The following is a 72,089-nucleotide window of genomic DNA, read 5'->3' as shown; positions in this document are numbered from 1 at the left end:
GTGTTGTCGATGGTCTTGGGCCTAGGCACTCTTGTATCCGGCTCGGACGATGTTCCTTGAGTGCTAGTCGGGTGTGTGTGGTCTTCGCCGGTTTTCCTTGATTAACCGTGCCATGTACGGTTTTTAGGTCCGGTTTCCCTTATTAACTGGACCAATTCTCTTCTTCTTAATGCAATGCGGGAGCTCCCCGCCCTTTGACGAGGTTCCGTCAAAAAAAGAAATTTCAGTGGTGTTGCCGATGAATTGACCCAAATAAGTGTGTGTGCGTGCGCGCGTGCGCACAAGGTCCCGCTGTTATTGGGAGTATAATGTTCTAACCTATGTTGATAGCCAGATTCAAAAAAATGTTGATAGCCTTATAATCGTATATTTGCCAACTATTATTCCGTAATAAAGCTTATGATTTTCCTTAAAAGAAATCGTCATTTCTTAATTTCCGGATGACCAAAAGGTCGAGTTCTATTAAAATCTCAGCAAATGAAGTAACATAGGAATAGCAGAGGCTGAAAAATGAAGGCTCTCAGTGAGCCGTTCTGACAACGATATAGTGATCGTTTGGTGGCCCAATGACATTCATATAATTTTTAATATGTTTGAAATAGCTTGTACTTCAAACTTTTATAATAGATGTTGGTATAAGAAAAGCGAAGGCTCAGAAGAAAAGAGAAGATTGACGTGAATCCGTACTTTTAGCCCCCCTCATGCTGAGTTAAAGGCAACTTCAGGTGACAGGCCCGTGGCCTGGCCCGGCCAGAAGTACGTCATGACTGCTTTTTGCCTCGGCAGACCCTGGACCAGCAAGCTGGTGTATATGCTTGCGTCGTCGGCAATAGGTTGGTCACTACCAGGCTATTTAGACCGTGACGTAGGATTCGTGGCGAGCGGTGTGGTACTAATGTTTCTTTCGGCACGGTGTGGTTTGTACACGCCCGACCGAGCGGTGTACTCGTTCACGGCCCAGCGAGCCACCTCGATCGTCTTCCGTCCAGCTAAGCTGTGCCTTTCCCAGGGAAGAAAAAAAAAAGCTAAACTGTGCCTTGTCCTCGGGGGTCATCAGCACCATGCAAATCGTCACCCATGCTTCATCTCGCTGACGACTCAGCACGATGCCGACCTCATGCATCTCTGATTAGTTTCAAAGCTACCTACTATTGTATAATACACATGCAAAATTTTATACTAGCCTGTTGTAACAAGATGCAATCAATCGTCTAAAAAATGTTTCATGATGCAATTAACAATCGCAATCCTGACGCATCTGGTTGGCTACAAAACTGAGCTAGCCAAGTCTGCATTTGCCATTGGATCCATTAAGTAATCTCGTTTCCATGGACTGTTCGATCAACGCTCGCCGGTTCTCCTCACCTGCTCCGGCCCCAACGATCACGACAGCACGTGCTTAGCTAAGCTTCAACTTCAGCAAAATCACCACACACGCATGTCATTATATACGCAACATGTACACGCATGTCCAGTCCAGTCCAGGTCACTACGGCTTTACATCCACACAATATCAAGAGGAGCGCTAGGTCCGGCCATGGCACCGGCGGTGGTGGAGAGGTGGGCGGGGCTCGGATCGGCGGTGGCGACCGTCATCTTCCTCTGGTCCGTGGTGCAGAACTACGTGCCCCCCACCTTCCGCCTCTACCTCACCACGTGGGCCGCCAAGCTCGCTGCCTTCTTCAATCCCTACCTCCAGATCACCATTTCCGAGTACGGCGCCGAGCGCTTCCAGCGCAGCGACTTCTTCCTTGCCGTCGAGGCCTACCTCAGCGATGCCTGCGCCCGCCGCGCGCGCAAGCTCAAGGCTGAGCTCGGCAAGGACAGCAAGAACCTCCGGGTCTCCGTGGACGACCACGAGGAGGTCACTGACGACTTCTCCGGGATCACCATCTGGTGGTACGCCTCCAAGAGGCAGTCCAAGGCCAACGTCATCAGCTTATACCCCGGCGGGGACGAGAGGCGCTTCTACCGAGTCGTCTTCCATCAGCGGCACCGCGACCTTGTCGTTGACTCCTACCTTCCTTTCGTACTCGGCGAGGGCCGCGCTGTCACTGTGAAGAACCGCCAACGCCGCCTCTTCACCAACAATGCTAGTGGTAGTTGGAACCCCTACAAGGGCAAAAGCGTCTGGAGCCATGTCCCCTTCGAGCACCCCGCCACCTTTGACACGCTCGCCATGCACCCCGATGAGAAGGAAGCTGTCATCGACGACCTCATGGCCTTCCAGGAGAGCAAGGAATACTATGCCAAGGTCGGCAAGGCATGGAAGCGTGGGTACCTTCTTTACGGACCGCCTGGCACCGGCAAGTCTACCATGATCGCCGCCATGGCCAACTTCCTCGACTATGACGTCTACGACCTCGAGCTCACGGCGGTCAAGAACAACACCGAGTTACGGAAGCTCTTCATCGAGACAACGGGCAAGTCCATCATCGTCATAGAGGACATCGACTGCTCCGTCGACTTCACAGGAAAACGCCGCAAGGACAAGAAGGCCTCAAGCAACAAGGACTCCGACAACGATGACAAGCCCAAGCTACCGATAGAGCCAGAGAAGGACGATGCCACCAAGGTGACGCTCTCGGGCCTGCTTAACTTCATCGACGGGCTGTGGTCTGCTTGCGGAGGTGAGCGGATCATCATCTTCACCACCAACCACAAGGAGAAGCTGGACCCAGCGCTGATCCGGCGGGGCAGGATGGACAAGCACATCGAGATGTCCTACTGCCGCTTTGAGGGCTTCAAGGTGCTCGCCAAGAACTACCTAGATGTCATTGAGCACGAGCTGTTTGGGGAAGTCCAGCGCCTGCTCGAGGAGACCGACATGTCGCCCGCTGACGTTGCAGAGAACCTGATGCCCATGTCGAAGAAGAAAAAGAGGGACCCGGATGTGTGCTTGATAGGCCTAATCGAGGCGCTCAAGCAGGCCAAGGAGGAAGCGGCGGCGGCCAAGGTGAAGGAGGCAGAGGAGGCTCAAGCGAAGAAAGCCAAGGAGAAAGAGGAGACAGAGGTGAAGAAAGGCAAAGACAAAGACAAAGCACCCGAGGCAGCCAATGGGGATATTAAGCAAGGTGACAAGTGAAGTGACATCACAACAGGAAGCCAAGGAAAAAGAATGAGCTTGTTCACTAGTGCTCCCTTACAAAACAAAAATGCAGTGTTTGGTGAGAGAAAAATAATGCACCTCTCAACTGAAACAATATTTCTTTCTTCTCTCACTTGTAATGCTGCTGCATATAAAGCGTGCAACAATACAAAATGCTACAGTAACAAGAACCACACGCTTTTCATACACCAAAAGGCTAACAAGTTTTTTTCAGGGAATTAAAAAATAAACATGGTATCATGCAGGCTTCATTACCATTTCACCAACACAATGTCGCCACTACGCATGACAGTGACAATACGCAATTAGCAATCGAATTTCTCCTGCTCCTAGAGTTAATTAAGCAACCCAAATCTGAATTGGCCCGTTCATTAATTAATTAACTAATTAAGCAACCCAATTCTGCATTCCTTCAGCCCTGACCAAATGTAACATGATATTGTTGTAAGAACAGAACAAAAACAGAGCGTCGTTTACAAAACAAAAAGACAGCAGTCTAGCGTATATAACTCGCCTATAAAACTTCCTTGCTCTGATAAAGTATACAAATGCTACAGCAGACCCGAAGACACAGACACATGCCAATGATCAGGAAAGAGAATGCGAAGCATTGCTTACCAGCGCACGCAAGCTCACCTTGTGGTCACCATGTTGAAGGTGGTGAAAAATGGTTCAGCCCGAACACCTCTGACGTTATGATGAGCATGTTTTGATGGATACTAGACCATGAAGGCGCGCGTTGCCGCGCCCGTCTATTTTAGAAATAATAAATTTCAATCATGTATATATTTTGAACAGTTCAAATTTACAATGCTTACGCCACATGACTGCTTGAATACTTAACATTGGTTATGTTCTAACACAAATATATTACCAGCAAAAAGACAATACACAGTTCCAAAGTAGACATTCATTAATGCATTTGTCTGCGTTAGCACTTGAACAGGGAGGAGTATGCACAAACACATGCCCTCGCCGAGATAGGACATGTGTATGAGCTTCAGGTCTAGTTAGGCTGACCGTTCACTGAACAAACACTAACCATGTAATACCTATATAATAAAACGAAAGATGAGCTATAGAATATCAGAAGAGCTTCTATAACCTACAGTTTCAGGGCAAAAAATGGCATGTACTAATCTGAAAAGGTACATTATTCATAAGCTACGCTATGACACACTTGTTCGAACTTAGGCTACATTTCATCAGTATGCAAATGCTATGTTTGGAGATGGTATTATTATTAGCAAGCATGTAATATAGTCACAATATATATTATTATTATCAGTTGTACTACGACCTTACATAAATAACAAAAGTCAATATACATTTCATTTTCTTAAGTACGTAGATGATTGTCTACCAAATAGCAAACCTACAATAGGAGAATGCTAAACATAAAGAATGCTGAAAAGGCGACGATCAAATTTTGTAGTTCATTTCAGCAATCCTTCACATAAATATATGGGACTAACCAAAGTGTGACCTTAAAACACATTACGCTAGAAGTAAAGAAAATAAAGGTCCAACGCTAGCACACAAATATCCATACGCAAGAACAAACAATGGAAATCACATGATAGTATCATAACACGAAGCTTGAGCATTACATCAATCACTTTCCCATGTCATACAAATAATGTCACAGAAAAAGCGTACCTAGAACATGCCATAGGGAAGCGTCATGGAAATAACCATATTGCCATGCTATGCGATTTGTCGGTATCCTTCCACTGCAAGTTTATGACCACCACATGGTGGTACATCAAACTCTACCTTATCATGGCCCATGACCTCTGAAACATTATATTGCCCAATGTAACGGCAAACAAAATACTCATACAATCAAAGACAACACTATGAATTGCATAAGCTATCTTCCGTGCACTCACAACACTCGCAACAATGAGAATGAGAACTAAAGAGCATCTTCATTTGGATGGCTATCTGAGTACATTTCTTTGAAACATGGTTTATATCTGATGTGATTTAAATCTTCATGGAGTCCATAGAATATGCAGGGAAGCAAGTTCTAAAAACAACTTGGGTCCATTTATTCTGAAAAAGTTATTTGTTTGATCAAGTGTCTAACACACCACCAACCATATTGCAAGATATTCATATCATTATTAAATAACTTGGTCCGGCAAGAAAACAAATGTAACTATAATAATTGTGTACTCCGCTCCATCTAAAATGACCATTTCTAAGTCGGGATTTGGAATACATATCAGCTAGGAAATGTTTTTTTAGATCCTTTCATAAATGATTGAAGAATGGTGACTGCTACTGAACCTCAGTAAGAAAAACGTCACACTCTCATATGCCAAATCCATTATTGGGATAAAAAAAATTAGGGTCATCCTACTTACATTCTATTTCTTTGATGCCCACAGGAGAATAATGATCAACACTGGGAGCAGGAACCATAGGAAGATGATGGGAGATGATCACACTGTACACATTTCATAGTTTTAAATAGCGCGCTAAGCATCTTAGCGGCGGACCTCTTCCAAATGCTATAGCGGAGCTATAGCGCGCTATTTAAAATATTTGTTCATTTGTTTGGACCAAAGTCTCTTAGCGCAAGACCTTTTGTAAACGCTATAGCGGAGCTATATCGGGCTATTTAAAACAGTGACACATTTGCGCCAATATAATAGCAATAGTTTATTAACATTAGCAGGTGCTTTACTAATGAATGGGAAGATGGGGAGTGTGTGAACATGGCTCTGCAAAGAATCAAAATAGCGACATGAAGTCAGCATTAAGAAAAAGGGTTCAATCTTGACAACAACCCCCCCCCCCCCTTGCGACATAAAAGGTCGAACAAGTTACCTATAAAACAAACTCGAGCTGATCAATGAAACTCAGTAAACAAGTTACCTTCACAAAACCAAAGAGAGACTGTAATCTAGTAACCACCACTTAGGAAAAACACGCACATCCCCATGATTAACCGAGAGGAAGCAGAAGGAAAAGAGACTTCTGCACGTGTCTGTGTCCCGTAGTCAGCACGGTGAGGAGAATGGAAGCTGGGCAGAAAGCTAAACGGCTGCGGCAACGTCGGCACACTGTCTCTCCTTCACGGCCGCTTCCCCTGCAGCTAGCAACCCGGCTGGTGCCCGCAGAAGGGGTGGGTCGATATTATGCGGGCGCAGGATGGAAGATGCATGGGAGGACAAGACGATGGAGCGGACTTGGTCATCGTATCTATGCTTTTGGTAGGGTGTGCGGTGGTGAGAGAAGGCTGCCGCCATCACCGCTAGGGTTCGCCCAAATCGGCGGCGAGCAACAACCCCACCCCACGCGCGCTCCCATAGCCATGTGCTGATCGCAACCGTCTGTTCACGATCAGGCATTACGATGCATCAGTGAATGAGCGGGCGCCCAGATCGCTGTCCGGAGCAGCAGCCCATTAACGTTGGGCCGACCGGGAAGCCCGAGTTGGAGCGGTACAAAAGGCCATGGGGTGAGGTGGGATGACAGGACGATCAGGAGCGTTGAGTGACGCGATCGAACGGTTTTTAGCGTTAAATTGATGTGGAGAGCCGTAGCTCACCCCATTATACTGTTTTCTCAATATAGATGCGCAAGAGATATTAATAATTTGTAAGATGAGCATGTGCAGAAGAGCCATGATTTTGCACCAAATTTAAGCATAACTACATTATGATCAATGATGAGACGGATTGAGGAAACTAAAATAAGGTTAGATGTAAGCCATCAATACTAATGCTTAATTAATCATCACTGGACAATTTCTAAACTCTTTAGTTTTAGATATACACTAATGACCAAATAAGAAGGAATAAAGACAAACAAGTCAAACTGTGCAAATTTTGACCGAATTTCTAGAAAAAATTATCCAGAAATTGAACGCCAAATTAGTATCAGTAAATACATAATACTATATTTTTAATATCACTATTTCAGGGTAAATATTTTTCAAATTTTTAAATAGCCCGCTATAGCACGCTATAGCGTTTAGATGAGGTCCCGCGCTAAGAGTCTTCCGTTCAAACACTTGAGCAAACATTTTAAATAGCTCGCTATATCACCGCTATAGCACGCTATAGCATTTAGAAGAGGTCCGCCGCTAAGAGACTTAGCGCGCTATTTAAAACTTTGATATTTTTTAAGTACTATAGTTATTGATAGTTTTTCCTACAAAGGTGGTCCACTTTATGGGCCTTCTTCTTTTGGAGTCGGAGGGAGTACAATAATTTCGCCACCAGGTATGTTAGCTATATTTAATTATTTTATTTTGATGGTATAGAACATGGGCTATAAAAAATTAATCAGATAAAACTTAGTGCGCAGGAGAATAATTGGCTTAGGTCAAGGAACACTAAAAAATCATTCTAGGTCGCTAAATAGTTTCTTTTGCTATAAACTTTTCTGTAACCTATGTGAATATAATGGTATCTGAACATATTAACTTTTTTAACAGTAAAACTAATCTAGCCGCACAAATGCGCGAGTTACCCTTAGGGATGTAAATGGTGCAGATAATTCCTGTTCCGGATCAGTATTCGCATCCGTTACTAAGGATATGGTCTGGACTTGCACGAATCCGTCAGATGTCGGATATGGATACATATACGGATTTTGGTCAACTGGGTATCCAGCGGCTATGGTATCGACAATATCGGCCAGATGTGGATTATCTGGTACATTTCATGGATTATCTGAAGTTGTGAAATATGATTAACTGATAAGTTCAGCCCTATCGGCAAGCCTGATATACAATTAACCCACCAATTAGAATCACTGGATATAAAATTGTTGATGTATTAACATGAGTTTTTTTTCGAAAATATCATATCTATTATAAAGATTTATCAAAAATACAAAACACCCCAAACATAATAAAAATTACATCAAAAGTACAAGTCCTAACCTACTCTGGCCCCAACGATGACCAGAACAAGTGCTTAGATAAGCTTCAACCTCAGCAAAATCACCACAGGAACCATTGGCATTATATACGCAACACATACACGCATGTCATTAAGGCTGGCATATGGAAGCATCGTCAATTTGCTCAAGCTAACGTGATTAGGAACTTGAAGTTCAACCATTTGAAAAGGAAGGAAAGGCTTACATAAGAGAGGGGTAGTTGGCGTTTCAGTGGGTCGTTCTCGCGATGTTTGGTGATGTTTGGTGATTCGGTGGTCCAAATACCTTGATGTAATACTTATTACATTTGAGATACATTGTACTTTCGATGAATTTTTATAGGAAAACATTTGTATACGGCCCATCGGCCCAACTTTGCGCCGGCCGCTCGATCCAAACTAATCATGCGTCTGACAACTACTATCTTATCTCCATAACTGATTAACTTTATCTCTCTCACCCACATCTCTATCTTTCCCGCGCCGACGACCGCCTCCTACTCCCCTGCGTCGAGCGTCGGCGACCGCCCACCTCCTGCTCCCCTGCGTCGAATCCACGGAGCCACCACCGCGCATTGGATTTGCTGCGACCAACCCCGCGCTCGCCGCATGCTCCCCCGGACTTGCCGCAAGCACAACAAGCACCAACGAGCTCGAGGACACAGGTTACGAGCTACACCCCCCGACGCGGTGCTGCGTGCTACAACCCCGGCAGCCGCCGTTATTGGAGATGGTGGTCTCATGAGCTGCAACCGGCAGCAGCCGACGCTAGAGCGAGGCGTGCTTCTGGTGGCGTGGAGTCGACATGCTACAACTAACATGATTTTGAGCCACAACCGGATTTTCCTTTTGTTGGAACCGACGAGTTTCTTTTGTTGTGGCCGGCGACGGCGAGGCAATTTTGCTGGAATTGGCATCATTTTTTTGCCAAACCGACGGAACCTTTTGCTTCAACCCGGCAACGCCGGCGGAATTTTTTGCTTCAACCCGGCGATGGCAAGACAATTTTTGTTGGAATTGGCTTTTTTTGTTGCAGCCGGCTACTATTTTTGTTACTACCTCGACCAGCAGGCACAACCGAGTGGAACAAGTGACCGTGGCGAGCTGCGTCAGGCCACCGCGGAGAGCTGGAACCGTGGCAATGAGGTGCTGCAATCGTGAATCGACTTTGATGGAACCGTTGCGGCGACGACAATGTCACCATAGCGAGCTGGCGAGCTTCGAGGCCTGCAGTGAGATGTTGCAACCATGCACGCCATTGCTGGAACCCGTGCAAATGTAGCCTGCGAGTCTCGGTGCGGCAGGATCCATGAATGCTGCAATTGAGTGTGGTGGCGCCCGCGAGGCCCAGTGCTTTGGACCGGTGTGGCGCGGTTCCGCGACCGACGGTGGTGGGAGCCATGGTACTGGGCGAGATGCGGGATGGGAAAGGGTGCTAGGGACCTGAGAGAAACCATTTAGGCAAATCAAACAACCGAAATTTGGGTTGGCCGACCGACGCTTAGCATCGGCCATTTTTATAATAGATCTTGGTATTTTGAAAAATGAAAAGTGAACACTTAGGAAAAAAAAGACTAACGCCAATTCATACTTCTGCCCCCCCTCATGCATGACTTAACAACAACTTAAGGTGAAAGGCCCCCGACCTTGCCGCAAGCACAACAAGCACCAACGAGCTCGAGGACACAGGTTACGAGCTACACCCCCTGACGCGGTGCTGCATGCTACAACCCCGGCAGCTGCCGTTATTGGAGATGCTGGTATCATGAGCTGCAACCGGCAGCAGCCGACGCTAGAGCGAGGTGTGCTTCTGGTGGCGTGGAGTCGACATGCTACAACTAACATGATTTTGAGCCACAACCGGATTTTCCTTTTGTTGGAACCGACGAGTTTTTTTGTTGTGGCCGGTGACGGCGAGGCAATTTTGCTGGAATTGGCATCTTTTTTTTGCTCAAACCGACCAAACCTTTTGCTTCAACCCGGCAACGCCCGCGGAATTTTTTGCTTCAACCCGGTGACGGCAAGACAATTTTTGTTGGAATTGGCTTTTTTTGTTGCAACCGGCTACTATTTTTTTTTTACTACCTCGACCAGCAGGCACAACCGAGTAGAACAAGTGACCGTGGCGAGCTGCGTCAGGCCACCGCGGAGAGCTGGAACCGTACCAATGAGGTGCTGCAACCGTGAATCAACTTTGATGGAACCGTTGCGGCGATGACAATGTCACCATAGCGAGCTGGCGAGCTTCGAGGCCTACAGTGAGATGTTGCAACCATGCACGCCATTGCTGGAACCCGTGCAAATGTAGCCTACGAGTCTCGGTGCGGCAGGATCCATGAATGCTGCAACTGAGCATGGTGGCGCCCGCGAGGCCCAGTGCTTTGGACCGGCATGGCGCAGTTCCGCGACCGAGGGTGTTGGGAGAGATGGTACTGGGCGAGATGCGGGATGGGAAATGGTGTTGTGGAGCTGAGCGAAACCATTTAGGCAAATCAAACAACCGAAATTTGGGTTGGCCGACCGACGCTTAGCATCGGCCATTTTTATAATAGATCTTGGTATTTTGAAAAATGAAAAGTGAACACTTAGGAAAAGAAAAGACTAGCGGCAATTCATACTTCTGGCCCCCCTCATGCATGACTTAACAGCAACTTAAGGTGACAGGCCCCCGGCCTTGCCGCAAGCACAACAAGCACCAACGAGCTCGAGGACACAGGTTACGAGCTACACCCCCCGGACGCGGTGCTGCATGCTACAACCCCGGTAGCCGCCGTTATTGGAGATGGTGGTCTCATGAGCTGCAACCGGCAGCAGCCGACGCTAGAGCGAGGTGTGCTTCTGGTGGCGTGGAGTCGACATGCTACAACTAACATGATTTTGAGCCACAACCGGATTTTCCTTTTGTTGGAACCGACGAGTTTTTTTGTTGTGGCCGGCGACGGCGAGGCAATTTTGCTGGAATTTGCATCTTTTTTTTGCTCAAACCGACCAAACCTTTTGCTTCAACCCGGCAACGCCCGCGGAATTTTTTGCTTCAACCCAGCGACGGCAAGACAATTTTTGTTGGAATTGGCTTTTTTTGTTGCAACCGGCTACTATTTTTGTTACTACCTCGACCAGCAGGCACAACCGAGTGGAACAAGTGACCGTGGCGAGCTGCGTCAGGCCACCGCGGAGAGCTGGAACCGTACCAATGAGGTGCTGCAACCGTGAATCGACTTTGATGGAACCGTTGCGGTGACGACAATGTCACCATAGCGAGCTGGCGAGCTTCGAGGCCTGCAGTGAGATGTTGCAACCATGCACGCCATTGCTGGAACCCGTGCAAATGTTGCATGCAAGTCTCGGTGCGGCAGGATCCATGAATGCTGCAATTGAGTGTGGTGGCGCCCGCGAGGCCCAGTGCTTTGGACCGGCATGGCGCGGTTCCGCGACCGAGGGTGGTGGGAGCCATGGTACTGGGCGAGATGCGGGATGGGAAAGGGTGCTGGGGAGCTGAGCGAAACCATTTAGGCAAATCAAACAACCGAAATTTGGGTTGGCCGACCGACGCTTAGCATCGGCCATTTTTATAATAGATCTTGGTATTTTGAAAAATAAAAAGTGAACACTTAGGAAAAAAAGACTAGCGCCAATTCATACTTCTGGCCCCCCTCATACATGACTTAACAGCAACTTAAGGTGACAGGCCCCCGGCCTTGCCGCAAGCACAACAAGCACCAACGAGCTCGAGGAGACAGGTTACGAGCTACACCCCCCCCCCCCCCGACGCGGTGCTGCGTGCTACAACCCCGGCAGCCGCCGTTATTGGAGATGGTGGTCTCATGAGCTGCAACCGGCAGCAACCGACGCTAGAGCGAGGCGTGCTTCTGGTGGCGTGGAGTCGACATGCTACAACTAACATGATTTTGAGCCACAACCGGATTTTCCTTTTGTTGGAACCGACGAGTTTCTTTTGTTGTGGCCGGCGACGGCGAGGCAATTTTGCTGGAATTGGCATCATTTTTTTGCCCAAACCGACGGAACCTTTTGCTTCAACCCGGCAACGCCGGCGGAATTTTTTGCTTCAACCCGGCGACGGCAAGACAATTTTTGTTGGAATTGGCTTTTTTTGTTGCAACCGGCTACTATTTTTGTTACTACCTCGACCAGCAGGCACAACCGAGTGGAACAAGTGACCGTGGCGAGCTGCGTCAGGCCACCGCGGAGAGCTGGAACCGTGGCAATGAGGTGCTGCAACCGTGAATCGACTTTGATGGAACCGTTGCGGCGACGACAATGTCACCATAGCGAGCTGGCGAGCTTCGAGGCCTGCAGTGAGATGTTGCAACCATGCACGCCATTGCTGGAACCCGTGCAAATGTAGCCTGCGAGTCTCGGTGCGGCAGGATCCATGAATGCTGCAATTTAGTGTGGTGGCGCCCACGAGGCGCAGTGCTTTGGACCGGCATGGCGCGGTTCCGCGACCGAGGGTGGTGGGAGCCATGGTACTGGGCGAGATGCGGGATGGGAAAGGGTGCTAGGGAGATGAGCGAAACCATTTAGGCAAATCAAACAACCGAAATTTGGGTTGGCCGACCGACGCTTAGCATCGGCCATTTTTATAATAGATCTTGGTATTTTGAAAAATAAAAAGTGAACACTTAGGAAAAAAAGACTAGCGCCAATTCATACTTCTGGCCCCCCTCATGCATGACTTAACAGCAACTTAAGGTGACAGGCCCCCGGCCTTGCCGCAAGCACAACAAGCACCAACGAGCTCGAGGAGACAGGTTACGAGCTACACCCCCCCCCCCCGACGCGGTGCTGCGTGCTACAACCCCGGCAGCCGCCGTTATTGGAGATGGTGGTCTCATGAGCTGCAACCGGCAGCAACCGACGCTAGAGCGAGGCGTGCTTCTGGTGGCGTGGAGTCGACATGCTACAACTAACATGATTTTGAGCCACAACCGGATTTTCCTTTTGTTGGAACCGACGAGTTTCTTTTGTTGTGGCCGGCGACGGCGAGGCAATTTTGCTGGAATTGGCATCATTTTTTTGCCCAAACCGACGGAACCTTTTGCTTCAACCCGGCAACGCCGGCGGAATTTTTTGCTTCAACCCGGCGACGGCAAGACAATTTTTGTTGGAATTGGCTTTTTTTGTTGCAACCGGCTACTATTTTTGTTACTACCTCGACCAGCAGGCACAACCGAGTGGAACAAGTGACCGTGGCGAGCTGCGTCAGGCCACCGCGGAGAGCTGGAACCGTGGCAATGAGGTGCTGCAACCGTGAATCGACTTTGATGGAACCGTTGCGGCGACGACAATGTCACCATAGCGAGCTGGCGAGCTTCGAGGCCTGCAGTGAGATGTTGCAACCATGCACGCCATTGCTGGAACCCGTGCAAATGTAGCCTGCGAGTCTCGGTGCGGCAGGATCCATGAATGCTGCAATTTAGTGTGGTGGCGCCCACGAGGCGCAGTGCTTTGGACCGGCATGGCGCGGTTCCGCGACCGAGGGTGGTGGGAGCCATGGTACTGGGCGAGATGCGGGATGGGAAAGGGTGCTAGGGAGATGAGCGAAACCATTTAGGCAAATCAAACAACCGAAATTTGGGTTGGCCGACCGACGCTTAGCATCGGCCATTTTTATAATAGATCTTGGTATTTTGAAAAATAAAAAGTGAACACTTAGGAAAAAAAGACTAGCGCCAATTCATACTTCTGGCCCCCCTCATGCATGACTTAACAGCAACTTAAGGTGACAGGCCCCCGGCCTTGCCGCAAGCACAACAAGCACCAACGAGCTCGAGGAGACAGGTTACGAGCTACACCCCCCCCCCCCGACGCGGTGCTGCGTGCTACAACCCCGGCAGCCGCCGTTATTGGAGATGGTGGTCTCATGAGCTGCAACCGGCAGCAACCGACGCTAGAGCGAGGCGTGCTTCTGGTGGCGTGGAGTCGACATGCTACAACTAACATGATTTTGAGCCACAACCGGATTTTCCTTTTGTTGGAACCGACGAGTTTCTTTTGTTGTGGCCGGCGACGGCGAGGCAATTTTGCTGGAATTGGCATCATTTTTTTGCCCAAACCGACGGAACCTTTTGCTTCAACCCGGCAACGCCGGCGGAATTTTTTGCTTCAACCCGGCGACGGCAAGACAATTTTTGTTGGAATTGGCTTTTTTTGTTGCAACCGGCTACTATTTTTGTTACTACCTCGACCAGCAGGCACAACCGAGTGGAACAAGTGACCGTGGCGAGCTGCGTCAGGCCACCGCGGAGAGCTGGAACCGTGGCAATGAGGTGCTGCAACCGTGAATCGACTTTGATGGAACCGTTGCGGCGACGACAATGTCACCATAGCGAGCTGGCGAGCTTCGAGGCCTGCAGTGAGATGTTGCAACCATGCACGCCATTGCTGGAACCCGTGCAAATGTAGCCTGCGAGTCTCGGTGCGGCAGGATCCATGAATGCTGCAATTTAGTGTGGTGGCGCCCACGAGGCGCAGTGCTTTGGACCGGCATGGCGCGGTTCCGCGACCGAGGGTGGTGGGAGCCATGGTACTGGGCGAGATGCGGGATGGGAAAGGGTGCTAGGGAGATGAGCGAAACCATTTAGGCAAATCAAACAACCGAAATTTGGGTTGGCCGACCGACGCTTAGCATCGGCCATTTTTATAATAGATCTTGGTATTTTGAAAAATAAAAAGTGAACACTTAGGAAAAAAAGACTAGCGCCAATTCATACTTCTGGCCCCCCTCATGCATGACTTAACAGCAACTTAAGGTGACAGGCCCCCGGCCTTGCCGCAAGCACAACAAGCACCAACGAGCTCGAGGAGACAGGTTACGAGCTACACCCCCCCCCCCCCCGACGCGGTGCTGCGTGCTACAACCCCGGCAGCCGCCGTTATTGGAGATGGTGGTCTCATGAGCTGCAACCGGCAGCAACCGACGCTAGAGCGAGGCGTGCTTCTGGTGGCGTGGAGTCGACATGCTACAACTAACATGATTTTGAGCCACAACCGGATTTTCCTTTTGTTGGAACCGACGAGTTTCTTTTGTTGTGGCCGGCGACGGCGAGGCAATTTTGCTGGAATTGGCATCATTTTTTTGCCCAAACCGACGGAACCTTTTGCTTCAACCCGGCAACGCCGGCGGAATTTTTTGCTTCAACCCGGCGACGGCAAGACAATTTTTGTTGGAATTGGCTTTTTTTGTTGCAACCGGCTACTATATTTGTTACTACCTCGACCAGCAGGCACAACCGAGTGGAACAAGTGACCGTGGCGAGCTGCGTCAGGCCACCGCGGAGAGCTGGAACCGTGGCAATGAGGTGCTGCAACCGTGAATCGACTTTGATGGAACCGTTGCGGCGACGACAATGTCACCATAGCGAGCTGGCGAGCTTCGAGGCCTGCAGTGAGATGTTGCAACCATGCACGCCATTGCTGGAACCCGTGCAAATATAGCCTGCGAGTCTCGGTGCGGCAGGATCCATGAATGCTGCAATTTAGTGTGGTGGCGCCCACGAGGCGCAGTGCTTTGGACCGGCATGGCGCGGTTCCGCGACCGAGGGTGGTGGGAGCCATGGTACTGGGCGAGATGCGGGATGGGAAAGGGTGCTAGGGAGATGAGCGAAACCATTTAGGCAAATCAAACAACCGAAATTTGGGTTAGCCGACCGACGCTTAGAATTGGCCATTTTTATAATAGATCTTGGTATTTTGAAAAATGAAAAGTGAACACTTAGAAAAAAAAGACTAGCGCCAATTCATACTTCTGGCCCCTCTCATGCAGGACTTAACAGCAAGTTAAGGTGCTTTTTGCCTCGACAGAACCTGGACCAGCAAGCTGGTGTATATGCTTTGCGTCATCGGCGATACGTGTGTCAGTACCAGGTTATTTAGACCGCGAAGTACGCCCCAATGCGAGCGGTGTGGTACTAATTTTTGTTTAGGCACGGTACGGTACTAAAAAGCACACGGCGAACCGAGCGGTTTGCTCGTCCCCGGCCCAGCGGCAGCTAAACGCTCGCTGGGCCACCTCCTCTTCCGCCCTCAACTCCTCCATCGCTCCCCTCAAAAGAAAAAAGAAAAAAAAAATCCTCCATCGCGTCGCCTGACCAAACCACTCCAAGCAAATCCTACGCCCCGCAAACCTGAAACTCCTCCGCCGTCGCCGTCGTCGTGCCATCAAGTCATCTCTGCCTCTGCATGTCGTCTTCTATATATCTAGACAATAAACATACACGAAGAAAAGTATTGCATGCTTCGTCTCGCCGACGACTGAGCACCATGCATGTCACCTGCCGACCACATGTATCGATCCCTGCTCACTTTCAAAGCTAGTACTGTACTATCGTAGTATTATACACATGCAGATTAATTATACTACCTGTTGTGACAAGATGCAGTCAATCGTCTAATAAAGTGACAAGATGCAATTAACAATCCGAATCCTGACGCATCTGGTTGCATACAAACTGAGCTAGCCAACTCTGCATTTGCCATTGCATCCATGCCCGGCGGTTCTCTCCTCACCTGCTCCGGCGCCAACAACGACGACTACACGTGCTTAGCTAAGCTTCAACCTAAGCAAATCACCACACGAATCGCAGTCACTGCCATTATATACGCAACACTTACACACATGTACAGTCCAGTCCAGGTCACTACGGCTTTCCGTCAACACACGATATCAAGAGGAGCTCCACGACCGGCCATGGCGGTGGCGGTGATGGAGAGGTGGGCGGGCTCCGATCGGCGCTGCCGACCGTCATCTTCCTCTGGTCTACGTCCCCCGACCTTCTGCCTCTACCTCTCCACCTGGGCCGCCAAGCTCGCCGCCTGATTCAACCCCTACCTCCGTCGTATCACCATCTCCGAGTATGGCGCAGAGCGCTTTCAGCGCAACGACTTCTTTCTCGCCGTCGAGGCCTACCTCAGTGACGGATGCGGCTGCAACGCGCAAGCTCAAGGCCGAGCTCAGCAAGAAAGCAAGAACCTCCATGTCTCCATCGACGACCATGAGGAGGTCACCAACAGTTCTCAGGGACCACCGTCTGGTGGTATGCCTCCAACAGGCCAACGTCATTAGCTTCTACCACGGCGAGGACGAGAGGCTCTAATCAGGGGCAAATTTCTGATCTAGTTCTTCAGCAGGCCAGCAGCAGTAGTATTCTCCCTGCTCAAGGCCATACTATCAGATCTGATCTTCTTATTTCAGGAGCCAAAGTTTATCTGGATGCTGCTTTCAGTTGTGCAAAGATCCCAGGATTACTTCATGGTGCAACAGCTACAGGAGTTGGGGTGTTCCTTAACTTTTTGCAAGATCAAGTTGAAGTGAATGTTCGAATTCAAGCTTCGGCTAAGAAAACCAGCTCGCCACTTCAAGCGGAAGCTCTTGCTTTGCTTCTCGCAGCTCAAATCATTCATAGGTTACAGATTTCTAAGCCTACTTTTCTTACAGATTGCCTCTCTTTGGCAAAAGCAGCGGCCAACAGAAATGTACTAGCGATTTCTACCACTTGGTTGCTGAAATTTTCTCCTCTACTAAGGAACTCCAACCACAGGTATATCACATTTCAAGAGACATCAATGGTATTGCTCATAATCTGGCTCATCAGGTTCTTAGATCCTCTACAGAGCCTGACATTTGCTGCTTTGCTTCATCTCATAGGAATTTGTCCTGCCCTGTAGTTTCTCTTCTCTCTGGTTTTAATTTTCAGTGTTTTGTTCTCCATGCTGTAAGATGCTACTGAGTTCAAATTGCAGGTTCTTGGATTCCCTCTGGCGCGTTTAAGACTACAGGAAAATCACATTTGCATCATACTAGACTTGAAGCTTTAGGTCATTTGGTGGAAGGCGCATCAACAAGCAGTTTACATACCACAGGACCCTTACCCTATTCTTGATGAAACTGCAGCTCTCCAGCTTGTGGTGGCAAATCATCACGGTGTGATCTTGATGGCTGATCACACATCATCTTGCTCATTACTTCAGCTACTAAGTGCACATTTCTGTAGTTATTTTTGGTGTAGCCTGCTATGGTGCTCATCAGGTTCTTACTTTCAATGTGGAACCTGTCTGTAGATATTTCAGTCAAGCTCATAGGTGCAGTTTAGCTGTTCTTCTTCCAACATTTGTTACTACTTGTTTGCTGAGGAGTTATAATCTTTGTTGTATCATGTACTTGAGCTTGATTTGAAATGAAATTGGCGCCTTCTGCGCCTCTCCTTTTTTCATAAAAAGAAAAAAACCGGGTTGTCTTCCATCGGTGGCACCGCGACCTCGTCGTCGACTCATTCCTGCCCTTTGTCATTCGCAAGGGTCACGCAAAAACGACCAACGCCGTCTCTTCACGAACAATGCCAACGACAGCCAGGGCCCCTACCAGGGGAGTGAATTGCAAAAACCATCAGCAATGAAAGCAATGAAGGTTAGGTTTGCAGGAAACCCAAGTTTACATATTCATGCCAAAAACAAAATTCTGCACCTACTTTTTTTTATTTTGCAGAAAACACTGGTTGGTGGCTTACACCATTGTGATTTTTTCTTTTGCAGAGAACACTGGTTGGTGGCACTAGTAGAAAAAGGGTCATCTGTCCCGGTTGGTAAGGGCCTTTTGTCCCGGTTGTTGAACCGGGACTAAAGGGTCGTTACTAATGCCCTAGCCCTTTAGTCCCGGTTCTTACACGAACCGGGACAGATGGGTCTCCACGTGGCCGCTGCGGCCAGCCCAGGCAGGAGGGCCTTTGGTCGCGGTTGGTGACACCAACCAGGACCAAAAGGCCTCCACGCGTCAGCATTTCAGTGGCTGGGGTTTTTGTTTTTTTGAAAGGGGGAGGGTTTAGGGGGTAATTTAGGGTGTGTAAGCTAGCTAACAGAGAGAACTGTCCTCTCTTATTTCCATGCTTGATTTACCAACGCTACTGCTATGCCTAAACATGGCTTAGATTAAAGTGAAGGCAACATGTGGTGCATGTCGAAAGTAATATTAATCCTAACTTGATCAAGTTTGGATTAGTACTACTTTTGACATGCACCACATGCTTGTTGCCTTGACTTCATTCTAATCCATGTTCATTTCACCCACTGATATACAATAACTCTTCATGCCCGCATCATGCATCATCATAATAACAAGTCCTACTAATCATCATCATACAACTTCTACTCGTTATTAATAACAAGTCATACGATCATCATCCTCATAGTCATCGAACCAACCCTACTTAATTGTTCTTAGCACATGATCATCAGTATTAGGTAGGACCTAAATACCCTCTTTAAGGTAAAATTGCATAAAACAATATAGACCCCGACTCTCCATTATGGAGAATGGAGATCATCCTGTCTCCAATTTTTGTGCTTCGCTTCCTTTTGCTTCCAAGAACCTCCTTGCGACTGTCCATACATTTTTTCCATTCTTTGATTTTCATGTCTCCACTTCTTTTAGAAATCCGGTATGGACAGTTGAGATTCGTAGGATGACCTGGTTGTATGTTCAAAACATCAAGGCTACCATTCTGATACATCAAATGAGGCACACAATCCTCTGGGATTATCTGTTGAAAAACATAGTAATAACTTCATAGTTAGCGATGATGTACTAGTTTTAGAAGTATGCAAAAGATGCACGAATGTCGTAATAGTAAGAAATCTTACCAGGGTATCTCCATAGTAGTTACCATAGTTCAACACGTGCACTAGTGGCACGTATTGACCATAATGTGGAGGAGTTTTACAATAGATATTGTAATTTTCAAGATCAGTACAAAATCCGACCACATGAGTTTTCTCCTTATAAGTTAACTCAGAGCCATCGGTGTAGTAGGTTCTGTCTACCATGTTCCGCACATTGTTTGAACAATCAAAATAAGCTGTCAATGAAAATAAGCTGTCAACTATTTTGAAATGAACAATATAAATTAGCTAATAACTATGTTTGAGAAACTCACATAGCGGTAGAATTGGAGGCGTATCAACAAGGACCCAAATGTCCATATTGTCTTGCTCGATGTCAGGATCACCAAGATCCATGGTGACAAGCATACCCTCATCAAAACCATACATCTTGCAAAATGCTTCCCAATTGTTGCAACCAAAATGGGTTACGCTCTCAGAATTATACAGATTTACTTCAAAATCTATATCATGATGGGTCCTTAGGTGAATTTTCTTTGTTTCCATACTTTCATGGTCTTCAAAACCCATCCTCTACAAGACGTAGCGTCTTGCATGACATGGGATAAGCTAGTTGAAGTGTAAAAGATGAAAAGTACACGTTGAAATAGTTGAAGTCGTGCTTAATTACGAAAAAATTACACTTGTCGTTGTTGCGTACCGTTTCAACATCGAAGGTCTCCTCCAGCTTAATACTGAAGCGCAGATCTTCGTCCAGGTGAGGCCTGTCGCACAGACCTCGGTCGTCGTGGCACCAGTCGCACTCCCACGAGAGACTTTCGTCGTTCGAGTACGACATTTCCTATGTTCATAATTCAAATATTAAACGTCTACAATTAAATATATGTACTAAAAAACCTAAGTTAGATCATTAGTATTCTTCACGGGTTGACTATCGGTTTGTCGAGTCTTTTCTTGAAAACCCTCAGCTCACGTGGTGTATACATTCGACCGTTGGTGATGGTCGCTCTTCCATTTGTCCCCGAGTGCATTACACCAAAATGTCTAGCACACGGGAACGAAGGAGAAGCGACCCCCACGACAACAGTCGGGATTCTTCATCCTCTCATATATATATGGTGGAACTCTCCCTCACTGATTCCTCTCAGACATTTCCGACCGTCGGTGATGGTAGCTCCTTCCTTTCGTTCCCGAGTGCATTACACCAAATTGTCTAGCACACGGGAACGAAGGAGAAGCTAGCCCCACGACAACAGTCGGGATTCTTCGTCCTTTCATATATGGTGGAGACTCAATAGACTTAAAGTCAACCCGAAATATCGTTTAATTATCTTTCTAAAACCGGTTCGTGGCTGGTCTCACCTCGAGGTCGGAGGGGGTCTGTGATGGGGACGACGGCGGGGATGATGGAGGGGGGCTCCTAGATTTCTGCGAAAACAAAAACCCTATAAGCTATCAACTAATCATATGCATACGCCTTGCATAGTGCTCTCCAATTTTAGCATTCAAAGTAGGAGTAGTTTTCCAATTTGAGCATTCAATAAGCAAAATCAAATCACAAAATAAAGTAGTATTCAAATTAGGATGCATTCAATTATAAGCAAAACTACATCATGTCCATGCGTCCGTAGATCGTCGAATATTATCACTAATACACCTCGAATACTATCATACATATCGCCAGTACAGCTAGAACCGTAGCGCCTGACGGGTATCGACGCGGGCGGTGGACACCCAAAGGGAAGGAACCATCACAGGATCATAGCTCCAGTGAGATCCCTGAAGAACCTGCCAGGTATTGTCGAACCTGCCCTCCAACGCAACCATGTAGCGACGGACGTGCTGGTCCTCCTCACTAACACGGTGACATACCACCTCCGCGGTGTCCGAAAACCTCGGCACCGTCACTGGCCCACGCGACCGCCACCAAACAAGGAACGGGTCAACGACGGGCTGGCTCGTCACCAACCTACGCCCCCCGGAAGGTAGCACCTCCTAAAACCAGCCCGCCGGAGCCCAGTCCCGGACATGGCCCCTCTGATCAAGCCGGCCTCCTCCGCCGAGTCGACGACGTGGATGCGGGATTGGCATCGTCGACGTCGATGCGGGAATAATTGCTTTAACTAATAAAATAAACTAGTTCTATTAATTTTCTTGCTAAAAATAAACTACTTCTATATATAGTAAAATAAAGTAGTTTTATTAAATCAACTGGTTCAACTAGCTACTAAGCACTTACTATAAATAAAATAAAGTAGTACTTACTAAAAACAAACTACTTCAACATATAGTAAAATAAATTAGTTTTATTAAATAAACTAGTTCAACTACTAAGCACTTACTATAAATAAAATAAAGTAGTACTTACTAAAAATAAACTACTTCTATATATAGTAAAATAAAGTAGTTTCATTAAATCAACTAGTTCAACTACTAAGCGCTAACCTAAAATCAAGTAGTACTTACTAATTTTACTTTTTCCTCTACACTAACCTAAAATGCACTAACCTAAATAAAAAATTAACACATATATGAAAAAAACATATATAAACAAAAAAATGCTATGAACATTATATTCATACATACATAGCCACATCCATTCATCATATAGCTACCACATACATATATACATTATATATATATGAAAAAAATGCAATGACCAAAAAAATAATACACATTATATGAAAAAAAGCACTGAACTGAGCCGTGGCGGTGGTGGCTCACATCGGGGGCGGCCGGCGAGGGCGACGGCGGGGGCGGCGAGGGCGTCGGGGACGGCCACGGTGGGGGCGGGTCGTGGCGCAGGGGCGTGGCCGGGCGTGCTCGGGGGTGGCAGAGGGCGACGGCGTGGGTGGCGGACGGCGTCGGCGTGGGCTCGGGGGCGGCGGACGGCTTCGGCGTGGGCTCGGGGGCACGGGCGACGGCGGTGCAGCCTTGCGGCGTCGAGGAGGTCGGCGTCGTCAGGGGCAACTAGCGATGAAATTCTGAATTTTCTCCAAGTGTTTCTTATATAGGAAAGGCTTTGGTCCCGGTTCGTCGCACCAACCGGGACCAACGGCCCCTTTGGTCCCGGTTGGTGGCACCAACCGGGACTAAAGGGGTGGCATTGGTACGGGTTGGCGCCACGAACCGGTACCAATGCACACCTTTAGTCTCGGTTGGTGCCACCAACCGGGACCAAAGGCCTTGTGCTGCTGCGCCCACGTCGAAAGTTTAGTCCTACCTCGCTAGTTGACAGGGGCACGCAGTGGTTTATAAGCCCCACTGCCGCACCCCTCTCGAGCTCCTCTCCATTGCAGGCTTACGGGCCTAATTGTCACTGCTATGCCTGATGGGCTTACTGGGCCTTCTGCCGGCCTGAATTCTGGCCCATCGATGGGTTTCTAGTCGTATTCAGGCCGTGGTGGCCCAGTAGGTGGCATATTTTTTTTATTTTTTGCCTGTTTTTTGTTTTCTTTTTTGATTTATTTATTTTGTTTTGTTTCTACTTAAAACAAAAAACTTATTTTATTTTATTTTATTTTGTTTTCTAATTACTTATTTATTTTACTTTATGATAATTATTTTTGCTATTAAAGTTTCTATCAAAAAGAGTTCTTTATGAAAATTCTTTTTGCTTTTAATGATTCTGAACAGAAAATACTTCGATAATTTTAGTTGCATCAATTTTATATGATTTTAGTATCAATAATACTAGAGGTTTCTTATAATGTTTTGAACAGAAAATACTTTGTTAATTTTAGTTTCATAAATTTTATTAAAACTTATTTTATTTTGTTTCTACTTATATATTTTAATAAAGTTTATATTATTTTGTTTCTAATTACTTATTTATTTTATTTGTTATTTTTCATGCACCATTTTTCATGCATTTACTAATTATTTTGAGCTATAAGACCCTAAAATTGAAAAGCATTTCAAATGAACTCTGAAAAGGTTGAAAGTTGGCATGGTATCATCATTTCATCCACATAGCATGTGCAAGAAAGTTGAGAGGGTTACGGCAAAAACTGGATGTACTTCGTGTACAAAACGGACAATCTCATTCCAAGTATCAGGATTTCATACGGAAACTCGTCTGTTAGAAAGGGATTTCATTTTTTAAAACTTATTTGAACTCCTGACTTTTTGTGTGTACAAAATGCACCATTCAAAGCCACATCATCATTTTTTAATCCTTTCTGACTTCATTTCTTATTTTTCATGCATTTACTAATTATTTTGAGCTATAAGACCCTAAAATTGAAAAGCATTTCAAATGAACTCTGAAAAGGTTGAAAGTTGGCATGGTATCATCATTTCATCCACATAGCATGTGCAAGAAAGTTGAGAGGGTTACGGCAAAAACTGGATGCACTTCGTGTACAAAACGGACAATCTCTTTCAAAGTATCAGGATTTCATACGGAAACTCGTCTATTACAAAGGGATTTCATTTTTTAAACTTATTTGAACTCCTGACTTTTTGTGTGTTAAAAATGCACCATTCAAAGCCACATCATCATTTTTCAATCCTTTCTGACTTCATTTCTTATTTTTCATGCATTTACTAATTATTTTGAGCTATAAGACCCTAAAATTGAAAAGCATTTCAAATGAACTCTGAAAAGGTTGAAAGTTGGCATGGTATCATGATTTCATCCACATAGCATGTGCAAGAAAGTTGAGAGGGTTACGGCAAAAACTGGATGCACTTCGTGTACAAAACGGACAATCTCTTTCAAAGTATCAGGATTTCATACGGAAACTCGTCTATTACAAAGGGATTTCATTTTTTAAACTTATTTGAACTCCTGACTTTTTGTGTGTTCAAAATGCACCATTGAAAGCCACATCATCATTTTTCAATCCTTTCTGACTTCATTTGTTATTTTTCATGCATTTACTAATTATTTTGAGCTATAAGACCCTAAAATTGAAAAGCATTTCAAATGAACTCTGAAAAGGTTGAAAGTTGGCATGGTATCATCATTTCATCCACATAGCATGTGCAAGAAAGTTGAGAGGGTTATGGCAAAAACTGGATGCACTTCGTGTACAAAACGGACAATCTCTTTCAAAGTATCAGGATTTCATACGGAAACTCGTCTGTTACAAAGGGATTTCATTTTTTTAAACTTATTTGAACTCCTGACTTTTTGTGTGTTCAAAATGCACCATCCAAAGCCACATCATCATTTTTCAATCCTTTCTGACTTCATTTCTTATTTTTCATGCATTTACTAATTATTTTGAGCTATAAGACCCTAAAATTGAAAAGCATTTCAAATGAACTCTGAAAAGGTTGAAAGTTGGCATGGTATCATCATTTCATCCACATAGCATGTGCAAGAAAGTTGAGAGGGTTACGGCAAAAACTGGATGCACTTCGTGTACAAAACGGACAATCTCTTTCAAAGTATCAGGATTTCATACGGAAACTCGTCTGTTACAAAGGGATTTCATTTTTTAAAACTTATTTGAACTCCTGACTTTTTGTGTGTTCAAAATGCACCATCCAAAGCCACATCATCATTTTTCAATCCTTTCTCACTTCTTTTGTTATTATTCATGCATTTACTAATTATTTTGAGCTATAAGACCCTAAAATTGAAAAGCATTTCAAATGAACTCTGAAAAGGTTGAAAGTTGGCATGGTATCATCATTTCATCCACATAGCATGTGCAAGAAAGTTGAGAGGGTTATGGCAAAAACTGGATGCACTTCGTGTACAAAACGGACAATCTCTTTCAAAGTATCAGGATTTCATACGGAAACTCATCTGTTACAAGGGGATTACATTTTCTTGAACTTATTTGAACTCCAGACTTTTTGTGTGTTCAAAATTAACCATTCAAAGCAGAGACTGATTTTGAATGATGCATATTCAACACACAAAAAGTCTGTAAAGATCGCCAACCCCAACATAAAAAAATGAGCATAGATGCGCCTATAGAGAGAATTCAACCTAAATTCATAATAAATTTCTATGAATTTCAAAGAAATTCACTCTGAATTTATGTCAAATTCCCTGTATAAGGGCATCTATTTTCATTTTGAGAGGAGCTCAACAAGGCAGAGAGGGACGGGCTTATAAACCGGTGTGAGCGCCTTTCGGTTGGCGAGGTGGGACTAAACTCTGACCGCAACGAGGACCAACCCTTTAGTCCCGGTTTGTGGCACAAACCGGGACAACTGGTCATGGGCCAGGGGCGAGGCGCATTGGTCCCGGTTCGTGCGTGGAACCGGGACCAGTGGCCGACGTGGCCAGGCCGGCCCCCTGGGCTCACGAACCGGGACAGTTGCCTCCTTTGGTCCCGGTTCGTGAGCGAACCGGGATTAATGGTATTACGAGGGCCGAACCAATCCCCTGTTTTCTACTAGTGGCTTATTTCCATTGACAGCTTATTTTGATTGTTCAAACAATGTGCCGAACATGGTAGACAAAACCCACTACACCGATGGCTCCGAATTAACTTATCAGGAGAAAAATCATCTGGTCGGATTTTGTACTGATATTGAGAATTACAATATCTACAATCAAACTCCTCAACATTATGGTCAATACGTGCCACTAGTGCATGTGTTGAACTACGGTAACTACCATGGAGATACCCTGGTAAGATATTTTACTATTACGACATCCGTGCATCTTTTGCATATTTCTAAAACTAGTACATCATTGCTAACTATGAAGTTATTACTATTTTTTCAACAGAGAATCCCAGAGGATTGTGTGCCTCATTTGATGTATTAAAATGGCAGCCTTCGTGTTTTGAACATATATCCAGGTCATCCTACGAATCTCAACTGTCCATACCGGATTTCTCAAAGAAGTGGAGACATGCTAATCAATAAATGGAAAAAATGTATGGACAGTCGTAAGGAGGTTCTTGGAAGCAAAAGGAAGCGAAGCGCAGGAATTGGAGACAGGATGATCTCCATTCTCCATAATGGATTGTCAGGGTCTATATTGTTTTATGCTATTTTACCTTAAAGAGGGTACTTAGGTCCTACCTAATACTGATGATCTTGTGCTAAGAACAAAGTAGGGTTGGTTCGATGACTATCAGTTTGATGATCGTATGACTTGTTATTAATAACGAGTAGAAGTTGTATGATGATTAGTAGGACTTGTTATTATGATGATGCATGATGCGAGCATGAAGAGTTATTATATATCTGTGGATGAAATGAACATGGATTGGATTGAAGTGAAGGCAACATGCATGTGGTGCATGTCGAAAGTAGTACAATCCAAACTTGATCAAGTTAGGATTAGTAGTACTTTTGACATGCATCGCATGTTGCCTCACTTCAATCTAAGTCATGTTTAGGCATAGCAGTAGCAGTAGCACGGAGATAAGAGAGGACACATCTCTCTATTAGCTACCTATACCAACCTAAATTACCCCCCAAAACCCCCAACCCCCCCTTTAAAAAACAAAAAACAAAAACCCCGGGCCCTGAAATGCTGACGCGTGGATGCCTATTGGTCCCGGTTGGTGCTACCAACCGGGACCAAAGGCCCTCCTGCCGGGGCTTGCCGGAGCGGCCACGTGGAGGCCCATCTGTCCCGGTTTGCATAAGAACCGGGACTAAAGGCCTAGGGCATTAGTAATGACCCTTTAGTCCCGGTTCAACAACCGGGACAGATGGCCCTTACCAACCGGGACAGATGACCCTTTTTCCACTAGTGTCAGTACAAGCACGGTTGTGGAGGTACGGGTATACTAAGAGACGCGTCTGTGCAGCACCAAAGTTGCATTGGCGATCACGCGTGCGGAGCACGTAGAGTTACTATGCGTTTCATGTGAGGCACATTGATCAAGCAAATAGAGGCACGGAAGTGCAGTCAGTACAAGCACGGTTATGTGGAGGCACGGTTTTGAACCCTCTTGCTGCTGTCAAGATTCTAGAGGCACAGATGTACGGCAGTAGAGGCATCGGTCCGAATATCTGGTTAGAGGGGCTCGGTTGTGGATGCATAGGTGTGAAGTCTCTAGGGTCACGGGTGCGTGACACCACAGGCATGGATTGAGTAGACACTTAGTGAGCCACGCTTGTACATAGGTCAGTTGCACACAGTAGTGTAGTTTTGTGGCATCGTGCAGAACTGGTGTACGGAGAGGAACCTGTGTGCAATAGCAAGGATGTTCTGAATGGACGGAGCGGTGTTTGATGTGAAATGGAGGCAAGGATTTTTTTTCAACGTGGTTAAAGTAACAAAGTTCTCATCGCTTGTGACTGTGTACCAAATGATCTTCTGCAATATTTATGAATTGTTCACGCCAATGTTTAATAAGCATTGTACTGAAAGTTTACAACGATATCATCACATATTCTTGTAAATGCACGATGCATCTTGTAAAGGTTGAGTATGAAAATTATAATACAATATCGTGCGAGATATCTCTCGTTCTATAATCATGGATACAATATATGCTTGCTCAGTACTGGAACATAACTTACTAATTGCATTTAGACATGCAAAACGTAGTATGCATTTGTACATGAGCACACCACTGTGTTCAAAGTTCAAACGTAAAATAGTAATACAATACACACAGCATCTTTGAGCAACAACAAACATATTTACAACATAGGTTCATACAATCCAAATTATGATAATAGTAGTTCCTACTAGTTTAATGTAGACATCCATTTTCTCGCAATTTACCAACCACTGTTTCCCTTCCGGCGCTTCCAGCCGCTGGAAGATCCCTCGTCATTGCTCTTACGTGGGCGGAGTCTTTCTTTCATTGGTTGTTGGTGGAGGTGACGTAGCCCGTTCTTGATGGTTAGGATTCTATGGTACAACTCGTAGCTAACATACCCGTCCTTTGCCGCATACTCAAGGTGTATCGGGGAAAGTGGCTTCCAGTCCCAGAACTGGTGCTTCTCCTTTGGGAATGATTTCTTCATGTTCTTGTATGAGGGGTCGATGATGGCCGCTGAAAGGTCACCCATGGAGTCCCTTTCTCCACCACCCTTGATGCAGAATAGCCTCTGGAGGTCGACGTGGTGCTCGTCTAGAATTTTGATCCATGCGCGGGCAAGCATGGTCTTGTCGTTCCTGGTATCGACGCTAGTGAAAGTTACCGCTTTCCGTTGCAGGAAGTCAACTAACGCCTGGGAGCGCTCGGATCTGCAGTAGTGGTATACAAGGACATGCTCGCGCATGGCAAGTTGGACGATGGCGATCCCTTGTCGTATGTAACTGCTCTTACGTGTGTACTCGAGGTCGAGGCCGACGAACTTGTTCTTCTCCTCCTTTAGCCATTCTTCGTACTTTTTGATGATCCGCTCCACGGTCCTTGGGTCGTTGGTGTACACCACCTCGAGCACGGTTGTACCATGGGCAGTGATGTGTTCGGTGAGTGTTGTTAGTTTCCCGTCGTCCATGGCTGGAGGTGTGCGGTGGTGAACTGCGGCCGGCGAGAAACTTTCGAGGAAGAGGATGAAATGGAGTCGGAAAAGTGAAAGGGTTCTTTTGTTGTGCAAAAAAGGAAACCGCCAAAGAGCAGTTGCTAGTCACGCGGCGGTTCCAGGCGTAGAATTTCGGAAACAGGGGTTTGCTTTATCTGTTTTTTTAAGATTTTCACTTCTCTTGTTCATTATATTTTTTTATTCGTTTCGTGCTGCCTGCGTGATCCATCTTTGGCTGTGAAAGTAGTTGTGTAAACGGTAGAACACTCAGCAGATGCATGGTCGTGCCTTTTTGTGAAAACGGTTTTTTCAATTAATAATCTTCCTTGGTTAGGGAGGCACGGTTTTTATGTTAATCGGTGCACAAGTGTGTGTTTAGGTAAATTTGAAGTAAATATAGTTTGGACTTGAAAACGGAGTCCTGTTTGGTTTTTAATTGAGATATGTTTCACTAGAATAAGTTTGATAACATGGCATTGATAGAGGTTTTGAATCACAAACTGATTCTTGTTTCGATTGATTTTTGAAAATGAATCCTTTTGTTTTTTGATTTTTTGAATTGTGAACTTTTGAAAGGGTAAGAACTACATTTTTTTGAATGAATCATTTCGATAGTTCAAACAGGATTTGTTTCAAAGGATCATTCCGATGGTTGAAACAGCAAGCTGAGTGTCCGTAAGAGCTACATAAGTTGCAAAAGATCATTCTGATAGTTCAAGCAAGCTCATGGTCCATAATAATTACAGTACTCTACCATCCTAACTAGCAAACTTATAGTAATCAGTGTTTTGCTCCTGGAGGCATCATCATGAAACGAGCATTGAACATTCTAGGAGATACACTGTTTGCTTCCATTTTACGTGCTGGTTCCGACGGAATCTACATAATGCGCTGAATGATGATGGACACAGAACGGTCATGGCGCTCTTTGAAAGTGATTAGAACAACGTTCTTTTGAATGAAGGATGCAGCCGATATGAAGTCTCTGAAAGAAGACTTTTCTATTACCATCCTGCCGTCATTTTTGGAGATGTAGTACGATGAAGGAGTGATGACATGTGTAGGTTCATTAGGAGCTTCAAGGGTTACCCTGTCATTGGTTGGCATGTCCACCCATCTCTTCAGTGTTGAGACAACGCTCCTCAGAATTTTCTAGAAGAAAATGGAAATTAAATAGAAATTAAAACCGCTGATTTGTCACTTGGACAATAAATAAAAGAATGTCTGAATATGGTGAGTGCACAAACATTAAGAAATTTCATATTGGAAGTAATATAATTCCTGGCATGTTCAGGTTTGTGTGTAAACAGATAAAACAACATATTAAGAGAACAACAAAAGTTTTGTTGTTTTAGGTTTGAATAAACAGGTTCTTTATAATTTTACATATAAGCAATATTATGTCAGTATTGTTTATATTACATATTAGCAAAATACGTTTGGTATTTTGACAAGGACAGTTGTAACCAACCATGACATAGTCTTTGGTGTTAGTGGGAGTCAAGACATGGACAAATGGACGACAACGGATGAAAGTATCTCCGAAAAGGCGTTGTAGAAAGAATCGTGTCTGGTCGTAGGTAAGCTCAATATCCTTAGAGTAGACACAGCAGTGAACATGGTCGAAATCGTCAGAAGAAAGATCGTCGAGAGCTAGAAAAAGAAAAAAATTTAAAGTTAGATAAAGCTATATCCAACACGGGGTTAATATTATTCAGTTCGATTCCTGCATATAAAATTACAGCGAAAGAAGATAAGTTTGTAATATAAAAATATAACGAAAGATGATAAGTTTGTAATGTTTGTAATATTAAATACCTACCAACGTGGGGTAATGGAAGCAGCTTTTTGTCATCCCGATATGTTTGTATTTCGAGATTGAGACCCTCGTCTGGTTCAAATTCTATGCGGTCTCCAGCACGAAGTTCATAATCAGCCGCAAAGATGTTCCACTCACCACCGCAGAACTTTGTGTAGTTCGCCCTATGTTTAACAAAGCATTGTAAGACCTTCCTTCATGTGTAAGAAGGGCTGGCTCTACCTGCTGTTTACGCAATTTTCTTGCTTCTTTCTTCCTCTCTTCAATGTATTCAGCGAGAAAAGCTCTGACATTACAAGGTACATACTGGAAAAAATAGTGCAAATAACAACCTGTAAGTATAAATTTGAACTCGCGTGCTATTAATGTTAAAAGTTTTCTTAAATTGGATATGAATTTTTGATAAGAATTACAGGTAACAACATAATTGTATTATAAATTAATGGATACAGATTTTTGGCATATGTTGACTAATTTTAATTAGAACTGAAGATGCATTATAGTAATCAACGCATAGGCATGCAAAACTAATGGACTATATTAATCAGGGCATAGGCAGGCAAACTAATGGAAAATGAAAACACAAGGCAGGTGCGAAGAAGTGGCAGCAGGGGAACCTAGTGTAGGTGCAAGGGGGTATGAGTGACAGTGACGATTTCTACTGTGTTGTAAGCAACTAATGTGTTAGTGATGCTTACTAACCATGCGGTTGCAGCAATTTTCATCAAGAATAACCTCAAACTCCTGGAGAACTTCAGGGTGTGGTTCGCAAGGGCCGCCTGGTTGGCGGCAGGTAGGGCAAATCATACCTAAATAATTCAGAAAAACTATGTTAAGAACACAAGAATATCATAACAATTTAAAAACAAGTTTCAACGTTGAAGGTAGACAACGAATAGCTTCAAATATGTTAGCCATATTGAAGGCAGGCAACAACTACAAATTTACCAGAAATCTTCTCATCTACTCCTTCGAGAAAAGTAGTATGACAGAGTTTATAACACTTGTTTAGATTTTCAAATTGTTTTTATATTCCTTTAGAGAATGAAGTCGTTGTACCGGATCTGATGCTTCAATAACTATCAAATGAAAAACCTAAATGTAAAACGTTAATACGGATCGGAGCATGCTGCTTACGCATGTGCTTTTTACCTGGGACAGAAGAAGAACGAGGGTTGACGAACGGAGATTGGGGTAGGGGAAGCTTAGGGCAAGCGCACACGGTTAGCAAATGTGCGAGAGAAGCACGGCTTAGAAGTTAATCAAGAGACCCAATAAAAACTCTACAATAACTGTTTTGAGATTTGGAGATGATGATATTAGAGTAATGATAGTTGAGTAGTTGTGAATTTGAGAAATACTTATGTTAAAGTTTGTGATTCCCGTAGCATGCACGTATGGTGAACCGTTATGTGATGAAGTCGGAGCATGATTTATTTATTGATTGTCTTCCTTATGAGTGGCGGTCGGGGACGAGCGATGGTCTTTTCCTACCAAACTATCCCCCCTAGGAGCATGCGCGTAATACTTTGCTTTGATAACTTGTAGATTTTTGCAATAAGTATATGAGTTCTTTATGACTAATGTTGAGTCCATGGATTATACGCACTTTTCTTCCTTCCATCATTGCTAGCCTCTCTAATACCGCACACTTTTCGCCGTTATCATACACCCACCATATACCTTCCTCAAAACAGCCACCATACCTTCCTATCATGGCATTTCCATAGCCATTCCGAGATATATTGCCATGCAACTTACCACCGTTTCGTTTACTATGACACACTCCATTATTGTCATATTGCTTCTCATGATCATGTAGTTGACATCGTATTTGTGGCAAAGCCACCGTTCATAATTCTTTCATACATGTCACTCTTGATTCATTGCATATCCCGGTACACCGCCGGAGGCATTCACATAGAGTCATATTTTGTTCTAAGTATTGAGTTGTAATTGTTGAGTTGTAAGTAAATAAAAGTGCGATGATCATAATTTTTAGAGCATTGTCCCAAGTGAGGAAAGGATGATGGAGACTATGATTCCCCCACAAGTCGGGATGAGACTCCGGACTAAAAAAAAGAGGCCATAAAAAAAGAGAAAAGGCGCAAATAAAAAAATGATGAGAGAAAAAGAGAGACGGGACAATGTTACTATCCTTTTACCACACTTGTGCTTCAAAGTAGCACCATGATCTTCATGATAGAGAGTCTCCTATGATATCACTTTCATATACTAGTGGGAATTTTCATTATAGAACTTGGCTTGTATATTCCAATGACGGGCTTCCTCAAAATGCCCTAGGTCTTCATGAGCAAGCGAGTTGGATGCACACCCACTTAGTTCCTTTTGTTGAGCTTTCATATACTTATAGCTCTAGTGCATCCGTTGCATGGAAATCCCTACTCACTCACATTGATATCTATTAATGGGCATCTCCATAGCCCGTTGACACGCCTAGTTGATGTGAGACTATCTTCTCCTTTTTTTGTCTTCTCCACAACCACCCTTCTATTCCACATATAGTGCTATATCCATGGCTCACGCTCATGTATTGCGTGAAGATTGAAAAAGTTTGAGAACATCAAAAGTATGAAACAATTGCTTGGCTTGTCATCGGGGTTGTGCATGATTTAAATACTTTGTGTGGTGAAGATAGAGCATAGCTAGACTATATGATTTTGTAGGTATAACTTTCTTTCACCATGTTATTTTGAGAAGACATAATTGCTTAGTTAGTATGCTTGACGTATTATTATTTTTATGTCAATATTAAACTTTTGTCTTGAATCTTTCGGATCTGAATATTCATACCACAATTAAGAGAATTACATTGAAATTATGCCAAGTAGCATTCCAACATATCTATAATTTTTGATTGTTCCATGCTATATTATATTCTGTTTTGGACATTAATGGGCTTTATTATACACTTTTATATTATTTTTGGGACTAACCTATTAACCGGAGGCCCAGCCCAGAATTGCTATTTTTTGCCTATTTCAGAGTTTCGCAGAAAAAGAATATCAAACGGAGTCCAAACGGAATGAAACCTTTGGGAACGTGATTTTTGGAACGAACGTGATCCAGAGGACTTGGACCCTACATCAAGACATCAACCAGGAAGGCACGAGGTAGGGGGCGTGCCTACCCCCTGGGCGCGCCCTCCACCCTCGTGGGCCCCACGTTGCTCCACCGACGTACTTCTTCCTCCTATATATACCTACGTACCCCCAAACTACCACATACGGAGCCAAAAACCTAATTCCACCGCCGCAACCTTCTATACCCGTGAGATCCCATTTTGGGCCTTTTCCGGAGCTCCGCCGGAGGGGGCATCGATCACGGAGGGCTTCTACATCAACACCATAGCCTCTCCGATGATGTGTGAGTAGTTTACCTCAGACCTTCGGGTCCGTAGTTATTAGCTAGATGGCTTCTTCTCTCTTTTTGGATCTCAATACAATGTTCTCCCCTCTCTTGTGGAGATCTATTCGATGTAATCTTCTTTTGCGGTGTGTTTGTTGAGACCGATGAATTGTGGGTTTATGATCAAGTTTATCTATGAACAATATTTGAATCTTCTCTGAATTCTTTTATGTATGATTGGTTATCTTTGCAAGTCTCTTCGAATTATCAGTTTGGTTTGGCCTACTAGATTGATCTTTCTTGCAATGGGAGAAGTGCTTAGCTTTGGGTTCAATCTTGCGGTGTCCTTTCCCAGTGACAATTGGGCAGCAAGGCATGTATTGTATTGTTGCCATCGAGGATAACAAGATGGGGTTTATATCATATTGCATGAGTTTATCCCTCTACATCATGTCATCTTACTTAAAGCGTTACTCTGTTCTTTTGAACTTAATACTCTAGATGCGTGCTGGATAGCGGTTGATGTGTGGAGTAATAGTAGTAGATGCAGGCAGGAGTCGGTGTACTTGTCGCGGACGTGATGCCTATATACATGATCATACCTAGATATTCTCATAACTATGCTCAATTTTGTCAATTGCTCAACAGTAATTTGTTTACCCACCGTAATACTTATGCTCTCGAGAGAAGCCACTAGTGAAACCTATGGCCCCCGGGTCTATTTTCCGTCATATTTAATCTCCCGACAACAAGTTATTTCTCGCGCCGTTTTTATTTTGCTTTCTTTACTTTGCATCTTTATCATAAAAATACCAAAAATATTATCTTATCATATCTATCAGATCTCACTCTTGTAAGTGACCGTGAAGGGATTGACAACCCCTTTATTCCGTTGGTTGCGAGGATTTATTTGTTTGTGTAGGTGCGAGGGACTCGTGCGTGGCCTCCTACTGAATTGATACCTTGGTTCTCAAAAACTGAGGGAAATACTTAAGCTGCTTTACTGCATCACCCTTTCCTCTTCAAGGGAAAACCAACGCAGTGCTCAAGAGGTAGCAGTCCCCAGCCCAGGGGTCCAGCCAAAACAGCGTGGATGACCCAGTTCCGATCGAGATGGAGGTCCCAATGCGGAGGACCGGTAGTAGCTGAATGACAGATTGCCAGAACTGGGACCCTCCGGTCCGGACGCAGAAGGCGAGGGGTTGCCCACGCAGGTATTTCTGGTGCACAATCTGCAACCACAGGCCTCCATCGCCATTCGCAATGAGCTAGAGCCAACGAGTGAGGAGCGCCAGGTCCCGGGGCTTGCAGATTTCGGACCAGCGCACCATATGGTACTTCTGCTTGTCACCCTCGCCCGCCCAATAGAACCGGGCCTGGACCGAACCAATCTCGTGGTGGAGAGTCTCAGGGAAGCTGTAGAAGCTCATGGTGAATAGGAGGAGGCTGGAGAGGGACGAGTTGATGAGGATCGTATGGGCTACCTTAGAGAGCCATCAGCCCTGCCACAGCTCGATGCGGTGTTGAAGCTTGAGCACTGAGGGCCGAAGGTCGGCCATGGACAGGCGAGAGTCACTAAGGGGAACCCCAAGGTAGGTACTAGGGAATGTCCCCAACCGATAGTTAAGTCGGTTAGCGATGCTCTGGCTCTCAGCGGGCGAATAACCCAGAATCATCACCTCGCTTTTATCAAAATTTATTTTGAGGCTCGACAGGTGTTGAAAACAGAGTAGGAGAAATTTGAGGTTTGACATCTCAGGCGCCGAGCCTTGAACCATGATGATGGTGTCATCGGCGTATTGGAGAAGGGAAACGCCTCCTCCCTCCACCAAGTGCGGGGCGATGCCTAGAATGTGGCCGGCGGCCTTGGCCTTATCCAGGATCGAGGCCAGGGCATCAACCACCATATTGAACAAAAACGGGGAAAAGGGGTCACCCTGTCTAACCCCACAGGAGGTGGGGAAGTAGGGCCCGATTTCCCCATTGATGTTCACCGCGGTGCGACCTGACGACACCATCTGCGTGACCCAGGATACCCAGCGATCATCGAACCCTTTTCTAAGCAGCACTTCCCGAAGGAAGGGCCAACTAACCGTGTCGTACGCCTTATGGAAGTCGATCTTCAGGAAAACCGCCTTGAGGTTTTTGGAGCGCACCTCATGTAGGAGTTCGTGGAAGTCTAGGACCCCATCCAAGATATATCGACCCTGAATGAAGGCGGATTGATCCGGGTGGTTTATTCGGTCAGCTAAAGGGGCCACCCTATTGGCGTACCCCTTGGCAAGAATGCGGAAGATCACATTGATCATCGTGATAGGACGGAACTGGTGGATGTTAGAGGTGCCTGGGACCTTGGGAATCAGAGTGATAATCCTGTAGTTAAGGCGCTTGAGATCTATGGAACCGACATAGAACTCCTCGAAGATGGCCATGACCTCCTGTTTGATGGCGGGCCAGAAGGTCTAAAAGAACTCAACCGGCAAGCCGCCAGGTCCCGGGGCGGATGATGGGTTCATCCCTTTAATCGCCAGCCACACTTCCTCCTCAGAGAACGGGCCGTGAGGGCCGCATTGTCTGCGGCCGAGACACACTGCGGTCCGACCCAGAAGTGTGGCGCAAGAGCTAGGGGGGCTGCAAACAGGGCTTGATAGAAGCCGTCAACGTGGGCACGACTGTCAGCAGGCCGCTGGAGATGCGTCTCGCCATCCCACAGCAGGGGGATGGTATTCCGCCGCCGCCGACCATTGGCGATCGCCTGGAAGTAGGCGGTATTCGCGTCACCCTGGAGAACCCACTTTTGGGTACCTCAAAGGTGCCAATACACCTCCTCGTCGGTGTATATGACCATAAGATGGTCTTCAAGGTCATACCGCTGCATACATTCGTCAGGAGAGAGGCCCACCGAGTCGGCCCGAAGGTCCAGGGCCTGAATGGAGTCAAGGAGGGCTTTCTTGCGAAGACGGAGGTCCCTCCCGAGATTCGCGCCCCAGCCCTTCATGAACTGACGGGCGCGCTTGGCACAGAAGTGCCAGTCATCCACCGCCGAGATGGATCGGTGGGAAGCAAGGCGGGCTTCCAGCCAGCGGCTGCGCACGGCCTCAGCGAAACCGTTCTGGTTAAGCCAGAACGTCTCGAAGCGGAATCTAGGGGCAGAGGGGGGGGCGTTCATCCTGAGAGGATAGAAGAAGAGGAACGTGGTCCGATCCAATACGCGTGATGGCGCGGAGGGAGGCAAGGGGGTACCTCAACTCCCACTCAGGAGATACCAAGACCCGATCCAGCACGGAGCGCGTTGGGTCGGCCTGGCGATTGGTCCAGGTGAACCTGGCACCAATCCTATCCAATTCCCGCAAACCGAGATCTGCAATACAGTCGTTGAACAACTTCATGCGTGGGAAGTTAACTAAGCCGCTATTCTTGTCCTCTGCAGATCAGAGAAGGTTGAAGTCGCCACCGATGACGACGGGAAGCGGGCCGCGGATACCTTACTCGAGAGCTCGTCGAGGAAGGACACCGAGCGACTGTGGTCGGCGGGGCCATAGACTATAATGATCTCCCACTTAAAGTTCAGTGCGCGCTCGAAGATTTCCATGCTCACAAAGAACTCACCCCTATCCATGCTCCCAACCTCAAAGGTGGCATCCTTGACACCTAATAGGATGCCACCAGAGTGCCCGGCGATCCCACTAGAAGGGAGCCAATGCCAGGCGAACAAGTGGGTGCTCAGGTGCTCAAGCTCGGCCAGGGTGAAATCGGTTTGCATGGTCTCTTGGATTGCAACTATGTCAATGTGTTCGTCACGCATGTATTCGATGAGTTGGCAGCGTCGGCCATCCTGGCCGAACCCGCAGATGTTCAAGAAGAGAGTCCGCATCAGACCGCCATGGAGGGGCTGCTTGACCCCAGGACACGGGAGGCGCTTTGCGCGCGGAGGGCGGCGGTGCGGGATCGGGTGCGGCCCCGAATCTCCAGGGGGGCGGGGGCCGCCAGACGGGACGACTGGGGGTCCGGGGGAGGGCCGCTAGCCTCCGAGGAGGAGGAGGCCAGGCGGGCACGGGTCTCGGCCAGCCGGCCATCCAGGACTTCCCGGGCGCGGATGGCCTCGATCTGGACTCTGGGGGAGCAACTTCCCCCTAAACACTATATCAGAGTCGGCCGTGACCTTGGCAAGATGTCCAAGTGGGACCGACTCCAACACAGAGGAACATGTAGCAGAAGAAGCGGGGATGACCGGGGTACCTGGCTCGAGGTTACGCGCCGCAGCCCGGAGCTCAGCCCGCTCCGAGATGGGAAGGGCGGGGCTGCCAACCGGGCGAGCAGCGTCAATCCGGGCACTGCCCCGCGAGGATGTCACCGGAGTCGACGTCGACCGGCCGCGTCTGGTGTAGGCCGTGGACCGCGGTGGGTGTGGGGGCGCCGCCAGGGGAGTAGTCAGGGCGGAGGCACCCGCACATCCAGCGGTAGTCGTCGGCGGGGGGGAGGGGGGAGACCGCAGGCAGGCGAGGCGAGGAAGGCGGGGGAGCGGCCGCCAGCGCCACGTCTGGCCCGGCCTGCACCTGCAGCACCAGAGGTAGTGGGGGAGAAGCCATCTGGACTGGCGGTGGAGGGGTCGGCACCCCGTCGAGGGCCACAGCAGGAGACTCAGGCGAGGGCACCAGGGCGGGTGCATCGGGAGTCGCGAGAGATGGGACGGGTCCCGAGGGGCGGGGGGAGGCCGGCGGGGACGAATCTGGCTGGACAGGGAGGGAGCCCAGGGCGGGGGAAGAGGCTGTCGGACCAGACGGAGGAGGCGCAGCCAGCGCATCAGGAGAGCGAGGCGAGGACGCCGGGATGACGACGAGCCCGACGCTGGAGGTGTCGCTGGACTGCTGCTCCGCGAACGGTGTCGAGGGTAGGAGCGAAAGGAGCCCCTCAGGCAGAGTCGCAAAGGGACCGGCCGGCCGGCCGCCCACCCTGGGTCGAGGTAGAGGGCGGGGGCGCCGGCGGAGGGGAGTGGGAGGGGCTATACTCCGAACCATCCTCGTCGTCAGAGCGGTGGGAGCGGGGGTGGTGGCGACCGTGATAGTCATCGTGAGGGTCCGAGCGACCACCGGGAGGAACGTCGTCAGTGAAGCGAGGGCGCCCCACATGGTTGGGCGGCTTGGGAGCAATGCGGAGGTCGAATCCTTGGTCGTTGAAGAAGACCCGAATGGTGGCCCGCAGCTTGTCGGAGTCGAGGCACTTGACCTTGACTCGCACCTCCTCCTCCTTGCGGAGGGAAAGCTCATCGACGACGACCACCTTGCCCAGAATCCGTGACATTTGACGGATGACACGCTCAGAGCGCGCGATGTCGGGGAGACTAGCAATAAGGATCCAGGCCGTGTCGAGAACGGCCACCGCCTTCGGGTCGAGAATCGGCTCGGAAATGTCGACGATGAGTTTGTTGAGGGCAAGTGTGATCTGGTCGCTGCGGGTGGCGTATCCGTGGCTGACGGAGTCGGGGAAGACCACAGAGAACTCGGTGCCAGAGATGGGAGTGACCGCCCAATCCAACTGACGGCGGTACAGGTGGTTGAGCTCCGCCTCGATCATCTCGGGGGAGGCCACACCGTCTATCACTATGACCACCGCCTGGAGGGATGGGGTGGGTGGCGAGATGTCGGGGACCTCAATGTGGAAGAACCCCAACCCCTCGATCCCATGTCCATACATCCTTAGCTTGTCCGGGATCGGCCGATCCGGGCATAAGAGGGCAGGGTGTCCGAGGTCCTTGCAGATGTAGCAGCAGGCGGGGTTGGCGCAGTTGACTTGAGTGTGGCCCTCAATACCACAGTTGAAGCAGGGCGGACCGGGGGGGCCGGACACCGGACACGGGAGCGGAGTTGAGCCGGGGATGCAGCTGGCCGGGTTTTGCACAGCCCGGCCCTGGCCACGCCTCTTCTTCTTCTTGGAATGCCCTTGGAGGCCACGGGGCTGCCCCCCACCCATGACACCCGAAGCGAGGGGTGTGGCCGAGGAGGAGGCATGGGGCGGGACATATTTCCGGGTGGGGGCAGCCGGAGCCGGTGCGGGAGGGCGCGGGGATGGAGGGCGCTGTTGCCGGGGCAGGGAGGGTGAACGGTCGTGACGGTGCACCGGGGAGGGGGAGCGGCGGCGAGCCGGCCGGCCACCCGCGACTGGGGGGAGCGCGACCGGCCACGCCATGCGGAGCGGTCGGGTGACCAGCGCGCGTCCTGGCGATCCTCCCGGGCAGACGGGCGAGAGGAGTCGCGATCGCGGCCGCGGAGCTCCCGGCGCAAGTCTTCCTCGCGGCGGAGAGAGTCCGGAGAGGGGCGAGGCGGGTCCCGGAGATCCTCGTACCGGCGCTTGCGCCGCGCCTCACCGTCATCCCAAGCGCGGGACATGGCCGGAGGAGGGGGCCGGGGGAGGGGGCCGAGGGAAGGGGCGGCAGGCGCGGTCGAGGTAGGGAGAGGCAGACCGACAGGATGGGGGGGAGGCGGCTGAGTGCCGGGGGGGAGGGGCGGAGGGGGAACCCGTAAGGGAGCCAAATGGCAGGCACGGCGGAGGTGGGCCTAGGGCAAGCAACCGGCCCAGAGGCAGTAGGCCGGCCCAACGGGCCCACCCCCTCGGGCGCATGGACCAGGGAACGGCACACCGGACCAGTCCGCACCACCTGGCGGCCCACTAGGCCACGGCCCAAGACCCTAGGGCCCAGGGAGCAGGGGGAGGGGTACCAGCGCGGAGGGTTTCCCCTCGATGCACCAGCGCCGCTGCCGCCGTCCCGGAGGCCGAGGAGGGGAGCGGCAGGGCCACCTGGAGCTGACGAAGCAGGCCGGTCGCCTGGACTTGGAGGTGAACCTTCGCCAATACTCCAGTAAGAAAAGATATCTGATCAAGGGGTGCCGCTGGAAGGGGTATCAGGCAACGATTGGCTTTATGGAGCGCGCTCCTGCGATTCCGCCTTCGGGCGACTCGCCGGCGCCCTTGCCCTCGGTCGTCCCCGCTGCCTGCTCCTCGCCGGCGCCCCCGCCTCCGCCGCCTCCCGCGCCCTGCCCGTCCCCCCCTGCCGCTCCGCTTGGCGCTGCACCGGTAAGGATCCGGTGGGCCGACCTCGCAGATGACGACCCCGTCTCCGCCGGTGCTAGAGCCCCCATCCCCGCTTATCCCTCCCCCCCCGACGCCTGGCTCTCGCCGCGCCATCTAGCGTGGCCCCCATCTCAACCTCCCAGGAGCGAGGTTCGGGCACGGGCTCGCGGAGGCTGCCGCCGACGCAGGTGACGACCGGTGCAAAGGGCGGTGCTTTGCCGCGGGATGGGTCGCGCCTGCGTCGCCGCCGTTCATGGGGCGTTGCAGGCCGCTCTGAGCTGGGGTCCGCCCGAACTGCGTGGCACCCGTCCGCCTCAGCTTCGTCCTCCCGTCCGGCGACCCTTGGCCCGCTCCTCCTGCCCCTCGGCCCCGCGGCTGCTCGCATTTCTTGACCCTCGCTGTTCCGCCCGTTTATCGCCTGCCAGTTATTTCAATAACGACACATACTCGTGTGGTAGGTCGTCGATTTAGGTCCATATCTTCAGAGAATCGAGCTTGGTCGACGAGGGTTTTGTAAACCCTTCATATGGCGCCAACACCACGACATTACCACGGAAATTCTAGGGCCCTTCTTCCAACCTGTTTCGAATCGTCAAGGCAATAGAACTGCAAGGTGTAAAGGTTGTCGTTCAGGGGCGAAGGTTCACCTCCTTGGCCAAATTCCACCCCGCTCTCATGTTCTTCTAAAACCAATATTGGTTGTTGGGCTTGTCCATATGGACTCGGGCAATGGCTATCCATCATGTCAAATTAGTCGTCAGTGCTTCATCCTGTTGCACAGGAACATCATGGAGGTCGTCCTCTCTAAGCCCAAGTCGCCATCGCCTCTGAGGAAAAAGCTAACCCTAGCATGAGGGGGAAAAGAGGTCTTGGTGATGTCCAATAGGTTTTTTAGACAATGGTGGTGTCCAATACGTGATCCGCATTGGAGTTATCCTAAGGCTTGGTTTCGTGCGTGTGATGTTATTTCATGTAAATGAAGCAGTACGGGTACGCCTCAACCAACACACATATTCGATCCCCGAGCTCCTCTCATCCTTGTCTCATGGCCTCCTCAGCTTCCTCCTCCCTCTCCCTAGCAGCCCTCCCAGCTACCACTCCACCTCCACCCCTCGCTCCCTCCGCCCTCCTAATCCAGATCCAGATCCCTCGCTTGCTGCCGCCGTTGGAGGGCTGGAGGCTCCCGTCCCTTGCTCCCTAGGGTGCTCTGAGCTCCTGCTGCCACCTCCTCCACCTCGCCTTCCCGCGAACTCTACCCCAAAGCTAGTCGCCGAGGCACCTGTGCAGCCTTGGGTGGAGGGTGGGGGACAGCGTCGTTCGCGGATGGAGAAGGCGCCTGCTCCATCTCCCGGGAAAGGGGTCGGTCTCTCCCTCGCCTTCAAGAGGAGAATGTATGGCCGCTGCTTCCGTTGCCTCGCGTCGGAGCACTTCGTGGCTAACTGCCGCGACCCTATAAGGTGCCTGGGTTGTGGCATCTCTGGCCACCGCGAGCGGGAGTGCCTGACGCGCCTTCCGTCCAGACAAGCTTCAACCCGCCACTCCCCTCGCCTGCGGCCTCTCCACGTCGGCCACCGGATGCGCTACCCTGCCACGCGCCTCCGCCATATCCGCGACATTGCTCGTGGGCCTCCGTTGCTGCCTCTCCGGCTGTGCTCGTTCAGGAGGCGCCTTGTAGCAACTCCGGCTCCCCCTGCTCAGGTCTTGCCGACCTCGTCAAGTCTTCCATTGATGCTGAATTGGGGCTGCTGCAACCCCACTTTGCAGCTCAGATCGAGGCGCTGCGCATCGAGGTGCAAGCCCTGGCTGCCGCTCGTACAGAGGAGGTCATTCAGCCTCTCCGCGACATGGCGTTCACTCTGCAGGGTTGGGCAGTTCAGGTTTCGATCCTCTTAGAGCGGCTGGAGGTTATCAGTGGAAGTGTTGTTTCTTCGCCGGCCATCAATGGGTCTCCTGAGGTGCGAGAGGGAGGGACTACGAGGATCGGTGGGGGACCTTTCTCTTCCTCGGCGCCGATGGGTCTGCCTCCCCCCTGGTGTGAGCATGAGGAACCGGCGCCTCTCGTTGTTGCTTGTGCTAAGGGTGTTAGTGAGACTAGTGTGGCTGCTTGCTCGTCTGAGGTACTGGCTACTATGGTGCAGATGTTCTTCCTACTTTGGATGTAGTTTTGCACTAGATGGTGATTCAACATGAGGAGGAGCAAGGAACGTTTGAGGAGATAGTCAAAGTGAGCAAGGACATGGAGCAGATTGAGGTGGTTTTGCTCGCTGGCTTGGCTGTAGAGGTACCTCCCTTGGTCTCCTCTCCAGTGATGCTTTCTTCAGGGGGCACGACCACTATGATGTCTTCGGGGTCCGGGAAGCTACTTGATGACATTGGCATGCCTCAAGGTCCGGCTTGAACCACCTTGCTGGATGAGTTCCTAAGTAGTTTCAGTTGCACAGCGCCACGGTCCTTGCTCGAAGCACCAATTCATGTGCAGATTGAAGGGGCATCTACTTGTTCCGAGAGGCCTAGTGGACGTTTGGATAATAAGAACAAAAGTTCCAACATCCCGGCTGCCAAGCATGCTGAATATAGGTTGGCGGAGGCTTTTGGGGAGCTACCGAAGGGAACGACATCTAAAAAAGTCACCGAGGAGGATGTGCAAGAGAAGATGAAGTCTTATTTGCGGATGTACAAGAAACCGCTACGTCGACGGCGATCCAGGCAATTCGTGCCTTGGTGGAGGTTAATGTGTGATAGCATTTTTCTGAAGGTTAGGCGTGAGTGCACATCTGGTTGCAGGCGTGTTCTTGAGGTTGCAGAGGTTGATTTGGTTGGGTATGTTGTGTTGTCGATGGTCTTGGGCCTAGGCACTCTTGTATCCGGCTCGGACGATGTTCCTTGAGTGCTAGTCGGGTGTGTGTGGTCTTCGCCGGTTTTCCTTGATTAACCGTGCCATGTACGGTTTTTAGGTCCGGTTTCCCTTATTAACTGGACCAATTCTCTTCTTCTTAATGCAATGCGGGAGCTCCCCGCCCTTTGACGAGGTTCCGTCAAAAAAAGAAATTTCAGTGGTGTTGCCGATGAATTGACCCAAATAAGTGTGTGTGCGTGCGCGCGTGCGCACAAGGTCCCGCTGTTATTGGGAGTATAATGTTCTAACCTATGTTGATAGCCAGATTCAAAAAAATGTTGATAGCCTTATAATCGTATATTTGCCAACTATTATTCCGTAATAAAGCTTATGATTTTCCTTAAAAGAAATCGTCATTTCTTAATTTCCGGATGACCAAAAGGTCGAGTTCTATTAAAATCTCAGCAAATGAAGTAACATAGGAATAGCAGAGGCTGAAAAATGAAGGCTCTCAGTGAGCCGTTCTGACAACGATATAGTGATCGTTTGGTGGCCCAATGACATTCATATAATTTTTAATATGTTTGAAATAGCTTGTACTTCAAACTTTTATAATAGATGTTGGTATAAGAAAAGCGAAGGCTCAGAAGAAAAGAGAAGATTGACGTGAATCCGTACTTTTAGCCCCCCTCATGCTGAGTTAAAGGCAACTTCAGGTGACAGGCCCGTGGCCTGGCCCGGCCAGAAGTACGTCATGACTGCTTTTTGCTTCGGCAGACCCTGGACCAGCAAGCTGGTGTATATGCTTGCGTCGTCGGCAATAGGTTGGTCACTACCAGGCTATTTAGACCGTGACGTAGGATTCGTGGCGAGCGGTGTGGTACTAATGTTTCTTTCGGCACGGTGTGGTTTGTACACGCCCGACCGAGCGGTGTACTCGTTCACGGCCCAGCGAGCCACCTCGATCGTCTTCCGTCCAGCTAAGCTGTGCCTTTCCCAGGGAAGAAAAAAAAAAGCTAAACTGTGCCTTGTCCTCGGGGGTCATCAGCACCATGCAAATCGTCACCCATGCTTCATCTCGCTGACGACTCAGCACGATGCCGACCTCATGCATCTCTGATTAGTTTCAAAGCTACCTACTATTGTATAATACACATGCAAAATTTTATACTAGCCTGTTGTAACAAGATGCAATCAATCGTCTAAAAAATGTTTCATGATGCAATTAACAATCGCAATCCTGACGCATCTGGTTGGCTACAAAACTGAGCTAGCCAAGTCTGCATTTGCCATTGGATCCATTAAGTAATCTCGTTTCCATGGACTGTTCGATCAACGCTCGCCGGTTCTCCTCACCTGCTCCGGCCCCAACGATCACGACAGCACGTGCTTAGCTAAGCTTCAACTTCAGCAAAATCACCACACACGCATGTCATTATATACGCAACATGTACACGCATGTCCAGTCCAGTCCAGGTCACTACGGCTTTACATCCACACAATATCAAGAGGAGCGCTAGGTCCGGCCATGGCACCGGCGGTGGTGGAGAGGTGGGCGGGGCTCGGATCGGCGGTGGCGACCGTCATCTTCCTCTGGTCCGTGGTGCAGAACTACGTGCCCCCCACCTTCCGCCTCTACCTCACCACGTGGGCCGCCAAGCTCGCTGCCTTCTTCAATCCCTACCTCCAGATCACCATTTCCGAGTACGGCGCCGAGCGCTTCCAGCGCAGCGACTTCTTCCTTGCCGTCGAGGCCTACCTCAGCGATGCCTGCGCCCGCCGCGCGCGCAAGCTCAAGGCTGAGCTCGGCAAGGACAGCAAGAACCTCCGGGTCTCCGTGGACGACCACGAGGAGGTCACTGACGACTTCTCCGGGATCACCATCTGGTGGTACGCCTCCAAGAGGCAGTCCAAGGCCAACGTCATCAGCTTATACCCCGGCGGGGACGAGAGGCGCTTCTACCGAGTCGTCTTCCATCAGCGGCACCGCGACCTTGTCGTTGATTCCTACCTTCCTTTCGTACTCGGCGAGGGCCGCGCTGTCACTGTGAAGAACCGCCAACGCCGCCTCTTCACCAACAATGCTAGTGGTAGTTGGAACCCCTACAAGGGCAAAAGCGTCTGGAGCCATGTCCCCTTCGAGCACCCCGCCACCTTTGACACGCTCGCCATGCACCCCGATGAGAAGGAAGCTGTCATCGACGACCTCATGGCCTTCCAGGAGAGCAAGGAATACTATGCCAAGGTCGGCAAGGCATGGAAGCGTGGGTACCTTCTTTACGGACCGCCTGGCACCGGCAAGTCTACCATGATCGCCGCCATGGCCAACTTCCTCGACTATGACGTCTACGACCTCGAGCTCACGGCGGTCAAGAACAACACCGAGTTACGGAAGCTCTTCATCGAGACAACGGGCAAGTCCATCATCGTCATAGAGGACATCGACTGCTCCGTCGACTTCACAGGAAAACGCCGCAAGGACAAGAAGGCCTCAAGCAACAAGGACTCCGACAACGATGACAAGCCCAAGCTACCGATAGAGCCAGAGAAGGACGATGCCACCAAGGTGACGCTCTCGGGCCTGCTTAACTTCATCGACGGGCTGTGGTCTGCTTGCGGAGGTGAGCGGATCATCATCTTCACCACCAACCACAAGGAGAAGCTGGACCCGGCGCTGATCCGGCGGGGCAGGATGGACAAGCACATCGAGATGTCCTACTGCCGCTTTGAGGGCTTCAAGGTGCTCGCCAAGAACTACCTAGATGTCATTGAGCACGAGCTGTTTGGGGAAGTCCAGCGCCTGCTCGAGGAGACCGACATGTCGCCCGCTGACGTTGCAGAGAACCTGATGCCCATGTCGAAGAAGAAAAAGAGGGACCCGGATGTGTGCTTGATAGGCCTAATCGAGGCGCTCAAGCAGGCCAAGGAGGAAGCGGCGGCGGCCAAGGTGAAGGAGGCAGAGGAGGCTCAAGCGAAGAAAGCCAAGGAGAAAGAGGAGACAGAGGTGAAGAAAGGCAAAGACAAAGACAAAGCACCCGAGGCAGCCAATGGGGATATTAAGCAAGGTGACAAGTGAAGTGACATCACAACAGGAAGCCAAGGAAAAAGAATGAGCTTGTTCACTAGTGCTCCCTTACAAAACAAAAATGCAGTGTTTGGTGAGAGAAAAATAATGCACCTCTCAACTGAAACAATATTTCTTTCTTCTCTCACTTGTAATGCTGCTGCATATAAAGCGTGCAACAATACAAAATGCTACAGTAACAAGAACCACACGCTTTTCATACACCAAAAGGCTAACAAGTTTTTTTCAGGGAATTAAAAAATAAACATGGTATCATGCAGGCTTCATTACCATTTCACCAACACAATGTCGCCACTACGCATGACAGTGACAATACGCAATTAGCAATCGAATTTCTCCTGCTCCTAGAGTTAATTAAGCAACCCAAATCTGAATTGGCCCGTTCATTAATTAATTAACTAATTAAGCAACCCAATTCTGCATTCCTTCAGCCCTGACCAAATGTAACATGATATTGTTGTAAGAACAGAACAAAAACAGAGCGTCGTTTACAAAACAAAAAGACAGCAGTCTAGCGTATATAACTCGCCTATAAAACTTCCTTGCTCTGATAAAGTATACAAATGCTACAGCAGACCCGAAGACACAGACACATGCCAATGATCAGGAAAGAGAATGCGAAGCATTGCTTACCAGCGCACGCAAGCTCACCTTGTGGTCACCATGTTGAAGGTGGTGAAAAATGGTTCAGCCCGAACACCTCTGACGTTATGATGAGCATGTTTTGATGGATACTAGACCATGAAGGCGCGCGTTGCCGCGCCCGTCTATTTTAGAAATAATAAATTTCAATCATGTATATATTTTGAACAGTTCAAATTTACAATGCTTACGCCACATGACTGCTTGAATACTTAACATTGGTTATGTTCTAACACAAATATATTACCAGCAAAAAGACAATACACAGTTCCAAAGTAGACATTCATTAATGCATTTGTCTGCGTTAGCACTTGAACAGGGAGGAGTATGCACAAACACATGCCCTCGCCGAGATAGGACATGTGTATGAGCTTCAGGTCTAGTTAGGCTGACCGTTCACTGAACAAACACTAACCATGTAATACCTATATAATAAAACGAAAGATGAGCTATAGAATATCAGAAGAGCTTCTATAACCTACAGTTTCAGGGCAAAAAATGGCATGTACTAATCTGAAAAGGTACATTATTCATAAGCTACGCTATGACACACTTGTTCGAACTTAGGCTACATTTCATCAGTATGCAAATGCTATGTTTGGAGATGGTATTATTATTAGCAAGCATGTAATATAGTCACAATATATATTATTATTATCAGTTGTACTACGACCTTACATAAATAACAAAAGTCAATATACATTTCATTTTCTTAAGTACGTAGATGATTGTCTACCAAATAGCAAACCTACAATAGGAGAATGCTAAACATAAAGAATGCTGAAAAGGCGACGATCAAATTTTGTAGTTCATTTCAGCAATCCTTCACATAAATATATGGGACTAACCAAAGTGTGACCTTAAAACACATTACGCTAGAAGTAAAGAAAATAAAGGTCCAACGCTAGCACACAAATATCCATACGCAAGAACAAACAATGGAAATCACATGATAGTATCATAACACGAAGCTTGAGCATTACATCAATCACTTTCCCATGTCATACAAATAATGTCACAGAAAAAGCGTACCTAGAACATGCCATAGGGAAGCGTCATGGAAATAACCATATTGCCATGCTATGCGATTTGTCGGTATCCTTCCACTGCAAGTTTATGACCACCACATGGTGGTACATCAAACTCTACCTTATCATGGCCCATGACCTCTGAAACATTATATTGCCCAATGTAACGGCAAACAAAATACTCATACAATCAAAGACAACACTATGAATTGCATAAGCTATCTTCCGTGCACTCACAACACTCGCAACAATGAGAATGAGAACTAAAGAGCATCTTCATTTGGATGGCTATCTGAGTACATTTCTTTGAAACATGGTTTATATCTGATGTGATTTAAATCTTCATGGAGTCCATAGAATATGCAGGGAAGCAAGTTCTAAAAACAACTTGGGTCCATTTATTCTGAAAAAGTTATTTGTTTGATCAAGTGTCTAACACACCACCAACCATATTGCAAGATATTCATATCATTATTAAATAACTTGGTCCGGCAAGAAAACAAATGTAACTATAATAATTGTGTACTCCGCTCCATCTAAAATGACCATTTCTAAGTCGGGATTTGGAATACATATCAGCTAGGAAATGTTTTTTTAGATCCTTTCATAAATGATTGAAGAATGGTGACTGCTACTGAACCTCAGTAAGAAAAACGTCACACTCTCATATGCCAAATCCATTATTGGGATAAAAAAAATTAGGGTCATCCTACTTACATTCTATTTCTTTGATGCCCACAGGAGAATAATGATCAACACTGGGAGCAGGAACCATAGGAAGATGATGGGAGATGATCACACTGTACACATTTCATAGTTTTAAATAGCGCGCTAAGCATCTTAGCGGCGGACCTCTTCCAAATGCTATAGCGGAGCTATAGCGCGCTATTTAAAATATTTGTTCATTTGTTTGGACCAAAGTCTCTTAGCGCAAGACCTTTTGTAAACGCTATAGCGGAGCTATATCGGGCTATTTAAAACAGTGACACATTTGCGCCAATATAATAGCAATAGTTTATTAACATTAGCAGGTGCTTTACTAATGAATGGGAAGATGGGGAGTGTGTGAACATGGCTCTGCAAAGAATCAAAATAGCGACATGAAGTCAGCATTAAGAAAAAGGGTTCAATCTTGACAACAACCCCCCCCCCCCCTTGCGACATAAAAGGTCGAACAAGTTACCTATAAAACAAACTCGAGCTGATCAATGAAACTCAGTAAACAAGTTACCTTCACAAAACCAAAGAGAGACTGTAATCTAGTAACCACCACTTAGGAAAAACACGCACATCCCCATGATTAACCGAGAGGAAGCAGAAGGAAAAGAGACTTCTGCACGTGTCTGTGTCCCGTAGTCAGCACGGTGAGGAGAATGGAAGCTGGGCAGAAAGCTAAACGGCTGCGGCAACGTCGGCACACTGTCTCTCCTTCACGGCCGCTTCCCCTGCAGCTAGCAACCCGGCTGGTGCCCGCAGAAGGGGTGGGTCGATATTATGCGGGCGCAGGATGGAAGATGCATGGGAGGACAAGACGATGGAGCGGACTTGGTCATCGTATCTATGCTTTTGGTAGGGTGTGCGGTGGTGAGAGAAGGCTGCCGCCATCACCTCTAGGGTTCGCCCAAATCGGCGGCGAGCAACAACCCCACCCCACGCGCGCTCCCATAGCCATGTGCTGATCGCAACCGTCTGTTCACGATCAGGCATTACGATGCATCAGTGAATGAGCGGGCGCCCAGATCGCTGTCCGGAGCAGCAGCCCATTAACGTTGGGCCGACCGGGAAGCCCGAGTTGGAGCGGTACAAAAGGCCATGGGGTGAGGTGGGATGACAGGACGATCAGGAGCGTTGAGTGACGCGATCGAACGGTTTTTAGCGTTAAATTGATGTGGAGAGCCGTAGCTCACCCCATTATACTGTTTTCTCAATATAGATGCGCAAGAGATATTAATAATTTGTAAGATGAGCATGTGCAGAAGAGCCATGATTTTGCACCAAATTTAAGCATAACTACATTATGATCAATGATGAGACGGATTGAGGAAACTAAAATAAGGTTAGATGTAAGCCATCAATACTAATGCTTAATTAATCATCACTGGACAATTTCTAAACTCTTTAGTTTTAGATATACACTAATGACCAAATAAGAAGGAATAAAGACAAACAAGTCAAACTGTGCAAATTTTGACCGAATTTCTAGAAAAAATTATCCAGAAATTGAACGCCAAATTAGTATCAGTAAATACATAATACTATATTTTTAATATCACTATTTCAGGGTAAATATTTTTCAAATTTTTAAATAGCCCGCTATAGCACGCTATAGCGTTTAGATGAGGTCCCGCGCTAAGAGTCTTCCGTTCAAACACTTGAGCAAACATTTTAAATAGCTCGCTATATCACCGCTATAGCACGCTATAGCATTTAGAAGAGGTCCGCCGCTAAGAGACTTAGCGCGCTATTTAAAACTTTGATATTTTTTAAGTATTATAGTTATTGATAGTTTTTCCTACAAAGGTGGTCCACTTTATGGGCCTTCTTCTTTTGGAGTCGGAGGGAGTACAATAATTTCGCCACCAGGTATGTTAGCTATATTTAATTATTTTATTTTGATGGTATAGAACATGGGCTATAAAAAATTAATCAGATAAAACTTAGTGCGCAGGAGAATAATTGGCTTAGGTCAAGGAACACTAAAAAATCATTCTAGGTCGCTAAATAGTTTCTTTTGCTATAAACTTTTCTGTAACCTATGTGAATATAATGGTATCTGAACATATTAACTTTTTTAACAGTAAAACTAATCTAGCCGCACAAATGCGCGAGTTACCCTTAGGGATGTAAATGGTGCAGATAATTCCTGTTCCGGATCAGTATTCGCATCCGTTACTAAGGATATGGTCTGCACTTGCACGAATCCGTCAGATGTCGGATATGGATACATATACGGATTTTGGTCAACTGGGTATCCAGCGGCTATGGTATCGACAATATCGGCCAGATGTGGATTATCTGGTACATTTCATGGATTATCTGAAGTTGTGAAATATGATTAACTGATAAGTTCAGCCCTATCGGCAAGCCTGATATACAATTAACCCACCAATTAGAATCACTGGATATAAAATTGTTGATGTATTAACATGAGTTTTTTTTCGAAAATATCATATCTATTATAAAGATTTATCAAAAATACAAAACACCCCAAACATAATAAAAATTACATCAAAAGTACAAGTCCTAACCTACTCTGGCCCCAACGATGACCAGAACAAGTGCTTAGATAAGCTTCAACCTCAGCAAAATCACCACAGGAACCATTGGCATTATATACGCAACACATACACGCATGTCATTAAGGCTGGCATATGGAAGCATCGTCAATTTGCTCAAGCTAACGTGATTAGGAACTTGAAGTTCAACCATTTGAAAAGGAAGGAAAGGCTTACATAAGAGAGGGGTAGTTGGCGTTTCAGTGGGTCGTTCTCGCGATGTTTGGTGATGTTTGGTGATTCGGTGGTCCAAATACCTTGATGTAATACTTATTACATTTGAGATACATTGTACTTTCGATGAATTTTTATAGGAAAACATTTGTATACGGCCCATCGGCCCAACTTTGCGCCGGCCGCTCGATCCAAACTAATCATGCGTCTGACAACTACTATCTTATCTCCATAACTGATTAACTTTATCTCTCTCACCCACATCTCTATCTTTCCCGCGCCGACGACCGCCTCCTACTCCCCTGCGTCGAGCGTCGGCGACCGCCCACCTCCTGCTCCCCTGCGTCGAATCCACGGAGCCACCACCGCGCATTGGATTTGCTGCGACCAACCCCGCGCTCGCCGCATGCTCCCCCGGACTTGCCGCAAGCACAACAAGCACCAACGAGCTCGAGGACACAGGTTACGAGCTACACCCCCCGACGCGGTGCTGCGTGCTACAACCCCGGCAGCCGCCGTTATTGGAGATGGTGGTCTCATGAGCTGCAACCGGCAGCAGCCGACGCTAGAGCGAGGCGTGCTTCTGGTGGCGTGGAGTCGACATGCTACAACTAACATGATTTTGAGCCACAACCGGATTTTCCTTTTGTTGGAACCGACGAGTTTCTTTTGTTGTGGCCGGTGACGGCGAGGCAATTTTGCTGGAATTGGCATCATTTTTTTGCCAAACCGACGGAACCTTTTGCTTCAACCCGGCAACGCCGGCGGAATTTTTTGCTTCAACCCGGCGATGGCAAGACAATTTTTGTTGGAATTGGCTTTTTTTGTTGCAGCCGGCTACTATTTTTGTTACTACCTCGACCAGCAGGCACAACCGAGTGGAACAAGTGACCGTGGCGAGCTGCGTCAGGCCACCGCGGAGAGCTGGAACCGTGGCAATGAGGTGCTGCAATCGTGAATCGACTTTGATGGAACCGTTGCGGCGACGACAATGTCACCATAGCGAGCTGGCGAGCTTCGAGGCCTGCAGTGAGATGTTGCAACCATGCACGCCATTGCTGGAACCCGTGCAAATGTAGCCTGCGAGTCTCGGTGCGGCAGGATCCATGAATGCTGCAATTGAGTGTGGTGGCGCCCGCGAGGCCCAGTGCTTTGGACCGGTGTGGCGCGGTTCCGCGACCGACGGTGGTGGGAGCCATGGTACTGGGCGAGATGCGGGATGGGAAAGGGTGCTAGGGACCTGAGAGAAACCATTTAGGCAAATCAAACAACCGAAATTTGGGTTGGCCGACCGACGCTTAGCATCGGCCATTTTTATAATAGATCTTGGTATTTTGAAAAATGAAAAGTGAACACTTAGGAAAAAAAAGACTAACGCCAATTCATACTTCTGCCCCCCCTCATGCATGACTTAACAACAACTTAAGGTGAAAGGCCCCCGACCTTGCCGCAAGCACAACAAGCACCAACGAGCTCGAGGACACAGGTTACGAGCTACACCCCCTGACGCGGTGCTGCATGCTACAACCCCGGCAGCTGCCGTTATTGGAGATGCTGGTATCATGAGCTGCAACCGGCAGCAGCCGACGCTAGAGCGAGGTGTGCTTCTGGTGGCGTGGAGTCGACATGCTACAACTAACATGATTTTGAGCCACAACCGGATTTTCCTTTTGTTGGAACCGACGAGTTTTTTTGTTGTGGCCGGTGACGGCGAGGCAATTTTGCTGGAATTGGCATCTTTTTTTTGCTCAAACCGACCAAACCTTTTGCTTCAACCCGGCAACGCCCGCGGAATTTTTTGCTTCAACCCGGTGACGGCAAGACAATTTTTGTTGGAATTGGCTTTTTTTGTTGCAACCGGCTACTATTTTTTTTTTACTACCTCGACCAGCAGGCACAACCGAGTAGAACAAGTGACCGTGGCGAGCTGCGTCAGGCCACCGCGGAGAGCTGGAACCGTACCAATGAGGTGCTGCAACCGTGAATCAACTTTGATGGAACCGTTGCGGCGATGACAATGTCACCATAGCGAGCTGGCGAGCTTCGAGGCCTACAGTGAGATGTTGCAACCATGCACGCCATTGCTGGAACCCGTGCAAATGTAGCCTACGAGTCTCGGTGCGGCAGGATCCATGAATGCTGCAACTGAGCATGGTGGCGCCCGCGAGGCCCAGTGCTTTGGACCGGCATGGCGCAGTTCCGCGACCGAGGGTGTTGGGAGAGATGGTACTGGGCGAGATGCGGGATGGGAAATGGTGTTGTGGAGCTGAGCGAAACCATTTAGGCAAATCAAACAACCGAAATTTGGGTTGGCCGACCGACGCTTAGCATCGGCCATTTTTATAATAGATCTTGGTATTTTGAAAAATGAAAAGTGAACACTTAGGAAAAGAAAAGACTAGCGGCAATTCATACTTCTGGCCCCCCTCATGCATGACTTAACAGCAACTTAAGGTGACAGGCCCCCGGCCTTGCCGCAAGCACAACAAGCACCAACGAGCTCGAGGACACAGGTTACGAGCTACACCCCCCGGACGCGGTGCTGCATGCTACAACCCCGGTAGCCGCCGTTATTGGAGATGGTGGTCTCATGAGCTGCAACCGGCAGCAGCCGACGCTAGAGCGAGGTGTGCTTCTGGTGGCGTGGAGTCGACATGCTACAACTAACATGATTTTGAGCCACAACCGGATTTTCCTTTTGTTGGAACCGACGAGTTTTTTTGTTGTGGCCGGCGACGGCGAGGCAATTTTGCTGGAATTTGCATCTTTTTTTTGCTCAAACCGACCAAACCTTTTGCTTCAACCCGGCAACGCCCGCGGAATTTTTTGCTTCAACCCAGCGACGGCAAGACAATTTTTGTTGGAATTGGCTTTTTTTGTTGCAACCGGCTACTATTTTTGTTACTACCTCGACCAGCAGGCACAACCGAGTGGAACAAGTGACCGTGGCGAGCTGCGTCAGGCCACCGCGGAGAGCTGGAACCGTACCAATGAGGTGCTGCAACCGTGAATCGACTTTGATGGAACCGTTGCGGTGACGACAATGTCACCATAGCGAGCTGGCGAGCTTCGAGGCCTGCAGTGAGATGTTGCAACCATGCACGCCATTGCTGGAACCCGTGCAAATGTTGCATGCAAGTCTCGGTGCGGCAGGATCCATGAATGCTGCAATTGAGTGTGGTGGCGCCCGCGAGGCCCAGTGCTTTGGACCGGCATGGCGCGGTTCCGCGACCGAGGGTGGTGGGAGCCATGGTACTGGGCGAGATGCGGGATGGGAAAGGGTGCTGGGGAGCTGAGCGAAACCATTTAGGCAAATCAAACAACCGAAATTTGGGTTGGCCGACCGACGCTTAGCATCGGCCATTTTTATAATAGATCTTGGTATTTTGAAAAATAAAAAGTGAACACTTAGGAAAAAAAGACTAGCGCCAATTCATACTTCTGGCCCCCCTCATGCATGACTTAACAGCAACTTAAGGTGACAGGCCCCCGGCCTTGCCGCAAGCACAACAAGCACCAACGAGCTCGAGGAGACAGGTTACGAGCTACACCCCCCCCCCCCCGACGCGGTGCTGCGTGCTACAACCCCGGCAGCCGCCGTTATTGGAGATGGTGGTCTCATGAGCTGCAACCGGCAGCAACCGACGCTAGAGCGAGGCGTGCTTCTGGTGGCGTGGAGTCGACATGCTACAACTAACATGATTTTGAGCCACAACCGGATTTTCCTTTTGTTGGAACCGACGAGTTTCTTTTGTTGTGGCCGGCGACGGCGAGGCAATTTTGCTGGAATTGGCATCATTTTTTTGCCCAAACCGACGGAACCTTTTGCTTCAACCCGGCAACGCCGGCGGAATTTTTTGCTTCAACCCGGCGACGGCAAGACAATTTTTGTTGGAATTGGCTTTTTTTGTTGCAACCGGCTACTATTTTTGTTACTACCTCGACCAGCAGGCACAACCGAGTGGAACAAGTGACCGTGGCGAGCTGCGTCAGGCCACCGCGGAGAGCTGGAACCGTGGCAATGAGGTGCTGCAACCGTGAATCGACTTTGATGGAACCGTTGCGGCGACGACAATGTCACCATAGCGAGCTGGCGAGCTTCGAGGCCTGCAGTGAGATGTTGCAACCATGCACGCCATTGCTGGAACCCGTGCAAATGTAGCCTGCGAGTCTCGGTGCGGCAGGATCCATGAATGCTGCAATTTAGTGTGGTGGCGCCCACGAGGCGCAGTGCTTTGGACCGGCATGGCGCGGTTCCGCGACCGAGGGTGGTGGGAGCCATGGTACTGGGCGAGATGCGGGATGGGAAAGGGTGCTAGGGAGATGAGCGAAACCATTTAGGCAAATCAAACAACCGAAATTTGGGTTGGCCGACCGACGCTTAGCATCGGCCATTTTTATAATAGATCTTGGTATTTTGAAAAATAAAAAGTGAACACTTAGGAAAAAAAGACTAGCGCCAATTCATACTTCTGGCCCCCCTCATGCATGACTTAACAGCAACTTAAGGTGACAGGCCCCCGGCCTTGCCGCAAGCACAACAAGCACCAACGAGCTCGAGGAGACAGGTTACGAGCTACACCCCCCCCCCCCCCCGACGCGGTGCTGCGTGCTACAACCCCGGCAGCCGCCGTTATTGGAGATGGTGGTCTCATGAGCTGCAACCGGCAGCAACCGACGCTAGAGCGAGGCGTGCTTCTGGTGGCGTGGAGTCGACATGCTACAACTAACATGATTTTGAGCCACAACCGGATTTTCCTTTTGTTGGAACCGACGAGTTTCTTTTGTTGTGGCCGGCGACGGCGAGGCAATTTTGCTGGAATTGGCATCATTTTTTTGCCCAAACCGACGGAACCTTTTGCTTCAACCCGGCAACGCCGACGGAATTTTTTGCTTCAACCCGGCGACGGCAAGACAATTTTTGTTGGAATTGGCTTTTTTTGTTGCAACCGGCTACTATTTTTGTTACTACCTCGACCAGCAGGCACAACCGAGTGGAACAAGTGACCGTGGCGAGCTGCGTCAGGCCACCGCGGAGAGCTGGAACCGTGGCAATGAGGTGCTGCAACCGTGAATCGACTTTGATGGAACCGTTGCGGCGACGACAATGTCACCATAGCGAGCTGGCGAGCTTCGAGGCCTGCAGTGAGATGTTGCAACCATGCACGCCATTGCTGGAACCCGTGCAAATGTAGCCTGCGAGTCTCGGTGCGGCAGGATCCATGAATGCTGCAATTTAGTGTGGTGGCGCCCACGAGGCGCAGTGCTTTGGACCGGCATGGCGCGGTTCCGCGACCGAGGGTGGTTGGAGCCATGGTACTGGGCGAGATGCGGGATGGGAAAGGGTGCTAGGGAGATGAGCGAAACCATTTAGGCAAATCAAACAACCGAAATTTGGGTTAGCCGACCGACGCTTAGAATTGGCCATTTTTATAATAGATCTTGGTATTTTGAAAAATGAAAAGTGAACACTTAGAAAAAAAAGACTAGCGCCAATTCATACTTCTGGCCCCTCTCATGCAGGACTTAACAGCAAGTTAAGGTGCTTTTTGCCTCGACAGAACCTGGACCAGCAAGCTGGTGTATATGCTTTGCGTCATCGGCGATACGTGTGTCAGTACCAGGTTATTTAGACCGCGAAGTACGCCCCAATGCGAGCGGTGTGGTACTAATTTTTGTTTAGGCACGGTACGGTACTAAAAAGCACACGGCGAACCGAGCGGTTTGCTCGTCCCCGGCCCAGCGGCAGCTAAACGCTCGCTGGGCCACCTCCTCTTCCGCCCTCAACTCCTCCATCGCTCCCCTCAAAAGAAAAAAGAAAAAAAAAATCCTCCATCGCGTCGCCTGACCAAACCACTCCAAGCAAATCCTACGCCCCGCAAACCTGAAACTCCTCCGCCGTCGCCGTCGTCGTGCCATCAAGTCATCTCTGCCTCTGCATGTCGTCTTCTATATATCTAGACAATAAACATACACGAAGAAAAGTATTGCATGCTTCGTCTCGCCGACGACTGAGCACCATGCATGTCACCTGCCGACCACATGTATCGATCCCTGCTCACTTTCAAAGCTAGTACTGTACTATCGTAGTATTATACACATGCAGATTAATTATACTACCTGTTGTGACAAGATGCAGTCAATCGTCTAATAAAGTGACAAGATGCAATTAACAATCCGAATCCTGACGCATCTGGTTGCATACAAACTGAGCTAGCCAACTCTGCATTTGCCATTGCATCCATGCCCGGCGGTTCTCTCCTCACCTGCTCCGGCGCCAACAACGACGACTACACGTGCTTAGCTAAGCTTCAACCTAAGCAAATCACCACACGAATCGCAGTCACTGCCATTATATACGCAACACTTACACACATGTACAGTCCAGTCCAGGTCACTACGGCTTTCCGTCAACACACGATATCAAGAGGAGCTCCACGACCGGCCATGGCGGTGGCGGTGATGGAGAGGTGGGCGGGCTCCGATCGGCGCTGCCGACCGTCATCTTCCTCTGGTCTACGTCCCCCGACCTTCTGCCTCTACCTCTCCACCTGGGCCGCCAAGCTCGCCGCCTGATTCAACCCCTACCTCCGTCGTATCACCATCTCCGAGTATGGCGCAGAGCGCTTTCAGCGCAACGACTTCTTTCTCGCCGTCGAGGCCTACCTCAGTGACGGATGCGGCTGCAACGCGCAAGCTCAAGGCCGAGCTCAGCAAGAAAGCAAGAACCTCCATGTCTCCATCGACGACCATGAGGAGGTCACCAACAGTTCTCAGGGACCACCGTCTGGTGGTATGCCTCCAACAGGCCAACGTCATTAGCTTCTACCACGGCGAGGACGAGAGGCTCTAATCAGGGGCAAATTTCTGATCTAGTTCTTCAGCAGGCCAGCAGCAGTAGTATTCTCCCTGCTCAAGGCCATACTACCAGATCTGATCTTCTTATTTCAGGAGCCAAAGTTTATCTGGATGCTGCTTTCAGTTGTGCAAAGATCCCAGGATTACTTCATGGTGCAACAGCTACAGGAGTTGGGGTGTTCCTTAACTTTTTGCAAGATCAAGTTGAAGTGAATGTTCGAATTCAAGCTTCGGCTAAGAAAACCAGCTCGCCACTTCAAGCGGAAGCTCTTGCTTTGCTTCTCGCAGCTCAAATCATTCATAGGTTACAGATTTCTAAGCCTACTTTTCTTACAGATTGCCTCTCTTTGGCAAAAGCAGCGGCCAACAGAAATGTACTAGCGATTTCTACCACTTGGTTGCTGAAATTTTCTCCTCTACTAAGGAACTCCAACCACAGGTATATCACATTTCAAGAGACATCAATGGTATTGCTCATAATCTGGCTCATCAGGTTCTTAGATCCTCTACAGAGCCTGACATTTGCTGCTTTGCTTCATCTCATAGGAATTTGTCCTGCCCTGTAGTTTCTCTTCTCTCTGGTTTTAATTTTCAGTGTTTTGTTCTCCATGCTGTAAGATGCTACTGAGTTCAAATTGCAGGTTCTTGGATTCCCTCTGGCGCGTTTAAGACTACAGGAAAATCACATTTGCATCATACTAGACTTGAAGCTTTAGGTCATTTGGTGGAAGGCGCATCAACAAGCAGTTTACATACCACAGGACCCTTACCCTATTCTTGATGAAACTGCAGCTCTCCAGCTTGTGGTGGCAAATCATCACGGTGTGATCTTGATGGCTGATCACACATCATCTTGCTCATTACTTCAGCTACTAAGTGCACATTTCTGTAGTTATTTTTGGTGTAGCCTGCTATGGTGCTCATCAGGTTCTTACTTTCAATGTGGAACCTGTCTGTAGATATTTCAGTCAAGCTCATAGGTGCAGTTTAGCTGTTCTTCTTCCAACATTTGTTACTACTTGTTTGCTGAGGAGTTATAATCTTTGTTGTATCATGTACTTGAGCTTGATTTGAAATGAAATTGGCGCCTTCTGCGCCTCTCCTTTTTTCATAAAAAGAAAAAAACCGGGTTGTCTTCCATCGGTGGCACCGCGACCTCGTCGTCGACTCATTCCTGCCCTTTGTCATTCGCAAGGGTCACGCAAAAACGACCAACGCCGTCTCTTCACGAACAATGCCAACGACAGCCAGGGCCCCTACCAGGGGAGTGAATTGCAAAAACCATCAGCAATGAAAGCAATGAAGGTTAGGTTTGCAGGAAACCCAAGTTTACATATTCATGCCAAAAACAAAATTCTGCACCTACTTTTTTTTATTTTGCAGAAAACACTGGTTGGTGGCTTACACCATTGTGATTTTTTCTTTTGCAGAGAACACTGGTTGGTGGCACTAGTAGAAAAAGGGTCATCTGTCCCGGTTGGTAAGGGCCTTTTGTCCCGGTTGTTGAACCGGGACTAAAGGGTCGTTACTAATGCCCTAGCCCTTTAGTCCCGGTTCTTACACGAACCGGGACAGATGGGTCTCCACGTGGCCGCTGCGGCCAGCCCAGGCAGGAGGGCCTTTGGTCGCGGTTGGTGACACCAACCAGGACCAAAAGGCCTCCACGCGTCAGCATTTCAGTGGCTGGGGTTTTTGTTTTTTTGAAAGGGGGAGGGTTTAGGGGGTAATTTAGGGTGTGTAAGCTAGCTAACAGAGAGAACTGTCCTCTCTTATTTCCATGCTTGATTTACCAACGCTACTGCTATGCCTAAACATGGCTTAGATTAAAGTGAAGGCAACATGTGGTGCATGTCGAAAGTAATATTAATCCTAACTTGATCAAGTTTGGATTAGTACTACTTTTGACATGCACCACATGCTAGTTGCCTTGACTTCATTCTAATCCATGTTCATTTCACCCACTGATATACAATAACTCTTCATGCCCGCATCATGCATCATCATAATAACAAGTCCTACTAATCATCATCATACAACTTCTACTCGTTATTAATAACAAGTCATACGATCATCATCCTCATAGTCATCGAACCAACCCTACTTAATTGTTCTTAGCACATGATCATCAGTATTAGGTAGGACCTAAATACCCTCTTTAAGGTAAAATTGCATAAAACAATATAGACCCCGACTCTCCATTATGGAGAATGGAGATCATCCTGTCTCCAATTTTTGTGCTTCGCTTCCTTTTGCTTCCAAGAACCTCCTTGCGACTGTCCATACATTTTTTCCATTCTTTGATTTTCATGTCTCCACTTCTTTTAGAAATCCGGTATGGACAGTTGAGATTCGTAGGATGACCTGGTTGTATGTTCAAAACATCAAGGCTACCATTCTGATACATCAAATGAGGCACACAATCCTCTGGGATTATCTGTTGAAAAACATAGTAATAACTTCATAGTTAGCGATGATGTACTAGTTTTAGAAGTATGCAAAAGATGCACGAATGTCGTAATAGTAAGAAATCTTACCAGGGTATCTCCATAGTAGTTACCATAGTTCAACACGTGCACTAGTGGCACGTATTGACCATAATGTGGAGGAGTTTTACAATAGATATTGTAATTTTCAAGATCAGTACAAAATCCGACCACATGAGTTTTCTCCTTATAAGTTAACTCAGAGCCATCGGTGTAGTAGGTTCTGTCTACCATGTTCCGCACATTGTTTGAACAATCAAAATAAGCTGTCAATGAAAATAAGCTGTCAACTATTTTGAAATGAACAATATAAATTAGCTAATAACTATGTTTGAGAAACTCACATAGCGGTAGAATTGGAGGCGTATCAACAAGGACCCAAATGTCCATATTGTCTTGCTCGATGTCAGGATCACCAAGATCCATGGTGACAAGCATACCCTCATCAAAACCATACATCTTGCAAAATGCTTCCCAATTGTTGCAACCAAAATGGGTTACGCTCTCAGAATTATACAGATTTACTTCAAAATCTATATCATGATGGGTCCTTAGGTGAATTTTCTTTGTTTCCATACTTTCATGGTCTTCAAAACCCATCCTCTACAAGACGTAGCGTCTTGCATGACATGGGATAAGCTAGTTGAAGTGTAAAAGATGAAAAGTACACGTTGAAATAGTTGAAGTCGTGCTTAATTACGAAAAAATAACACTTGTCGTTGTTGCGTACCGTTTCAACATCGAAGGTCTCCTCCAGCTTAATACTGAAGCGCAGATCTTCGTCCAGGTGAGGCCTGTCGCACAGACCTCGGTCGTCGTGGCACCAGTCGCACTCCCACGAGAGACTTTCGTCGTTCGAGTACGACATTTCCTATGTTCATAATTCAAATATTAAACGTCTACAATTAAATATATGTACTAAAAAACCTAAGTTAGATCATTAGTATTCTTCACGGGTTGACTATCGGTTTGTCGAGTCTTTTCTTGAAAACCCTCAGCTCACGTGGTGTATACATTCGACCGTTGGTGATGGTCGCTCTTCCATTTGTCCCCGAGTGCATTACACCAAAATGTCTAGCACACGGGAACGAAGGAGAAGCGACCCCCACGACAACAGTCGGGATTCTTCATCCTCTCATATATATATGGTGGAACTCTCCCTCACTGATTCCTCTCAGACATTTCCGACCGTCGGTGATGGTAGCTCCTTCCTTTCGTTCCCGAGTGCATTACACCAAATTGTCTAGCACACGGGAACGAAGGAGAAGCTAGCCCCACGACAACAGTCGGGATTCTTCGTCCTTTCATATATGGTGGAGACTCAATAGACTTAAAGTCAACCCGAAATATCGTTTAATTATCTTTCTAAAACCGGTTCGTGGCTGGTCTCACCTCGAGGTCGGAGGGGGTCTGTGATGGGGACGACGGCGGGGATGATGGAGGGGGGCTCCTAGATTTCTGCGAAAACAAAAACCCTATAAGCTATCAACTAATCATATGCATACGCCTTGCATAGTGCTCTCCAATTTTAGCATTCAAAGTAGGAGTAGTTTTCCAATTTGAGCATTCAATAAGCAAAATCAAATCACAAAATAAAGTAGTATTCAAATTAGGATGCATTCAATTATAAGCAAAACTACATCATGTCCATGCGTCCGTAGATCGTCGAATATTATCACTAATACACCTCGAATACTATCATACATATCGCCAGTACAGCTAGAACCGTAGCGCCTGACGGGTATCGACGCGGGCGGTGGACACCCAAAGGGAAGGAACCATCACAGGATCATAGCTCCAGTGAGATCCCTGAAGAACCTGCCAGGTATTGTCGAACCTGCCCTCCAACGCAACCATGTAGCGACGGACGTGCTGGTCCTCCTCACTAACACGGTGACGTACCACCTCCGCGGTGTCCGAAAACCTCGGCACCGTCACTGGCCCACGCGACCGCCACCAAACAAGGAACGGGTCAACGACGGGCTGGCTCGTCACCAACCTACGCCCCCCGGAAGGTAGCACCTCCTAAAACCAGCCCGCCGGAGCCCAGTCCCGGACATGGCCCCTCTGATCAAGCCGGCCTCCTCCGCCGAGTCGACGACGTGGATGCGGGATTGGCATCGTCGACGTCGATGCGGGAATAATTGCTTTAACTAATAAAATAAACTAGTTCTATTAATTTTCTTGCTAAAAATAAACTACTTCTATATATAGTAAAATAAAGTAGTTTTATTAAATCAACTGGTTCAACTAGCTACTAAGCACTTACTATAAATAAAATAAAGTAGTACTTACTAAAAACAAACTACTTCAACATATAGTAAAATAAATTAGTTTTATTAAATAAACTAGTTCAACTACTAAGCACTTACTATAAATAAAATAAAGTAGTACTTACTAAAAATAAACTACTTCTATATATAGTAAAATAAAGTAGTTTCATTAAATCAACTAGTTCAACTACTAAGCGCTAACCTAAAATCAAGTAGTACTTACTAATTTTACTTTTTCCTCTACACTAACCTAAAATGCACTAACCTAAATAAAAAATTAACACATATATGAAAAAAACATATATAAACAAAAAAATGCTATGAACATTATATTCATACATACATAGCCACATCCATTCATCATATAGCTACCACATACATATATACATTATATATATATGAAAAAAATGCAATGACCAAAAAAATAATACACATTATATGAAAAAAAGCACTGAACTGAGCCGTGGCGGTGGTGGCTCACATCGGGGGCGGCCGGCGAGGGCGACGGCGGGGGCGGCGAGGGCGTCGGGGACGGCCACGGTGGGGGCGGGTCGTGGCGCAGGGGCGTGGCCGGGCGTGCTCGGGGGTGGCAGAGGGCGACGGCGTGGGTGGCGGACGGCGTCGGCGTGGGCTCGGGGGCGGCGGACGGCTTCGGCGTGGGCTCGGGGGCACGGGCGACGGCGGTGCAGCCTTGCGGCGTCGAGGAGGTCGGCGTCGTCAGGGGCAACTAGCGATGAAATTCTGAATTTTCTCCAAGTGTTTCTTATATAGGAAAGGCTTTGGTCCCGGTTCGTCGCACCAACCGGGACCAACGGCCCCTTTGGTCCCGGTTGGTGGCACCAACCGGGACTAAAGGGGTGGCATTGGTACGGGTTGGCGCCACGAACCGGTACCAATGCACACCTTTAGTCTCGGTTGGTGCCACCAACCGGGACCAAAGGCCTTGTGCTGCTGCGCCCACGTCGAAAGTTTAGTCCTACCTCGCTAGTTGACAGGGGCACGCAGTGGTTTATAAGCCCCACTGCCGCACCACTCTCGAGCTCCTCTCCATTGCAGGCTTACGGGCCTAATTGTCACTGCTATGCCTGATGGGCTTACTGGGCCTTCTGCCGGCCTGAATTCTGGCCCATCGATGGGTTTCTAGTCGTATTCAGGCCGTGGTGGCCCAGTAGGTGGCATATTTTTTTTATTTTTTGCCTGTTTTTTGTTTTCTTTTTTGATTTATTTATTTTGTTTTGTTTCTACTTACAACAAAAAACTTATTTTATTTTATTTTATTTTGTTTTTTAATTACTTATTTATTTTACTTTATGATAATTATTTTTGCTATTAAAGTTTCTATCAAAAAGAGTTCTTTATGAAAATTCTTTTTGCTTTTAATGATTCTGAACAGAAAATACTTCGATAATTTTAGTTGCATCAATTTTATATGATTTTAGTATCAATAATACTAGAGGTTTCTTATAATGTTTTGAACAGAAAATACTTTGTTAATTTTAGTTTCATAAATTTTATTAAAACTTATTTTATTTTGTTTCTACTTATATATTTTAATAAAGTTTATATTATTTTGTTTCTAATTACTTATTTATTTTATTTGTTATTTTTCATGCACCATTTTTCATGCATTTACTAATTATTTTGAGCTATAAGACCCTAAAATTGAAAAGCATTTCAAATGAACTCTGAAAAGGTTGAAAGTTGGCATGGTATCATCATTTCATCCACATAGCATGTGCAAGAAAGTTGAGAGGGTTACGGCAAAAACTGGATGTACTTCGTGTACAAAACGGACAATCTCATTCCAAGTATCAGGATTTCATACGGAAACTCGTCTGTTAGAAAGGGATTTCATTTTTTAAAACTTATTTGAACTCCTGACTTTTTGTGTGTACAAAATGCACCATTCAAAGCCACATCATCATTTTTTAATCCTTTCTGACTTCATTTCTTATTTTTCATGCATTTACTAATTATTTTGAGCTATAAGACCCTAAAATTGAAAAGCATTTCAAATGAACTCTGAAAAGGTTGAAAGTTGGCATGGTATCATCATTTCATCCACATAGCATGTGCAAGAAAGTTGAGAGGGTTACGGCAAAAACTGGATGCACTTCGTGTACAAAACGGACAATCTCTTTCAAAGTATCAGGATTTCATACGGAAACTCGTCTATTACAAAGGGATTTCATTTTTTAAACTTATTTGAACTCCTGACTTTTTGTGTGTTAAAAATGCACCATTCAAAGCCACATCATCATTTTTCAATCCTTTCTGACTTCATTTCTTATTTTTCATGCATTTACTAATTATTTTGAGCTATAAGACCCTAAAATTGAAAAGCATTTCAAATGAACTCTGAAAAGGTTGAAAGTTGGCATGGTATCATGATTTCATCCACATAGCATGTGCAAGAAAGTTGAGAGGGTTACGGCAAAAACTGGATGCACTTCGTGTACAAAACGGACAATCTCTTTCAAAGTATCAGGATTTCATACGGAAACTCGTCTATTACAAAGGGATTTCATTTTTTAAACTTATTTGAACTCCTGACTTTTTGTGTGTTCAAAATGCACCATTGAAAGCCACATCATCATTTTTCAATCCTTTCTGACTTCATTTGTTATTTTTCATGCATTTACTAATTATTTTGAGCTATAAGACCCTAAAATTGAAAAGCATTTCAAATGAACTCTGAAAAGGTTGAAAGTTGGCATGGTATCATCATTTCATCCACATAGCATGTGCAAGAAAGTTGAGAGGGTTATGGCAAAAACTGGATGCACTTCGTGTACAAAATGGACAATCTCTTTCAAAGTATCAGGATTTCATACGGAAACTCGTTTGTTACAAAGGGATTTCATTTTTTTAAACTTATTTGAACTCCTGACTTTTTGTGTGTTCAAAATGCACCATCCAAAGCCACATCATCATTTTTCAATCCTTTCTGACTTCATTTCTTATTTTTCATGCATTTACTAATTATTTTGAGCTATAAGACCCTAAAATTGAAAAGCATTTCAAATGAACTCTGAAAAGGTTGAAAGTTGGCATGGTATCATCATTTCATCCACATAGCATGTGCAAGAAAGTTGAGAGGGTTACGGCAAAAACTGGATGCACTTCGTGTACAAAACGGACAATCTCTTTCAAAGTATCAGGATTTCATACGGAAACTCGTCTGTTACAAAGGGATTTCATTTTTTAAAACTTATTTGAACTCCTGACTTTTTGTGTGTTCAAAATGCACCATCCAAAGCCACATCATCATTTTTCAATCCTTTCTCACTTCTTTTGTTATTATTCATGCATTTACTAATTATTTTGAGCTATAAGACCCTAAAATTGAAAAGCATTTCAAATGAACTCTGAAAAGGTTGAAAGTTGGCATGGTATCATCATTTCATCCACATAGCATGTGCAAGAAAGTTGAGAGGGTTATGGCAAAAACTGGATGCACTTCGTGTACAAAACGGACAATCTCTTTCAAAGTATCAGGATTTCATACGGAAACTCATCTGTTACAAGGGGATTACATTTTCTTGAACTTATTTGAACTCCAGACTTTTTGTGTGTTCAAAATTAACCATTCAAAGCAGAGACTGATTTTGAATGATGCATATTCAACACACAAAAAGTCTGTAAAGATCGCCAACCCCAACATAAAAAAATGAGCATAGATGCGCCTATAGAGAGAATTCAACCTAAATTCATAATAAATTTCTATGAATTTCAAAGAAATTCACTCTGAATTTATGTCAAATTCCCTGTATAAGGGCATCTATTTTCATTTTGAGAGGAGCTCAACAAGGCAGAGAGGGACGGGCTTATAAACCGGTGTGAGCGCCTTTCGGTTGGCGAGGTGGGACTAAACTCTGACCGCAACGAGGACCAACCCTTTAGTCCCGGTTTGTGGCACAAACCGGGACAACTGGTCATGGGCCAGGGGCGAGGCGCATTGGTCCCGGTTCGTGCGTGGAACCGGGACCAGTGGCCGACGTGGCCAGGCCGGCCCCCTGGGCTCACGAACCGGGACAGTTGCCTCCTTTGGTCCCGGTTCGTGAGCGAACCGGGATTAATGGTATTACGAGGGCCGAACCAATCCCCTGTTTTCTACTAGTGGCTTATTTCCATTGACAGCTTATTTTGATTGTTCAAACAATGTGCCGAACATGGTAGACAAAACCCACTACACCGATGGCTCCGAATTAACTTATCAGGAGAAAAATCATCTGGTCGGATTTTGTACTGATATTGAGAATTACAATATCTACAATCAAACTCCTCAACATTATGGTCAATACGTGCCACTAGTGCATGTGTTGAACTACGGTAACTACCATGGAGATACCCTGGTAAGATATTTTACTATTACGACATCCGTGCATCTTTTGCATATTTCTAAAACTAGTACATCATTGCTAACTATGAAGTTATTACTATTTTTTCAACAGAGAATCCCAGAGGATTGTGTGCCTCATTTGATGTATTAGAATGGCAGCCTTCGTGTTTTGAACATATATCCAGGTCATCCTACGAATCTCAACTGTCCATACCGGATTTCTCAAAGAAGTGGAGACATGCTAATCAATAAATGGAAAAAATGTATGGACAGTCGTAAGGAGGTTCTTGGAAGCAAAAGGAAGCGAAGCGCAGGAATTGGAGACAGGATGATCTCCATTCTCCATAATGGATTGTCAGGGTCTATATTGTTTTATGCTATTTTACCTTAAAGAGGGTACTTAGGTCCTACCTAATACTGATGATCTTGTGCTAAGAACAAAGTAGGGTTGGTTCGATGACTATCAGTTTGATGATCGTATGACTTGTTATTAATAACGAGTAGAAGTTGTATGATGATTAGTAGGACTTGTTATTATGATGATGCATGATGCGAGCATGAAGAGTTATTATATATCTGTGGATGAAATGAACATGGATTGGATTGAAGTGAAGGCAACATGCATGTGGTGCATGTCGAAAGTAGTACAATCCAAACTTGATCAAGTTAGGATTAGTAGTACTTTTGACATGCATCGCATGTTGCCTCACTTCAATCTAAGTCATGTTTAGGCATAGCAGTAGCAGTAGCACGGAGATAAGAGAGGACACATCTCTCTATTAGCTACCTATACCAACCTAAATTACCCCCCAAAACCCCCAACCCCCCCTTTAAAAAAAAAAAAAACAAAAACCCCGGCCCCTGAAATGCTGACGCGTGGATGCCTATTGGTCCCGGTTGGTGCTACCAACCGGGACCAAAGGCCCTCCTGCCGGGGCTTGCCGGAGCGGCCACGTGGAGGCCCATCTGTCCCGGTTTGCATAAGAACCGGGACTAAAGGCCTAGGGCATTAGTAATGACCCTTTAGTCCCGGTTCAACAACCGGGACAGATGGCCCTTACCAACCGGGACAGATGACCCTTTTTCCACTAGTGTCAGTACAAGCACGGTTGTGGAGGTACGGGTATACTAAGAGACGCGTCTGTGCAGCACCAAAGTTGCATTGGCGATCACGCGTGCGGAGCACGTAGAGTTACTATGCGTTTCATGTGAGGCACATTGATCAAGCAAATAGAGGCACGGAAGTGCAGTCAGTACAAGCACGGTTATGTGGAGGCACGGTTTTGAACCCTCTTGCTGCTGTCAAGATTCTAGAGGCACAGATGTACGGCAGTAGAGGCATCGGTCCGAATATCTGGTTAGAGGGGCTCGGTTGTGGATGCATAGGTGTGAAGTCTCTAGGGTCACGGGTGCGTGACACCACAGGCATGGATTGAGTAGACACTTAGTGAGCCACGCTTGTACATAGGTCAGTTGCACACAGTAGTGTAGTTTTGTGGCATCGTGCAGAACTGGTGTACGGAGAGGAACCTGTGTGCAATAGCAAGGATGTTCTGAATGGACGGAGCGGTGTTTGATGTGAAATGGAGGCAAGGATTTTTTTTCAACGTGGTTAAAGTAACAAAGTTCTCGTCGCTTGTGACTGTGTACCAAATGATCTTCTGCAATATTTATGAATTGTTCACGCCAATGTTTAATAAGCATTGTACTGAAAGTTTACAACGATATCATCACATATTCTTGTAAATGCACGATGCATCTTGTAAAGGTTGAGTATGAAAATTATAATACAATATCGTGCGAGATATCTCTCGTTCTATAATCATGGATACAATATATGCTTGCTCAGTACTGGAACATAACTTACTAATTGCATTTAGACATGCAAAACGTAGTATGCATTTGTACATGAGCACACCACTGTGTTCAAAGTTCAAACGTAAAATAGTAATACAATACACACAGCATCTTTGAGCAACAACAAACATATTTACAACATAGGTTCATACAATCCAAATTATGATAATAGTAGTTCCTACTAGTTTAATGTAGACATCCATTTTCTCGCAATTTACCAACCACTGTTTCCCTTCCGGCGCTTCCAGCCGCTGGAAGATCCCTCGTCATTGCTCTTACGTGGGCGGAGTCTTTCTTTCATTGGTTGTTGGTGGAGGTGACGTAGCCCGTTCTTGATGGTTAGGATTCTATGGTACAACTCGTAGCTAACATACCCGTCCTTTGCCGCATACTCAAGGTGTATCGGGGAAAGTGGCTTCCAGTCCCAGAACTGGTGCTTCTCCTTTGGGAATGATTTCTTCATGTTCTTGTATGAGGGGTCGATGATGGCCGCTGAAAGGTCACCCATGGAGTCCCTTTCTCCACCACCCTTGATGCAGAATAGCCTCTGGAGGTCGACGTGGTGCTCGTCTAGAATTTTGATCCATGCGCGGGCAAGCATGGTCTTGTCGTTCCTGGTATCGACGCTAGTGAAAGTTACCGCTTTCCGTTGCAGGAAGTCAACTAACGCCTGGGAGCGCTCGGATCTGCAGTAGTGGTATACAAGGACATGCTCGCGCATGGCAAGTTGGACGATGGCGATCCCTTGTCGTATGTAACTGCTCTTACGTGTGTACTCGAGGTCGAGGCCGACGAACTTGTTCTTCTCCTCCTTTAGCCATTCTTCGTACTTTTTGATGATCCGCTCCACGGTCCTTGGGTCGTTGGTGTACACCACCTCGAGCACGGTTGTACCATGGGCAGTGATGTGTTCGGTGAGTGTTGTTAGTTTCCCGTCGTCCATGGCTGGAGGTGTGCGGTGGTGAACTGCGGCCGGCGAGAAACTTTCGAGGAAGAGGATGAAATGGAGTCGGAAAAGTGAAAGGGTTCTTTTGTTGTGCAAAAAAGGAAACCGCCAAAGAGCAGTTGCTAGTCACGCGGCGGTTCCAGGCGTAGAATTTCGGAAACAGGGGTTTGCTTTATCTGTTTTTTTAAGATTTTCACTTCTCTTGTTCATTATATTTTTTTATTCGTTTCGTGCTGCCTGCGTGATCCATCTTTGGCTGTGAAAGTAGTTGTGTAAACGGTAGAACACTCAGCAGATGCATGGTCGTGCCTTTTTGTGAAAACGGTTTTTTCAATTAATAATCTTCCTTGGTTAGGGAGGCACGGTTTTTATGTTAATCGGTGCACAAGTGTGTGTTTAGGTAAATTTGAAGTAAATATAGTTTGGACTTGAAAACGGAGTCCTGTTTGGTTTTTAATTGAGATATGTTTCACTAGAATAAGTTTGATAACATGGCATTGATAGAGGTTTTGAATCACAAACTGATTCTTGTTTCGATTGATTTTTGAAAATGAATCCTTTTGTTTTTTGATTTTTTGAATTGTGAACTTTTGAAAGGGTAAGAACTACATTTTTTTGAATGAATCATTTCGATAGTTCAAACAGGATTTGTTTCAAAGGATCATTCCGATGGTTGAAACAGCAAGCTGAGTGTCCGTAAGAGCTACATAAGTTGCAAAAGATCATTCTGATAGTTCAAGCAAGCTCATGGTCCATAATAATTACAGTACTCTACCATCCTAACTAGCAAACTTATAGTAATCAGTGTTTTGCTCCTGGAGGCATCATCATGAAACGAGCATTGAACATTCTAGGAGATACACTGTTTGCTTCCATTTTACGTGCTGGTTCCGACGGAATCTACATAATGCGCTGAATGATGATGGACACAGAACGGTCATGGCGCTCTTTGAAAGTGATTAGAACAACGTTCTTTTGAATG

General features: G+C 47.2%; 4 protein-coding genes across 4 annotated transcripts; 2 read left to right on the top strand and 2 right to left on the bottom strand.

Annotated features, from left to right (window-relative positions):
* The first annotated feature begins 545 nt into the window (after positions 1-545).
* Positions 546-5,934, top strand: LOC141027872 (AAA-ATPase ASD, mitochondrial-like). The gene has a single exon (XM_073505418.1). It carries the CDS (start codon positions 1,439-1,441, stop codon positions 3,083-3,085), a length of 1,647 nt encoding a protein of 548 aa, XP_073361519.1. The 5' UTR covers positions 546-1,438; the 3' UTR covers positions 3,086-5,934.
* Positions 5,935-28,299: 22,365 nt separating this feature from the next.
* Positions 28,300-29,028, bottom strand: LOC141027524 (uncharacterized). The gene has a single exon (XM_073504589.1). It carries the CDS (start codon positions 29,026-29,028, stop codon positions 28,300-28,302), a length of 729 nt encoding a protein of 242 aa, XP_073360690.1.
* A 15,913-nt stretch (positions 29,029-44,941) lies between these two features.
* LOC141027871 (AAA-ATPase ASD, mitochondrial-like) lies at positions 44,942-50,069 on the top strand. Its single transcript, XM_073505417.1, has one exon. It carries the CDS (start codon positions 45,574-45,576, stop codon positions 47,218-47,220), a length of 1,647 nt encoding a protein of 548 aa, XP_073361518.1. The 5' UTR covers positions 44,942-45,573; the 3' UTR covers positions 47,221-50,069.
* A 20,306-nt stretch (positions 50,070-70,375) lies between these two features.
* On the bottom strand, positions 70,376-71,104 carry LOC141027523 (uncharacterized). The gene has a single exon (XM_073504588.1). The coding sequence runs from the start codon at positions 71,102-71,104 to the stop codon at positions 70,376-70,378; it is 729 nt and encodes a 242-aa protein (XP_073360689.1).
* Between the last annotated feature and the right edge of the window lie 985 nt (positions 71,105-72,089).

The sequence above is a fragment of the Aegilops tauschii genome, chromosome 7 (genome assembly GCF_002575655.3).
Source record: "Aegilops tauschii subsp. strangulata cultivar AL8/78 chromosome 7, Aet v6.0, whole genome shotgun sequence".
Taxonomy (NCBI): Eukaryota; Viridiplantae; Streptophyta; class Magnoliopsida; order Poales; family Poaceae; genus Aegilops; species Aegilops tauschii.
Note: the sequence above shows the minus strand (reverse complement) of the source record. Positions and strands in the feature narration are given on the sequence as shown.

Bases quoted from the DNA above. Each gene is read 5' to 3' on its own strand.
- LOC141027872 (XM_073505418.1), top strand. From the start codon at position 1,439: ATGTCATTATATACGCAACATGTACACGCATGTCCAGTCCAGTCCAGG.
- LOC141027524 (XM_073504589.1), bottom strand. From the start codon at position 29,028: ATGGACGACGGGAAACTAACAACACTCACCGAACACATCACTGCCCAT.
- LOC141027523 (XM_073504588.1), bottom strand. From the start codon at position 71,104: ATGGACGACGGGAAACTAACAACACTCACCGAACACATCACTGCCCAT.
- LOC141027871 (XM_073505417.1), top strand. From the start codon at position 45,574: ATGTCATTATATACGCAACATGTACACGCATGTCCAGTCCAGTCCAGG.